Source organism: Linepithema humile, chromosome 3 (genome assembly GCF_040581485.1).
Source record: "Linepithema humile isolate Giens D197 chromosome 3, Lhum_UNIL_v1.0, whole genome shotgun sequence".
Taxonomy (NCBI): domain Eukaryota; kingdom Metazoa; phylum Arthropoda; class Insecta; order Hymenoptera; family Formicidae; genus Linepithema; species Linepithema humile.
The window spans coordinates 18,434,399-18,499,534 of NC_090130.1; the positions used below are offsets into that span (position 1 = coordinate 18,434,399).

Consider the following 65,136-nt stretch of genomic DNA (forward strand, 5'->3'; position numbering starts at 1 on the left):
TTTTTTAGTTAGGGGCATGCATCTATGTGACAAGTTTACGACATGTTCTTTTAAAGTCATTTCATAAATTTCATCAAATGTCTTCTTAAATCCTTTTTTGGAATAAAGGCTTCGCCACCCTGTTTTATGACTTTTATGTTGTCAAATAGTGTACTTTTTGGCACCGCATATCTTTCGGAAGCTTTCCGAATTGATAATTCACCCGATAATACCTTATTCATCGCGATTTTCATTTTTTGTTTATTCTGCACAGTATTCTTATTCTTCACTTTCATGTTTAGAAAAGAAGTCTGTAATAAATAATAAACGTACATGATCAATAAACAAGACATGGTAGTGTCCGGTAATAGGGGACTTTTCTAGTGTCCGGATACAGGGACCTTTAATACATTCGAAATCAGACGAAAAGTCGATAAATCCGTGACAGCTTTGAAAAGTAAGTCGAATTTATTATAAGTATACATACCAATGAACAATCTTACGTGCCCACAAAGTAGCGAAATCTACGTTATTTAAAGATATATCACTTACAAAATTATTCGTAACGCACAAAAAATGCTTGTTGGATACAACAACCGCTCTCACTAGCCGGTGGCAGCAGATTGACGAACGACGCACATTACTCGCGCATCTCCCGAACAAAAGAATCAAGCCACGCTCGCAACAAACGTCTTTTGTTTTTAGTTCTATAGATATATGTACTGTCCGGTTATAGGCGCCGTCCGGTATTAGGGGACTTCCCCCTACATATTCTTAAAGCTGGTGTCAAGACGTTTCCAAAACAATATAATAAAGTTATCTTTCATTAAGTACTTTTCGAGTTATGAGGCTTGAAAGTTACAGCATTTTGACATAAAATACAAAATATCTTGTAAAACATTTAATTTTCGGGAATCTTACCTTAATACTTTTATGCATAAAATAATGAGACAAATCAATTGATATAAAGAAAACACATAGTTGCTTTTAAAAAAAAATATGCAGCTGCATGTTGCAAATTACATATTTTTTTTTAAAAGCAACAATGTGTTTTCTTTATATCAATTGATTTGTCTCATTATTTTATGCATAAAAGTGTTACGTCCTGATAGATGTAGAATTTTTTTCGTTGGGCTCGGCGATCGACGTAAACGGGCCTGACCGCACGAGCCGAGCGGCACGTTTAGGACTTGCGACGGGTCAGCGACTGGAAGAGTCGTTTTTACTCCGTCAACAAGTCATCCGCTCGTGGTTCCCTTTTTGGGTCAAGGAATTGAATCCCTATTACCCGGGGCGGAACCTTTGTGCGCAATTTGAGAGGGAAGGTGTGAGGGGGTGACGAACGAGGAGGGTGTGGTTAAATGAAAAAGGACAAAAGTTTAATTTATTAAAGACAACATTTTAATTTGATTGAATTTATAATTAGGATACAAAAACTTAATTCTTGATCGCATGTGTTAATAATTTTATTTGTGTATTCTTTACAATAGTGTATGTGTGTGTGTGAGTGTTTCATTTTTCCGGAGGGAGGACAGAAGAAATAATAAAATAAAGAGGAATGAACTGACTTACTCGTTGCAGGATAGATTCGGATCGGGTTGAATATGTTCGGTGGTTCTGAACAGGCGCCCCGTTGAGGGATGGTGTGTAGGCGTCGGACCCTTTGTAAAAGCGTGGGCACCCTGCTGCGGGATGGTGTCATCAGAGTGATGGACCCTCTGGTTGAGATGCACTACTTGGTCGCGACAAAGTATCGACTTTTTTATTTCGCGGCCCGAACCACTTGGCAAACTCGCCTGATGAACTGAGTGACTAATTGTGTATAATTGCCGTTGGAGTCACCAAAACACGGGTTTTTATACCCTTTTAACTTGAAAAGTATTATACATTCATTAAATTTATTAACAAAACAAACATTTATATTTCCTACATATACATAATTCTTGTCATTTTTCAAAGAACTAGTTATTCTTAAAGATGCATGTATTATGTTACCTTGTTTATGCCATAAGTTAAGAATATTATGTTACCTTGTTTACGCAATAATTAATGATGACTTAAATATTAGTATCTATAGTCTTTTTTTTACTGTAAATAAGCAAACTCCTCCTGTAATATAATTTAAAACAATAATGTTGAATCCTATTTTCACTATACTATACATATACGTAGTATTACATACGTAAAACTAACTTATTTGTAGAAATTATATATATACAGGGTGTCTGGCAATAATCGCCCCACCGGTCATATACAGGTAGAGGAGGTCAAATCGAGTAGAAAAGTCCTTTACCATTTTTTGATTTTTGTAATATGTACTAAGTAATTAACGAAAAAAGATTGGTGAATCCGTGCAAGTAAAGCGCGCGCAGCGAGAAGGACATCCCACTGCTATGCGATCACTAGGCGCGCGATGAAGCGTTGGGAGAAGCGCTCTACAAATGACAATGGCAACATACGAGCGGCGCGTAACGCTAGATCCTTGTGTCCTAGTGATCGCGTAGCAGGGGACGTCCTTCTCACCGCGCGCGCTTTACTCGCGCGGATTCGCCGATCTTTTTTTGTTAATTACTCAGTACTTATTATGAAAATTAAAAAATGGTAAAGGACTTTTCTACTCGATTTGACCTCCTCTAGCTGTATATGACCGGTGGGGCGATTATTGCCAGACACCCTGTATATATATAATTGTGCTATAAATATATATATAGCACAAAAATTAATATAAAATATATAAATAAAAATTGTAGTAGTGGTGTTCTACTAGCCAACATCTCTCAAACATAACCTTATTTATGATATACAGGGTGATTCAAAATAACCTGATGTCCTTGCAATGCCATATTCTTGAGCGAATTCTGAGACGATTTTTTCTTTTACAAAATTTTGTCCGAAGCTTAGTTTTCGAGTTATAAGTGAAAATAATTTGCTACTTACGAGTCCGATACAACGGACAGGCAGGGACGGTGCAATGCGTCATGAGACGACAGTAAACACTTGACAGTCTCATTATATATTGCGCACCCCTGCCTGCTCGTTGTATCGAACTCGTAAATTGCTACCTATTTTCAATTATAACTCGAAAACTAAGCTTCGGACAAAATTTTGTAAAAGAAAAAATCGTCTCAGAATTCGCTCAAGAATATGGCATTGCAAGGACATCAGGTTATTTTGAATCACCCTGTATATAGAAAGATGACCTGCATATAATATAATAATTTTAGATTTTAATAATTATCTGTCAATAGTTTAATAGTTTCTGACGCCTTATATTATCGCTTATGCGCCTTTTTCCGTTTTTTAAAGGAGAATCACAGCACAAAATTCACACTTCACTGCCTGCATTAATCTCAATGTTCACCGATCTACGACACTAGAATTCGATTCGAGTTTTCGATCCGAGAAAGGTTAGGTAATCAAAAAGCGGTAATCTTATACAGTGATGGGAGAAAGTTCCGTAACGGTCAACTTATAAAAATCGCTCCAGGAACGTTCCAAACTTCAACCAGCTGAAAAAAGATATTATTTTTGAAAGAATATATTATATTTGTCAAGTTATAATCAATTATACTCGCGTCATTATCTTTTATCCGTATAATTACGTAAAAAAGTAATAACATCATTTATTAAAAAAATAAGAATTACTCTCTCAATTTCTTAGAGTAATAACGCACTCGAAAAATTGAATGACTGGTCGTGTCGCTCGAGTTAGAGTGACTTTTCATTCATACGAAGTTAATTCTTCCTCTTTTTGTTGCAAAGTGAATTTTTCACTATACAAAGTAGAGTGATTATGTGTACTTTATTTTATAGAGCGAATATTTTCACTCTATGCAGTGTCAAGTGAATATTTCATTCACATGAAGAGTGCAATCTCAACTGTTAAAACAAACGCCTTACCAAGAAAGAAGATTTCATTCTCTGATCGAGTGAATTCACGTCGCAACGAGTAATACATTACTCTACGTTAGAGTTAAACAACACTTTTATGAAAAGTGAAGTTTTACTGTTTACGAGTGGCAGTATTTTTACTATCGCTTCAAGTGAATATCCACTCGTTTGGAGTTAGATTTCACTCTAAAAAATTTAGAGAGTACTAACAAGGAAAGAGACTCAAGTGTCCCCCTCCGATTTTGACAAGCTTTAAATATGTTGTAAAGTAGCTCAAAATAAGAGACACGTATTTTTTTATGTGCTTTCTCGCATGTTTAGGGTTGAAACAACCCCTATAAGCTAAAACGGTTTTTTTGGTTTTGACTGAATATCGTCAAAACTGTAAGAGATATCAAAAAATGTTTCAAATAAAAGTTGCACGATCTTTTATGAGCTTTATAACCGCGTAGCACAATTTTTAAAAAATTTTATATTTTTTAATTTGTAACGGTGCGTATTTTTACGCCTCACGGGCGGTGCGTAATGATGCGGAATTTTCGACGGTATGCGGATTTTCGATGCGGAATTACGACGGTGTGTAGTTTAGCGAAGCGGATTCTTACGACGCGGAATAACTCGTCGGTTTGCCAGAATTCGTTCGTGTGGTTTATCGGGAGACTCCAAATTAACAGAAATGACTTAAAGAAAATAAATATTTATTTTATGAGAGCACTTGGATCAATAATATAAAAGAAAAATAGTAACAACGAGTACATGAGTATTTTGGTTTCGGTCTAATATCTCAACGGTTATAAATATCGGCAGTAAATAATATAATTCCTTATCGGTTAGATGAGTTAATGTTTCGACGGTACATGTGTATAATTCTAATTGTGAACGGAGAATAAACGGTGTAAATCTAAACAAACTAAATTATTTAATTGGTCGGTTTCGTACGGTACGGAGCAAAGTAATAAAAAATAAGTGATACCGCGTATATCCGAGCCTTGCTGAGTCGACGACGGTTGCCGGTACGCTGTGTCCTAAGACAGTGAGAGACTTCTCTCGTGCAAGGGGGTATCGGAAGTCGAACGCCGGGAACACCCGACCGAGGCAGAGAACACCCTGCCCCTAGAACGACGGAGAGTCGGAAGTCGAACGCCGAGACACCCGGCCGAGGCAGAGAACGCCCCGCCCCTAGAACGACGGAGAGTCGGAAGTCGAACGCCGAGAGACCCGGCCGAGGCAGAGAACGCCCCGCCCCTAGAACGACGGAGAGTCGGAAGTCGAACGCCGAGACACCCGGCCGAGGCAGAGAACGCCCCGCCCCTAGAACGACGGAGAGTCGGAAATCGAACGCCGAGAGACCCGGCCGAGGCAGAGAACGCCCCGCCCCTAGAACGACGGAGAGTCGGAAGTCGAACGCCGAGACACCCGGCCGAGGCAGAGAACGCCCTGCCCCTAGAACGACGGAGAGTCGGAAATCGAACGCCGAGACACCCGGCCGAGACAGAGAACGCCCTGCCCCTAGAACGACTATCGGGATGGGAGCGAGTACGACCGGAGCTTCAGAGTGCGCCCTGAGGCTTGTCCGAGTCGTACTCGGGGAATGGGCCTCGATCTGTTCCGCGAGCCGGCTTTTATACCGGTACCCCCACTTGGGGTGCTACCCTACCCGGCAGCTACCCCTTCTCGAGCTTTTACCCTCGAGTTGGGGGATCGGAATGCGGCCCTAAATGGGGGTGCTCACGTGGAGCCCGCGTGACGCTTTAGTAATAGCGCGTGGTGTTACAAATTTACTCCTACCCTTTCTTATTATTTTTACGAATTTCAAAATTTTTGTTATGACAAAAGTTGTAGCATTTTTTACATTGAATACAAACATATATAATTTTATTATGTTTCGAAATCGCATCTTTCAGAAATGAGCTGTCAATGTCGCACTATATGCATAACGCATCGTTTGTGCCGCGCTTGTGTAATCGATAAGACGAATAAAATTAGAAATAAAAATTGTAATGAAACATACGGAAAAATGTTCTGATCAAAGAACAAAGTTTACTAAAGTTGTTGCCAAGGCATCCTCTCTATTTTATAGTCGCATTTCGAGCGCATTTATAGCGCAGCGCGTTGTCACATCCCGTCAGTGCATATTACGCTTTAAAGTTGTGCGCTTGTTAGTGATTACGGAAAAACAATATATAAAACAGCATAAAAAAAAACAGCAAATTCACTATAAAGTAAGTATTATTTTTTTGTACACAAATAAGGAGAAGTATTTAATTGTTATATTTTTCAAAATGGTTTAATTAAATCCATTTAACGTAATAATGTTAGTATACGTAACTTTTTCAGCCCTTAATCTATCAACAAGTCCGATAACATCTGAAGAACGAGAAATGGCACGTAAAATAGAATCTATGCTGAAAGAAATGCGCGATGAGAGATACAAAATGGAAGTAAAAGAATCTTTAGATTATAAAAACGATAACGATATTCCAACAGCAGAGCAATTCGAACTAGGAGATGAAGAAGAAGAAGATGAGGTATTTGACGCAAATCCTAAAGTTATATGTATTACAGATGAATGTATTCCGTATGAATATAAAAAAAATACAGTCAAATTTTGGAAAAGAGCACAACAAGGCCAAGAACATTAGAAAGAGTAAAACGAAGATTTCGGAAAGTATATTCATTACATCAATTACGACGATGGGAAATTCAAGTGAATCAAGGTGGCAGTAGATTCAAAAAATTAAAACAAATTTTGGAATACATTAAATAATTTTCATACAGCTCTTGAAAAGAGAATTATTGTTCACGACGCTGATTTAGCTCGATGGGTTGTTCAGGCACAAAAAATTTAAATGTACCAGGATTCAAAGCTTTATTGCGATGGATACAAAAATTTAAAATAATACATAATACTGTATCTCGTAAAATAACAAAATTTATAAGAAAAACATTTATAATGTCTAACGTCGATTTTGAAGAAAAATGTAACACATTTATTGAAAACGTTAAATATCAAATAATAGAATATGGAGTTGAAAATATTTATAACAGTGATCAAAGCGGATTCCAATTAGAACTTCATGCCGATCGTACATTGGCATATAAAGGAACAAAAAAGATTGAATCTGCAATACAATCCGTATCGGCAACTACGCATAGCTATTGTCACGTCCCGGCGCGGTGGCGGTAACACGTAGTGTTCGCACCTTTACGCGAGACTCAATCGGTAAGATTCACGAACCAATGAAAAAGTAAAAGATCAGAAAAGAACGTGAAACACAAATGTTGTGTTTAATATAAAAATCGTAACCAAAATCCCTTTCTAATGGATAGCGAAATTGAATGAGAGATCGTAAGGGAAGCAGTATCGCATTGATATTTTGTTGCTCCTTACGCAAACAACGTGTATGACCAATAATTAGGACCGTATTCTAATGAATAATAAATTTAAATAATAAATCGTAAAGGAAAACAGTATCGCATTGATATTTTGTTGCTCCTTACGCGAACAGCGTGTATGAACGATAATTAGGACCGTATTCTAATGAATAATAAATTCAAATAATAAATCTTAAGGAAAGCAGTATCGCATCGATATTTTGTTGCGACTCTGCAAAACAACGTGTATAGTAATAATTAGGACCGTATTTTAATGAATAGTTAATTTAAATAGAGGCGAATAATGAATCCGAGTAAGACCACAAGAAAATGAATATGATAATAATGCAGCAACGTAGTAAGAAATAGTAATCAACCATTGTGACTGACGTGTAATTATTTAAGTTTTATTATCATGCATTTGAAATGAAAGAATCGCTTAATACCATTAAAATGCATCAAGTATATGTTGACCGAAAATTTAAGAGAGTAACATTGGGTTTCGCTGATCATAAAAACTTTCTCCGTTTTCAGCGAGATTTTGCATATAATTAAGGTACCTGTCTTCGCATTCGTGACACTCGGAAATCGGTTGAATCAACGCGAGGTAGCGATGGCAAATAATGCAATGTAATCTTGGGCGGCGACGCCCGACGGATGCGTAATGCCTATCATTTAAAACTACGAATAAACTTTTATATTCAATCGGTTCGCTAGCGATGCATTCTTTGCAAAGACGCTCTTTTGCCGTAGGATTCACGAAGCTGGTTTCACGAACGCAACTAGCTAAGGAGTACCTATAAAGATATTCCAATCGAGGCGACCGACAAGCGTAACGTTTCTCCACACACATATCAATTATTTAAAATTCGATTAATCAGACGGTTGATTTAATAAGCTGGTTATAACTAACGTACGTATTCCCGGGCCTCCGCCAAGTAGAACGCTGGTAGGATCGGGAAGATTAACAACACTTCGTCCTTCTCGAGTTAATTGATTTGTTAGGCTTATAAAATGATTGAGACACGCGAGACAGTGACGCACTGGAAAAGGTTGAGATACGTTCTGGCCACAAACACGACACTTTGCTAATGGAACTATAGAACCGATATTCAAATGATGTCCGAGGACGTGTTCGAAATCATTTCGCGTTGGTTCTGATAAATCGTGATAACAATTGAGGCACAATATCGTGCCAGTATTTCTATTCAAGCACGCGTTATCCAAGATACAGTACACGAAACGACAATTACAATTTGAGTCTGGGCGCGAAGATGTTACTTCGGTATCTGGCATTTTCTCTTGCTCAGATTTTAACTTTAAACCTTCCCATGCAAATAAATTTGGAACGGACTCACCGGTGTCAACTTGTATGGTACCTGAAGCCAGTGATAACTCAATCTAATTGTAAGGCGCCCGATCGGTTCCAGGATCGATCTTCCAATAGCAGGCTGATAGTCGTATGGAGATGAATCTTCAGATGCGTCATTGTTGCTGGTTATCTTGCGGTCGAGGAATCACTGCACTAGAGTTATTTCGCGACACGTCTTTACCTTTTATTATTCGTTGGAATTTAAGGATCGCACGCTAAATTGGAATAATGTTTAAGGATTTGAAATTAAAGATAAAATTCTCAAAGCAACCAAATAAATGAAAATAAGAGTACATTGGTTTATAAATGAAATTACACTCAAATGAACTTATAAGATAAGAATTCTTACAAACATATAAGCACTTATGTTCTAGAAATGGAACGCGCAGTTCGCGAATTAAGTAATTGAACATATAAAATTGATAAACCGAACTTAAATTAACCGTACTGAACTAGGACGAAACTAGAACTAGAATTAGAATTAGAATTAGAATTAGACCGAGACTGAGTCAGAATTGAAATTGCGAATGCGAAAACTAACAACTTGACCGAAACTGACTCTCTGACTGAATATTGACGGCTTACTGAAAAATTGAATACTGACTCGGCGGCATCGCAGGGCCCGTATTTATACTCCTCTGGATCTTCAGAGACAAAGGTTTGTCCTATGCAATAGGACCGCACATGGATGTAATCTCGCTTTAGAATATCGAATGTTCGAGGCATGGTTTATATAAAACTGCAGGCGATACTCGAACCTAAGTTTTGAGAGTGGTATGGTTAACATAAAACCGTAGGTGATATCCGGACCTAAGTTTTGAGAGCGACGACAGATAATTTACAGTCGTACGCTTTGAAACGCAACAAGGGGTTTACGTTACGCGAAAGGTTTCGTGTTGCGCCTTTCTGGCGACATGTGTCGAGCGCTATTGATACAGCGAGCGATAATTCCAAGAGGTGATAAACTAGAAAGTTTAAAACAAAAATTTACGAGTGGAAATCTACTTGCTAAAATATGGGGACGTTACACTATACTATACAACCTACTGTTTCAGTCGATGGTAGAATAATAAGTGCGCGTGCGCAGTGCGCGCTTGTATTGTTCTAGTATAACTATAAAAGTATAATATAAAGGAGATGCCTTGGCAACAACTTTAGTAAATTTTGTTCTTTGATCAGAACATTTTTCCGAATGCTTCATAACATGCTAATCTTTATTTTTAATTTTATTCGTCTTATCGATTACACAAGCGCGGCACAAACGATGCGTTATGCATGTATGTATATGCATATATCGCAGCGCGACGCATATAGTGCGACATTGATAGCTCATTTCTGAAAGATGCGACTCCAAAACATAATAAAATTATATATGTGGAATAAATAACGTTGAATACAGCGACACGATTGTAAGACACAGCTCCGAATATTCAAAGGTAGCGTTACAGCGATAATATTTGTGTATTTCGTACATGCGTTCGTCTCGTGCTGTTTGGCTTCGAATTCCGACGGTTTCGCGAGGACAGTCAGTCGTCCTCGAGCGATGAAACGATACATCACGACGCGAGAATGTTAGAGAGAACTCTGTAATTCCGATCCTATATCCGTCTGTATTCTTAATGGTCGAAATATATATTATTTTATACTACATATATGATTGTATTCAGTGTAAAAATGCTACAACTTTTGTTATAACAAAAATTTTGAAATTCGTAAAAATAATAAAAAGGGGTAGGAGTAAATTCAAAAATATAAAATTTTTTAAAAATTGAGCTACGCGGTTATAAAGCTCATAAAAGACCATGCAACTTTTATTCAAAACATTTTTTTATATCTCTTACAGTTTTGACGATATTCAGTCAAAACCAAAAGAACCGTTTTAGCTTGTATGGGTTGTTTCAACCCTAAACGTGCGAGAAAGCACATAAAAAAGAATACGTGTCTCTTATTTTGTTTTATTTTTAATTGATCTCGCGTATTAAGCCACAATTAATGCCAGCTAAATTGACCTATCTTTCCTATATGCTTTCCAACTGCCATGTATCTGAATGCAGCCTCCACTTCATCCTTTTCGAAAATCTTCCTGGCAATCGGTTGAATAGCTTTATTCACAAGATTTATGGCCACTACCATATTCAAACGTTCTTTTAGTTTCTCTGGAGCTGTGAATATATTATTCAACATAACGCTGTAAAATTGAATCCCTTTCGAAAGAAACGATAAATTCAACAAATTATCAGTCATAAAATCAAATTTGCCGATTTCCAGAAAACGCCCGCCTTTCGCGAGGCAACGGATAAACGTCTGGAGTTTCTCTTCGGCGAGCGAGTTCAATACAATGTCCACGCCACGGCCGTTGGTCTGAGTAAATATCATTTGCTCAAAACTGTTGTTGCTCGAATTTCCAATGTTATTTTCTGGGATGAACGAGAACATGTCTCTGATAAACTTTTACTTTTCCGGAATGCCAACGGTGGTGAATATTTCGCAACCTTTGTGATGCGCAAGATGAATCACAGCTTGGCCCACGGCACCGTTACCGAAGTGGATAAGTACCGTGTCGCTCTTTTTCATATTCGCCTTGACGATTAATTCGTAACAGCACGTGCCGTAAGCGCACGGAACCGTTGCAGCGTCCTCCATGCTCCACTCGTCCAGAATTTTCCAGCATAAGTAATTGGAGGATGTGCACATATTTGATATGGATCTGTAAATTAAAGAATTAAAATTTTTTTATATTTAAAGAAAAACAGGATTATCTAGGATAAGGATAACTTGTAGATTTTACAGTAAATACAGTAAATATATTAACACTGTTTATAAAAAACATATACACTCCAGTAAAATAATTCTACGTGCTTTGGCTTTACAAAATATTGCAAGTTGCACAAAGTCTGCAACATTTGAGATAGTAATTTTATTAAATAAATTATTTTTTAATTATTTTTTATCTTCTTATCACACATGCACATACAATATACAGGGTGTTTCATAATGTCCGTGCCAACGCTCGTGTGCGAATAGAGTGCGGTAAACTGAATAGAAAAGTCCTTTACCGTTTTGCAATTTTCGCAATAGTAATTGAGATATTAATTAAAAGGGATTGACGAATAATCGCGCGTTGCGCGTAGCTAGATCGTGGGCTGTACACTCTAAACGTGACAACAACGAGGATCGCATGGCAACGAAAAATAACACGTAACGAGAGCAGGAGTAATATGCGTTGTTATTTTTCGTTGCCATGCGATTCTTATTGCTGTCACGCCTAGAGCGTACAGCCTACGATCTAGCCGCGATCAACGCGCGATTATTCGTCAATCCCTTTTAATTAATATCTCAATTACTATTGCGAAAATTGCAAAACGGTAAAGGACTTTTCTATTCAGTTTACCGCACTCTATCCATATACGAGCGTTGGCACGAACATTATGAAACACCCTGTATACACACATAATATATCAATTTATCCAATAGAAAAGCTTGCTTTAAGCTTGCTAAAGTGCGTCAATTTTTTTTTATAAACTGTAAACTTTTAAATAATTGCGTGACAATAACGTACCTGTTTTCCCAAATTCCCATCACTCTCTGTCCAGTATTATCCACGCCGACATATTCTAGACCCACCATACAATCCTCGAGTCGTCCACGCGTTAAGTTGAAACCATCTCTTGTAAGTTTGCCGGATGCTATCATTACATCTTTGAAATTGATAGACGAGTAAGCTATGTGAACGAGATTATTTTCCTTATAACCCGGTGTAATCGGGTCCTCGATTCAGCGAAATAAACTCAAATCACCACTCACCTAATTGAAAAATATCTTTTATTATGACAGAACTGTAAGAATAATTTTTTATATTAATTTATAAAACATTTATATCAATTGATTGACAAATGCGTGGTACACGAGCTTCGGTGTCAGCGGCGCTAACGGAAGATGTCGGTATGAACCCCATGTTTTATCCGGACGCAAGACATTTATGATAAGATCGATCCGGAGTTGCTCCGCGTATAATGACTCGTGCAAAGAAAACTCCGGTGCAATTTCGTCTTGAATAAACATTCCTCTGATTGATTTGCCACCTGGTTCTCTCCTCAAGCAATTGACGAGGCCCAACAAGCCGCATTCCGAATCTTTCTCGCTGACAATTAATATTAGGTGAAAAGGGCAAAAAGAGTCGTTGCTAGTTATTCATGCAATATATTATACCATATATTATAAAGACAAACGTTTCGACCTATATTAGGCCTTCATCAGACCTTCTTACAGATGTTTTTAAGACACTTGTGCTCCCTGGGTACACATATACATATGTATGAATTATTTTATTTATTATTTTATTAATTTCGTAAAAAAAGTACATTTTTTTGCAGATAAAAAAAAACTCTTTTTTGATCGTTCCTTAAACGTTTTTTTGTCGGAAAAATAATGTTTTTCTTAACGTATTTCAGGTGGACATTTTTACCAATGAGAAACGTTTTTTAGAACCGTTATGAAACGTTTCAAAGAAACATTTGTGAAACGTTTCTGAAACGAACATACTTGGGATGTTAATTATTTCCTCACTACTTATGCAAGAACATTATAAATTTACAATTAAAAAAACAATTGATTGATCTGAATAATAATTAATGGTTTGTAATCGTGAAATATCAATGCCACGTATTTTAAATACAATTATTTGCAATCATTTGCTTTTAAAAGTAAAGACTCTTATTTATTTTACTATTTGTTGCATTGAGAGACGCAAAAATATGATATGGAAATAAGAATTTTGGGACAAATTGTATATATCTAATAGAAAATTATTATAATTTTTAGTTATATGAGCTAGTTACATAATAAATTATATAATTCTAAATAATGAACTACACTGGTTTTAGAATAAGTAAATTTTTTTACCGTAAGAAACAATATATCTCATTAAATAAACATTTAAATAATATAGACGTAGTTTATTGCATTAACCTTTTGAATACAATAAGTGCGTATATATTCCGTGAATACAATCGATGTAGCCGACAAACTGATATTAACATTTGGCGAAAACAATCGATGTAGCTGATAGATATATAGGATGTCCCATTTAACTTGAGACAACTAAATATTTCGAAAAATAAGCATTGTACAAAAAAATGTCCTAAATAAACTTTTAATATTATCAAGGGGGACGTCTGCCTGTGTAAAAATTAACCCGCCCTCACCGCTCCTTGGGGGTGGGGCGGGTGGCAACTTTGAAATTTTAAATGAGAACCCCCATTTTTTATTGCAGATTTGGATTTCTTGGAAAAAAATACGTAAGTTTTGTCCGAGACATTTTTTCGAATCGTGATAGATGGCGCTGTAATCAGGGAAAATTAGTTTTTGCCATTTTCTCTCACTATCGAGGTGCTTTATTTTGGTGAGTCCCCTCGCCTTTCACTATTCAATTACAATAAATGCTCGAAATGATGACCTTCCATTTCGATACATTTATTAACTCGAGCTTGGAATGCTTGTACACATGTAGAAGAGAGTGATGGTGAACGGTGTTCAAGTATCTTTACAACCGACAAAAGTAGCAATCTTGACGTTGATGATTTAAATAATCTAAAATGCACAAGGAAAGTGACATATCCCTGACATATAATTATTTGTTTTATGTTTATAAAATTATAAATATGTTTATAAATCTGCTTTATAAAAAATACAAAGTTACGTTTCTAAAATTTATTATTTACGCTTATAAATTTTGTTTATGTATTATGTTTTAATTTTTAAACATAGTTTATAATTAAATTTATCATTAGATGAAGAATCATTCAAAGAAGTTTTAGAGAAAAAAATGTGAGCAATGAGTCGAGATACTTGAAATAAATAAATGGCCATTCTTTCCTTGCGCTTCTTCATATTAAATTACGTTCGCATGAGTTTCTTTTACATGTCAATTAAAGTTTTTAACGTAACAGTCGTAATTCAAATTTGCAAAAGTTGCATTTTGTTTAAAAGGCATTTTTGCTTGGATTATTTGGCATGGACATTGTGTCTATTTATATCCTTACAATAGTGTCGGATACTCTCAGCAATATGGAACGAACAAGGTAGATACTGAGAATCGCTATTACACCTACTCACTGCCAGATACGTGCATTTATTTATTTTTACAATTATACATATATTTTATATTGCCGTTTATCTCGGGTGGCCTAATGTCTCACGTATATAACATAGTTTAATAACATACATATGGAGGACAGAATCGGATATTGTGCTCTAATATAATTCCATTTGTGACTTTATTTATCCAACAAAATATGAACTATTTTAAAGATATACTTATCCTTTTATTTTTAACAAAAGATAGATGTTTAATTAAAATATTATACTAATGAATACATATATATATTTTATACATTTATTCGTAAGTTAAATAAGAGATGCAAGAGATATTTCTATTTCACATTAAAAAAATAATTAACTTGCAGAACATACAATGTCAACGCACGTTGATATTTACATTAAAACAAGTGTTTAATCATGCATGCTCTGTCCAAAGAGTATAATATTGTATGGAATATTGTTATGCTCTATATAAGGCATACCTTATGATTCACGTTTTCGAATAATCTTTACAGAAATGTTCAAAAAAAGTCGTATGCGAGCATGCGCGATCGGATATTGTAATAAGCGGAAGTGAGAAGGAAAGAGTGATAGAGAAAAGATGTATGAGTGTGTTTTTTGAGTGCGTGTTATAAAATGTTTTCTAAAAAACAATTTTTATAATCGACGTATGCCAAAACTCGGATGATGAATATTGACTGTCAACAAAAGGGTATTTAATTTGTACATTTTTATTCTTAGAAATTTATTGATAAAATGCAAGGTTACAAAAATAAAAGGGGTACATACGCTTGTAGTACATGAAAGACTCGTTAATGAGCTACACAACTCAATATACAGTATAATAAGAGAAACTAAAAGTACTTATAATGCACATGAAATAATATCTGAACGAAAAAACTGTATGAGTAACACGTGCGTGAAGAAAACCATAAAGCTCACATCTAACCTAGCGAGTGTAGAAAGTACAGAAAGATGATCACGGTCGTCTAAGCTCACGCACAGATTAACGCGCCAAATTCAAAAGGATGTTGTTGCATTCCAACACTCCTCCTCAACAACATTTTTATTTATTAGTCAATCCACTTCGCTGTCTTAAACTCATTAACTTAATTCGCGCAAGTGGCTTGGTTAAGATATCTGCTACCATTACTTCAGTCGGACAATACAAATAGTTAGTAATACCTGTATCTTTTAAGTTTTTTCACAAAATGATACTTAGTATTAACATGTTTTGTACGCTTGCTATATTTATCCTTATTGACTAATTTTATACAGCTCTGATTATTTTCGAATATTACAGTTGGTTGTGTTTGTTCTTCATTAAAATCCTTTAACAAATTTCGCAGCCATACTGCTTCCTGGCATGTTTCCGCTAGAGCAATGTATTCTGCCTCTGTAGAAGATAATGCTACACATGATTGCTTCATGCATGCCCAGCTTACCGTTCCTCCGTTAAATTTGAACAAATATCCACTATTAGTCTTTCGATCCTCAATATCTTGTGCCCAATCTGCATCCGAATATCCCAGCAAGATACCTTTTTCCTCTTTTTCTTTTGTACCTAGTACTAATTTTAAATGCTTAGTATCCTTCAAGTAACGTATCACCCTTTTTGCCTCAATCCAATCTGTGTGTGTAGGACAATTCATTTTTCTACTTAATATTGATACACTAGCTGCTATGTCTATTCTAGTATTAGTTGCTAAATATATTAATGCTCCAATCAATTTTTGGTATTGTTTTACATCCACTTTGTCTGACTTATCTTCACTTTTTCCATATCCAATATCAAGTGGAATTTCAGAATCCTTTGCGTTATCCATTTCATAAATCTTTAATAACTTATCAATATAACATGTTTGATTAATACTATAAAAACCATCTTTATTTTTTATAACTTTAATACCTAGATAATAATTAATATTGCCAAGATCTACCAGTTCAAAGAAATTATTTAACTTTTTATACATTTCATCTATATATTTTTCGTTGTTACTTGCAATAATTATATCATCCACATAGATAATTATATAAGCTGTATCCCTATCTATTTTTTTCGAATATAGACACAAATCTACCTGACTTTGCTTATACTGTTCCTTAATCAAAATACTATTTAACTTGTCATTCCATACTTTAGCCGCTTGCTTTAGACCATAAATATTTTTATTTAATCTGCATACCTTACTTTCGCTACCTTTTACCTCGAAACCTCTCGGTTGTGCCATATAAATAGTTTCCTCTAGGACCCCGTTCAGGAATGCATTCTTTACATCCAGATGTCGAACCGTTAGTTTTTGTTTTCCTGCTACCGCTAACAATGTCCTGAATGTGGTTTGCCTTGCCACAGGTGCGAATACTTCTTCATAGTCCACGCCGTATTCTTGTGTATAGCCCTGCGCAACTAATCTTGCTTTATACCTTATTATGCGTCCTTGAGCATCCGTCTTAGCTTTGTAAGTCCATCTGCAGCCCACTACATTCTTATCTATCGGCTTATCCACCAATGTCCACGTACCAGCCTTCATGAGTGAATCATATTCTTCATTCATACCCTTAATCCATTTTGTACTATTGGATGATGCTATTGCCTCCTCATATGTGTCTGGTTCAAATGCATTCTCCTCCTGTTTTGTATGATACGCTAAGTTGCAATATCTATTTGGTGGAATTCCTTTATTAAACTTTTGTGATCTTCTTAGTCGTTGATCTTCTTCATTGTTTTTTTCTTCTTGAACTAATGTTTTTGTTTTTTCTTGATTTTTACTGTTTGGACTATCTTTAACTTCTTCTTCTTGATCTCTTGTGCTTTCTCCATCATGTTGTTTTTCTTGTTTCTTTATTTCAATGATTACCTCATTCGATTCTTCTTCTTCAAGAAAATTTACATCCCGACTTATTATAATTTTGTCTGTGTTTATATCTAATAGTCGATATCCTTTTGCATTTTCTGCATAACCGACAAATACGTATTCTTTTGCTTTTTCATCAAGCTTTCTTCTTAACTCCTTCGGGATGTGAGCATATGCTCTAGAGCCAAATGTATGTATATGTTGTAACGATGGTTTCTTCTTGTACCATTTTTCAAATAGAGTTACGCCAGTAGCTTTTGTAATAAGTCTGTTCTGTAGATAGTTTGCAGCGCACACTGCTTCTCCCCAATACTTGTTTGGCAATCCTGCGTCGATTAGCATACACCTTGTCATCTCCATGAGATATCTGTTTCTTTTTTCGGCTACACCATTTTGCTCAGGTGCATACCCTACGGTGTATTGCACTTCAATTCCCTCCTTCCTAAGATAGTTTCTTAAGTTTGCATTTACGTATTCTCTACCTTTGTCGGACCTGATAACTTTTGGTATCTTATTGAATTTAGTTTTCATATTTCTCACGTAGTCCTGAATTTTTTCAGTTACTTCCGATTTTTGTTCCAAAAGATATACAACTGCATACCTGCTGTAGTCATCAATCAGAGTCAATACGTAACGCTTATTTCCTGGAGTTTTTGTTTGCATAGGACCGCAAACATCCGTATGTATTAGATCCAGTGCATCTTCCGTCTTGCTCCATGATTTCTTAGGGAATGATTGCCTAGTCATTTTACCTTTTATACATACTTCACAAATACCTCTAATGCCACAGTCCGTTATTTTTAAGTCTGTCGCTAGATTCTTCTTCTCCATCTCCTCTATTGCTTCTTGATTTCTATGATCAAGTTTCCTGTGCCACGTATGTTGACAATCTTTCCTGTGCCTGTCTCCAGCTATTAAGGCCTTCTGATCAAACTGTAATCTATACAAATTTTCGCTTATATCTGCAGTAGCCACAGTTACCTTGTCCTTTATGATATTACATATTTTTCCAGTAAATTTAACTTGAGTCTTTTTCAGTTAACTTCCTTACTGACAGCAAACTTTCTTCCAATGTAGGAACATATAACACTTCTTTTACCAAGATTTTATTCTGTTTACCCTTATCATCTTTACAGATCAGATAACCGTCTCCTACACCGTGCACGTCTGCACTGTCACCGTTTGCCAGCATTACATTTTTCATTCTTCCCGCATTGAGTACTTCAAAAAAATTTTTATCATTGGTCATATGACTTGTGGCTCCTGAATCGATATACCATGTTTGAGTATAATTGCTACCACTGCGAACACCGAAGCATATCTGCGTACCTTCATTTTCATTGACAGCTTGATTTGCCTTTTCTTTTTCTTTTTCTGCTTTCCATTTGATGTACTTTCTGCAGTCTTTCTTCACATGGCCTGTTTTTTGACAGAAAAAACATGTAATATCTTTTACATTTTTTCTTGACATACTAGTTTTTTCAAACTTCTTAGATTGCGCTTTGAGTGCCTTATCCTCTCGTTCATCCATGTCTTTTGTATTTCTACGCCTACTATCTTCGTCTAATAGTTTGCCTTTCACAAGCTCTACAGTTAATTCATCTTCGTTTCGTGTTTCCAACGCTGTTATTAATGTGTTGTATGACTCTGGTAGGCTACACAGTATTAATGCTATAATCATCTTATCCTTTAATGTCTCTCCCAATGCAGCTAACTGATCCACTGAATTTAGCATTGCATTTAAGTGTTTTTCCATATCACCGTTCTCAGAAAGTTTCATACTAAAAATTTTCTTAAACAAGAATACCTGATTCGTGAGTGACGCTTTTTGATGATAAGCTTGCAGCACTGTCCATGCTTCCTTTGCATTAGTCGTATTTCTAATGTGCCTTAACTGATCGTCTTCAATTAATAACCCTATAGTAGCACGTGCCTGTCTATCTGCCTTGAGCCATTGTGCATCTGGTGCCGCTGGTCTGTCTGTATCAATCGTATGCCACAAGTCCTCTCGTGTCAGCAGCAACTCCACCTTACACTTCCACACTTGGAAGTTTGTGTTATTTAGCTTCGCAATATTAAACCGTGTGTCTGCCATTGTTCCTGTCCCCTTTTTCTTTATTATTATTACGCCACGTACTCTGGGCCCATAACCTCTTAGAAATTTATTGATAAAATGCAAGGTTACAAAAATAAAAGGGGTACATACGCTTGTAGTACATGAAAGACTCATTAATGAGCTACACAACTCAATATACAGTATAATAAGAGAAACTAAAAGTACTTATAATGCACATGAAATAATATCTGAACGAAAAAACTGTATGAGTAACACGTGCGTGAAGAAAACCATAAAGCTCACATCTAACCTAGCGAGTGTAGAAAGTACAGAAAGATGATCGCGGTCGTCTAAGCTCACGCACAGATTAACGCGCCAAATTCAAAAGGATGTTGTTGCATTCCAACATTTATAATAATCGCATATTTATCTTTTATCTGTAAAAAATTTTTGAGGTCCCTCTTTCAAAATAAAATCATAATTTATTGCAACAATTGTAATATATATATATATTACAGGGTGTCTGGCAATAATTGCCCCACCGGTCATATACAGGTAGAGGAGGTCAAATCGAGTAGAAAAATCCTTTACCATTTTTTAATTTTCATAATAAGTACTGAGTAATTAACGAAAAAAGATCGGCGAATCCGCGCGAGTAAAGCGCGCGCGGTGAGAAGGACGTCCCACTGCTACGCGATCACTAGGACACAAGGCTCTAGCGTTACGCGCCGCTCGTATGTTGCCATTGTCATTTGTAGAGCGCTCCTCCCAACGCTTCATCGCGCGCCTAGTGATCGCATAGCAGTGAGATGTCCTTCTCGCTGCGCGCGCTTTACTTGCACGGATTCACCAACCTTTTTTCGTTAATTACTTAGTACTTATTACAAAAATCAAAAAATGGTAAAGGACTTTTCTACTCGATTTGACCTCCTCTACCTGTATATGACCGGTGGGGCGATTATTGCCAGACACCCTGTATATATATATATATATTGATTAAAGTACGTTTTAAGGCGCTGATATGCAACGGAAACATAAAAATCAATTATTATAGTTATCGGTGGCTTCCTTTCCTACATCACGCGCACATTGTATCTACAGATATTTAATATTATTATGATTATATATACTGTGCTAACAAAAAGGAAATATATCGCGGCATATTTTTTAAATGCTTGCTATTTTTTCTGCTGTACAATTTTTTAGTATTCCTTGACGCACTGACTGAGATTTGGTAACCACAAACATTCAGCGATGTTAAACAAAGAATTATCGGCGTTCATGTATAAATTATATGTTATTTGTGTATAGGGAGTAGAATATGCATCCTAACAGGCGCTAAAATACTGTCACTCGATACAAAGTCCAACAATATCCAACGATGAACTTGGCGACATTAATGCCCATTTAAAACCGAAGCAGCAAATACATTAGCAACAAGCGATTAAAGAGTGGAAACTTAGAATTACAGTAATTCAAGGCAGACTGTATTATACTTTTTATAATTTTGTATTAATGAAAAAAAAGAAAAATACGTGAAGAGTAAGTTCCATTTTTTGGAATGAGGTAAAAAAAAAAGGAACGTGATATTAATAATGTCGTTTGGTGATTTTCAGCTCCCATGTCCATTGATTGAATGAACGAAAATCGGAGAGTATGCGTGAGAGTGCTTGAATTAAATAAGGACTTCTAGAACTGACAAATCTCCGAATCGAAGTTTGTATCGATCATAATTCCGATCGTCTCGAAAGTTTGCCACGGAAGCTTAGACCTAAGTTAATTAATGTCAAGTAAACTTCAGCGAAAAATTATACATTTAAGACCTTTATATATTCAGTCAAATATAATATACAATTCATGTTTTTTGTATACTACGGCTGCTCACTCTTTTTTGTTTTATAAAAATGTATCTAATAGCTGTAACACGATCAACATTTAACTATCTGTTTATTTTACGTGCACATTTTCTAGGAAGCTTTAAATGTTGCAGTAATAATTTGCATCTGACAGTTTTCCCGTTAAATATCAACATATAATAGATGAGTTATCTTTTTATCATTTCATCAATGTACTAACGGACAAAAGATGATGTTCGCAACGTGTAATCACCAGTTCATATGTTTCGTTTGCATTATGAAATCACGCAAGGAATTATTGATCAAATGCTTTTGCATTACATTAGTTTTGTCATGTGATAACGTATCGACACGCCATCGAGACGCCCAGCAGCCTGAATGGAAAAATAGTATGGTTGCATTCTGCAAATCGTGATAACGACTAGAATTGATTTGCTACAAATAATCGACGCAGAAAACAGTGTGTTGGAAGATGATCTTCGATTCGATCTACGTTAAAGCCATTAAAAATCGGATATGCTGGAATGCATCTCTACGGCAGTCCATAACAGGTATTTGCTTTCCATTAATAGGAAGGTTTTACGAATCAAAATTGTAAATAATTAATGGACATTATTAATTGATATAATATTGGTGCTACACATTAGCATATATCAATTTTCTCAGCTAAATTAATACTTTAAGGAATAAGTCGGTATGTGCATAAGATTTTATATAGAGATTGCAAATGCTTTATCCTCTTATTTGTGTTAGCTCGAACAATACGCAATCAAAGATTCATGATAATTATTTCTCTACAAAAAACTACAAAAAAATGGTATAAAAGTTATGAAAACGTGTAGAGACGTCTTTTTGAGATGATTGTTACTCCTGGCTACATTGTCATAGTCCAAGATGAATGGCGTGATTTGGAAGAAAATGCAAGGAACTTTTGTGCCAATTTCGAGTATACTGATATATGCCATGATGCAACAAGAACGTTTTAGACAAAGTCGAGAACAGGAAACTCATAATTTTCAACTGCAAAACTTAACCTTAACATCTTTTGAGATATGCTTTCATAAATCATACATATCCGATGTTTAGTCTCGAACATTCTTCGAGTTTACGCAATGTTCATATTTTTCGTTAAAATTAATTTGTTTAATTAATAACATGATAGCTGCTCTTCAGAAATCGATGAGAGAAGATTTGAATATTAAAAGTAGTAGTATCGTATGCGAATATAATAATCCTAAATTAGCAATCTATTACGTACTTTAAATTTTAAAAAATTAATTGGCAAATAATTAAATAATAATTTCGTTATGATTGCATATTTTTAGGAAAAGAATTTCCTCGAATTCTATGACAATGATACAAAAGTAACAGGACACTGCGATGATTTATGGATCTTGCTTTCGCAGTCGCTGAATTTTACGTAAAGTTGTATTGATCAAAATGCTATTGTATTAGAAAATTAACTGTTGACAAAGATAAGAACATACAGTAATCAAAAAACACTTTTCTTATTTTTAAATTAAACAGCCAATCAGATCAAATGCAAGCAGCCTGGGTTTACTGGAAAATCAGACTTATCAGCATAGGTTATTAAGCATAATTTTTTGTAATGAGACTACTGTAATATCAAAAGTTGAAACATATGTATAGTGCGCGACTTGTAGCTGTTGATTTTTCAATGTCTCTGTGGATGAACAGGTATATTTAAGAACTTAGTTTTACACATTTCTATCTTTTGACACAATAAATAGAGAAAAAAGTATGTAAAATTCTCAAAAAAGAAACATTTTATAAAATTTATTCTTGGCGACTCAATAACAATTTAACTATGCTAAAAATTGCCATAATGATTTTGAATTTTGCAGCCAGCGATTGTATACTTATTCGTCAAGAAGGGATACACGATAGCACATGGATGGCAAAAGTCTTCTCTTGGCAAATATGGTGCAATATATTAGCTATACATGTGTTGCTGAGCGTGTGCAGCTTTTGCTCGCAAATTGTCATTGCACGACTCGAAGATAAATGTAAAAGCACAACCTTCGGCTTCACTTCTTCTATAACTTTGGAATGCTCTGCAAACAAAGCATGAATCATAAGTTTGGACATTTTATTCCCATTCATCAAGCTTATGTTGAATTTTCTTACGTGTATCTTTTTCTGAAGATTTATTAAGTTTCGAATCGCGTACTTTTTAGAAGTCAGATTTTAATTATTACCAATACATATAATAATGATATCATTTTGAAAATACATAAAAACAACACATTGCTTGCCATCATCGAAACTTGTTTCCGTAGAAAATAGTATTTTACCATAATGAAAGATTCTAGTTTGAGTAATAATTATAATAGGTTACATTCTCGGCATTCTTAAGAAAAGATCAAGGATATTAGAAACCTCGCTGGGCTTTTTTTGTTCTGTATTGCACATGGCGTTTGATGGTGTGCTGTTTATTTATATGGCAAAACGTATTTTTATACCACCATTCGATTCTCTCGATTCTATGGTAACTCATTCTAAATACAGTGTTGTGAATCTAAAGGGTTCAATTGCAGATATTGCGCTTTAGGTAAATAATAATTATAATTATTAATATATAATTATAATAATCACAATATTTATAATTCATTAATATGTAATTTATTAACTTAGATTTAAAATTTCCTTCGAATATATTCGTTCTAATTTATAGGTAAGTACTCACGAAACTTTATAACGAGTTAGAGGGGCAAAACGCGATATTGCTGTATCAACAGTCGAAAAAATGTTTAAAATGGCGTGTTCCACGAAAGGAAAACGTTACATTCTACTCCAAGGTGAAGATGAGTCTAAAGTAAGAGAAGATATTATATGCCGCCTGACTCTGATTGAAAGGCCCTACTTGCAAATGTGGATAGCTGCCGGCATCGCAAAGAATTTCAAATATAAAAGAACTATTGATCTTGGATAACAAAAATGTCGACAGGAATTATAATATAATCATGATATATGATTACATATGAATAAATAATTTTCATGAATAGGATACTCAAATTGATGAAAGTTGGACTTTTGGATGCAGATAATAGAACGTCGGCTGCCACAGACAATGCAAAACGAAATTAATGTCAATAAAACGGAAGCGATCAGAATGGATCAAGTTTCTGTAGTAATTGAATTGATGTGATGTAAAATAATAATAGCTTTCATTATTCTCGTAATCGAAAAAATCGTGTATGCTTATAAACTCAAGCAATCTTGACTACATTTTTACGCGTTGTATGAGATCGAGGATCGATTTATGGCATTGAACAGCTACTCGCTTCAATCTATGGGCAATTACATTCAGACCTGGATAACGTATATGACGTATAAAGTTTCCATTATCTATATAATTATATTTATTTTCACAAAACTTGCACTGTGCTTCAAAATCCGTCAGCATTATATAATATTTCCATATATTTTGTTTAGTTGCAACATTTAGTGGCATAAAAATTATATTCGTTTTAAGTGATGAAGCACGTTCTGATGAATCAACTGGGTCATAAGTTTCTTGCGTATTTTTTAATTTGTCTGAATGTGTCTTTCTTATATGAGAATCCAGATGATGGTGAATATAAAAATTTATCTTGGCGTGACAAATATTACCTTTCACCACAAAATTATTTTGTTGTGTCCAATATTTCCATGTCCAACTAAAAAGTATATGATTCTTCCGTTCTTTTTTAGAATGCGTTTTTAAGTGATCTTCTAAATCTTCAGATTTAGTTGTGGACAGAATATTTGCATCACAGATAACACAATATAAAAGTAATTGATTTGAATACTTGAAATTCATCCATGGCCATTTACTTAGTTTTCTCTCTTTTTCGTATTCTTAAATTTTGTCATGGTGCTTTTTTACATGTTTTTTGAAATCGTTTATCATCTATATAATTATATTTAATTTCACAATACTTGCACTGTGCTTTAAAATCCGTCAGCTTTATATAGTATTTCCATATATTTTTTTTAGTTTCAATATTTAGTGGCATAAATGTTATGTTTGTTTTAAATGATGAAACACGTTCTGACGAATCAACTGGATCATGTGTTTCTTGCATAATTTTTAATTTGTCCGAATGTGTTTTTTTTTATATGAAAATCTAGATAGTTTCGAATACAAAAACTTATCATGGCATGACAAATATTACATTTCACCACAAAATTATTTTGCTGTGTCCAATATTTCCGTTTCCAATTTTGAAGAATATGATTCTTTCGTTGTTGTTCAGAATGCGAATTTAAGTGATCTTCTAAATCTTCAGATTTAGATGTAGACAGAAATTTTGTATGACAGATAATACATTGTGAAAATAATTGGTTTGAATACTTGAAATACATTCATGGCCCTTTTATTAATTTTTTCTCTTCTTCGTATTCTAAAATGTTTTTATGGTCTCTTTCAATGTGACGTTAAAGTTTTTATTTTCTATATAATTATATTTAATTTCACAATATTTGCACTGTGCTTTAAAATCTGTCAGATTTATATAATATTTCCATATATGTTCTTTAGTTATGAGTGACATTGTGTCCGTTTGAAGTGACTGGACGCGTATAACTGAATACGATACAAGAACCTTTTTGTCGAAAAGTAGAAAACAGGACAAAAAGAAGACGCATGTTTTTTAATTTCAATGTAAATATTGATACGTTAGTTAAATCTAGCTAACAATTATTAAAACACGCGGTAACATCTCATGCCTAGTATGTATAGTAATACGTCTCAGCGAAAGAGACGTTACAGCATATACAGAAATATACGGTTTTGTGAGAATAAATGCTCAAATAATATATTATTTATGTATATAAAATAAAACTATTTTCAAATTATGGCTATATCAAGAAAAACGCGTATTTTTTTAAATTATTTAACTGCGTTAAATGCAATTAATATGTTGATTGCAGAAATAAATAAATGTAATTTACTTAATTGATATGAGTGCATAAACAAATTATTATATGTATGCATTTATTCTGATTTATTTTCAGATATGGCATTATCATCGATTTTTTTTACAAAGTGCCCCGAATCACTAGATTCTGACGTCGATAATGGGGGCGGTGAGGTTTCGACCTGCTTTAATGCATTTTTTACCAAGATTCTTGAAACGGATCTAGTAAATTGATTTTTTTTAACTTGGAAGGGGGGTTTTAACCCCTCCCTCTCCGGCTAGGATCCGCCAGTGTATACATATGTAACGAGATGTGAGAGACCTAAGATCATACTCTATTCTGCTTGGGAACAGAAAAGATCTATCGATACTTGGTAAGGTATCTTTGCTCTTAATCAATTTTCGTCGTTATCAAATTTACTTTTATTGTTTAAGCTTAATTAAACTTTATTATTTTTCTTTCGTCTGTAAGGTAATTAATTGTTCTGCGCTTTTATGTATCTGTGTTATATTTATGTCGCTTTATGTCGATCTATACGTACATAGCATTAGGTGTTTATGACTGCCTGGATAGTTTTGAAATTATTTTGTCGATTGCGCTGTTCTATAGCGCTGAAGTTATAACGTAAAATAAAACAAAATAATTCAAAAAGACACCACAAGATTTTCGCGTAATCGTATTTTACTTAATGATATATTCATCTTTCGCTAAACTATATTTTGTGAAGAGAAGTGACTGCTACGTTACAGTAGACAAAATGTAAAATTATAATACATTTTTATAAATAAAGTATTTTTTATGTTGTTACGTTATAATGAAAGAATTGTACTTTATGATTTGTGTAGACTTTTATTGTCAGCGCAAGTTTCTAATATAATTTCTTTCGTAAAGATAGTAAAGATTCCGCATATAAATTATTTATCTTAAAAATGTATATATGTATATTTAATTTCAGATCACAGTGAATAATAATCATCGACAAGCAAATTTTAAAGAATATTACATTGATGAAACTGAACTATTAGAAATTGAGACATCACACGCGTGAAGATGAATCTCCGAAAAACGTGTCTGCTATCATTTGTATTTATTATCTCGTTAGCATGCTAGTGTATAGGACAACAGCTAAACCAGGACGTAAGTTTTCTTCTCTCATATTTTTAATATACAACTTTAATTACAATATAATTTGGAGAAATCGAAATATTAAAAAATGTATATGTATTTAATAATCACTCAAATAGAACGCAAAAAACTGAAATTGTCAATTTAATATCATTTTATTGGGAAAATTAATAGATACTTTATTGTACATAATTTTATGTAACTCTTTATTTGTATTACAGTTTGCTTTCTACCTATAAACGATCCTATCGAAACATGCTTATCTGTTCGTGTAAGATATAGATATGACTCAACTTTGGACCAATGCAAAGATTATACGTATTTTTTTTATTGTGGGGAAAATGAGAATAGTTTCGACGATCTAGAAAATTGCGAACATACATGCGTAATTATTTAATTATAATGTGAACACGTACTGACATAAAATTATATTATAACTAATAAAAATATTTAATACAATATTAACATAATTATAAAGGAAATATTTAAATACATTGGAAAACTCTGTGAAACTTTTGTAAGATACTTGTGCAAGTGTTTTATTTTTTCAATTAATTTATTATATTAATAAAATATAAGAATATAAGAATGTGAATAAAATATGTATATTTAAATATTACTACTTTTTATCTTTCTTTATATATTATATGGCGAGTGTCGTAAAATTCTCGATAAGTACTCTTACGAAATTCTACAACACAGTATGCCACGGCGATAATACTCGATGACGTATCAGCTACGTTATTGGCAGACAGTGCGCAGGCTTTTCACCATTGTGGGGAAGGAATTTCAAGATCGAAGAACCGATCGTGGTTCTCTATACTGTTGTCTTTTGGCCGATCACAGTAACGGACGTTTCTCGACAATTTGTTTGGACTTATACGACGAAGCAAGAAATTTAACTCGATTCTGCTCAGTGAGGACGAATTTATTGGCACTTGGTAAGTCATTTTCAATTAATTTTGTCTTTAATAAATTATCTTTTATTACGTACTAAGTACTAAATATTAAATAAATTTCGTTGTGTTTTCTTTATCTGCACATTAATGATTTTGTATTGTTGCATTTGAATTATATTAGTTATTACTTTCGTGATATGTCGATCCGTCGATTTTATACGACACGATCTCAAAGCTCTATACATTGGAAAATAATCTTGTCGAGAAATTCGATTGTGTCCTCAAGATTAGTTGACAAAATCTCACGACGATAACAATGCTCTGGCCTTGGTCCCGATATGAAATTCCTAATGCGCGATCGGTGTTTTTTTTCTTACGTGTAGCGAACATGCTAAAATAATAATCGTGATAAAATCTTAAAATTGTATTCATATTACAAAAAAAGCTATTACTCTACCTATTGTTATAGGTATACACATGATTAATAATAAATGATGCTAATTTCACGATTCAGAGATGTGTAGATTCCACAGATAAACTATATTATTTATTGAAACAATTTTAAACTTGCATACATAAAATTAAATTGAACTTCATAATTTATTTGTCAGAATATTAATCTTTATATAAAATAAAATGAGCTAAAATGTATGTATAAAATTTCAAATTGTTGCATGATGATTATCGATAACACAATTTTCCTAGATAATACATCAGAGAAAGTTAACAAATTAAAACGTCACACACATCAAGATGAGTTACAAAACATATCTCTTATTTCTCGTTATCATCTCTCTCTCATTATCATGCGTACTCTGTAGGAAGAATACGAATCGTATGCCTCATATGAAAAATACACATCTACAATTTTTAAGTCATCGACAACCTTCAAGTCATCGACAACAAAGTAAATTTCTCTTCTCGCATCGAACACAGTAATCTTTTATTAAATTTGTTATTACAATATTTTTAACAAAAATTGTAAAATTTAAATTCTTCAAAATGTACATATTTCTATGTATTTAATAGTGATTTTTATGCATAATTTTTAAGCATTATTTTTATTGTATGTAACTTGATATGTATCGTACCGTTTTCACAGACCAAGATTGCAAGCAGAAATTAGACCAAGGTTCATGCGTTACATTTGAAGACAGATTTTGGTACGACAAAGAAGTAAATAAATGTAAAAAATTTTTGTGGGGAGGTTGTGGAGGAAATAAGAACAATTTTAAGACTAGACAGGAATGTCGGAATGTTTGTAAGTTTTAATCATTTAGATTTTCAAATAAAAATACTAAATTGAAAATTTTATGAAATTCTGATAAGATATTTATATAATTATTTTGTTTGTACAAGAATTGATATGAACTGATTGATGACCTGTAATAAAATTAAACGTATAAATACATAAGAATAAGAAAATATATATATTATATCTATAATTTGCTTACTTTTTGTCTCCTTTTCTATACTATGAGTATAATACTATGTATAATAACTTAATTACATTGCAATTTATAATTATTTGAATCGAGACTAATTAATATTTATTGATATATTAATCAGCTAGCTTTGGGGACACAATCGAATTTCTCGAAAAGATTATTTTTAAATGTACGAAACTTTGAGACCGTTTGGTATAAAAACGACGGATTGGCATACCACGACAATAATAATTAATAATTATACAAGCATAGAATTACGTCGAGGTCATTATAAAACGCTTTTCACACGCGCAAATCTTTTTTGTAAAAGCACCGCGACAAAGAACGACGATATCTAATATAACCGCCCAGACACATTACATTGACTGTAAAACGCTTGATATTTCCTTAAAGCACTTTCGTGTGCGTAAGCACTTTGCTCTTATGCGGGCAATGTGTAAGTACGTCCCGTCGTCAATCGGCATGCGCGATCCGCGATACCGCAGCAAGACTTCCGTTTAATGCACCTTACGTTACAATGTTATCTGCTACGATAATATCGCGGCACGATAATCGAAACAGCGCATTCTATCGTAAAAGTAATTTTCAGCGCTGCAAAGTTGCTCGTACGAGTAGTACAATAATTTTCAATATCTCCGTCGGGATTATTCCTCGGATCTCGGAATAAGATTATAACTCTGCAAAGTGTCCACAACCGTTTATATTTTCCGTTGAACTATTATCTCATTGCGGTGCTCGTTAATAATTTTTATTAGTTTGCGCATAACTATATCGGGATGTTCCACGGTGCCGAAAATGTAAGTACTTCGAGCCTAGATCGCAGCAACGTGTGTCGCCCGGGTGCTATTTCTATCGTCCCTTGCGACACAGGCAAAGAAAAGCTGATATTATGAAGATGAAATTGTATGTATGTGCATAAATTTGTCGTAAGCTTCCCGAGAGCGCGTCCTAAGATCTCTTGTCGAGATACAAACTCACGTGCAGCGCGGTGCCCGCCGATTATGGATGACCAAGAGAACGATGAACTTGTTCGGTCACTGTGTCATTAGACAGCAGTCGACAATTCCGCGCTAGAAATCGCTTCCATCTGTCCTGTCATGTTGTTTTCACGCTCGGTGCGACTTTTTCTGCGAACATTTTCTACGCGACGCGACGAGAACGTAACGAGAGCACGACAGCATGATTGGCAAATGGAAACGTTGTCACTTTGTCGGCAATGTGACGCAACGCGATCAAAGTGAATGGACGGAATCAATCGGAGTTTGACAGAGTGACAAACGCGATCACGGCGATCGATATTTTGGCCGATCGTTTACTGACCTCTCGCGATGCTCGAAATAGAAATCGTTACTACCAGCACGGCAATCCATTTCGGCTCTCGTAAAGTAATATGAGACCACTCCAAGCAACGCAATGTTTCTTATTCTATCGCGCATTTTACAGCATTCACCGTCCATTCACAACTTGAAATTAGCAATTACGATAACACATCTTTACGAGCGCATATAGGCAATTCTTTAGGCGCATTCTTTGAGTGATTCCAGTTGACAAGTTGCTTTCCCGAAATCGCTAGCATTTACGATGCGATAACACTTGAGTGCTTAAATTACAAAATAATATGCAGAAATTTTTTTATACAGCATAAACTTGCAGAATTATGCATGCATTAATTATGCGCCATTTTCTCGAACCGTTGCTTGCAGATATGATTTTAATACATAAACACTAGCGGAACCTGATGTCGATAATGGGGTGGGGGGGAGGAGAAGGGGGGGGGGGGTTTGATCTGCTTTAACGTTTAATGCATTTTTTACCAAGATTCTTGAAACAGTAAAATTGATTTTTTTAACTAGAAAGGGGGAGGGGGTTTACCCCAAAAGCCCCACTTCCCAGGATCCGCCAGTGCCCCGAATCATTGGTTTAAATTTCGTATCGTCACTCTATGTTTATTTGCTCAATAATAATAGTTTTTAATGCTTTAAGCTTAATTTTAAATACTCGTATTTCAATCAAGAATATTTAATTTTCAATATTTTCAATATTTAAATGTTTTAAATAATTGTTAATCTTTTAAATATGTTTAAATATTTTTGTTAAAACGCATTTTGACACAGTTATTCGTCTGCGTACAAAAATAATTTCGGCGATTCTGAATAATGTAAGATATGTTGAATAAAAATAAGGGTATTGATAAATTTCGATAGGTTTTGATAGAAAAATGGACTTCTTTTCTCCTAAGTAATTTTTTTAAACTAGAGACACAAGCGCGCATTATGCGCGCTATTTAGTTTTTTGCAAAAAATTATATATTATAATTATATGTTTAAGAAAAAGAATATAATATCACCATTATTTATATATTATATACCATCATTATTAGTATTGTACAATTTCTTAATTTCTAATCAAGAAATCTTAATTTCTAATCAAGAAATCATATTTTCTAACTAAGAAATTACTACTAACTTTAAATTTAGTAGCTTCGATATACATATCGATGACGTCTCAATATCTCAACTGCATCACAATATTAAAATAAAATAATTATCCTAAAATAATGGCATACAATAAAATTACGTATTCTATAAATTAGAGAAAATAATATTATATATATCTAACTAGTAGATTGTATGAAAAGTATATAAGATGCATTTTTAAGCAATCTGTGACATCTTATTACATTATAGCTTATTATTTTAGAATAAATATGGGAATAATACTGCTGGCCAAAATCAGCGCGTACATTTTATAGATATCGCGGAGAAAATGCATAGCAAAATCTGCGACAGCGTGAATAATAACGCGTTGTTTGAGATGGAGAATCGATTTATGGCATTGAACAGGTAAGGCTGCTCGCTTCAATCTATGGGCAATTACAATCAAACCTGGATAACGTTCGCACTTAAGAAGGACTTCCGCTTCAGGAAAACCATTGACTTAGCGTAAGTGTCGCGCAAATAAATTAGTCATTAATTATATGTCCAATATTAAAAAAATTATTATATGAGTTAAATTTTGTTTTCACTGTCATTCTTTATTTTCCAGACTTATCAAGTTCAACAAAGTCGGTATAATGGACGCTCTTAACGATCGTTGGCTAAATATTGGGCTAGAGAATAAAGAGCAGAACAAGTTCAAAATGATCGATTTGCATCAAGTGATGCTTGATTTTCCTAATACTCTGTTGCGGAATACTCATCTCATTTACAATACTCATTCTAGAAAAAATAAAATATTATTATTATACGAAAAATGTTCGACGTAGACGTACACGTTAAGAAATAAGCTTTGGATATATTTAGAGAAAACTGTACATGAATCTATATATGTAAAAAAACGGAATAATAATAATTTTAGCAAATATCCCTCTCTGTTTCTTCACAATTTATTTCTATTACCTTTTTAATATATACTAATTATTTTTTTATTATATACACAATTTATATTGCAGTTGTATCGAAAAATTATAGCATATGACCTTATAGAGTTAACCTTTGCCATTTGAACGCACGCATTAGTTTTGCCATGACAATGTATCAATATTCTATTAAATCATGACATTTCGCAGATTGTGATAACAAATAAAATTGATTAGTTTATAAATTTAAAACATAAGTACGTAATAAAATTTATAATAAAAGTTAATATATTTAAAAAAGTAATTTTGCTTATTATAAAACATAGATTTATGATCATATTCATAATTTTATAACATGAAACGAATAATTATACGTCACATTTATATACGCTATTTTTTTTTGGATATATCTTTTAGTAAATTAAAATCGTCAAAATCAAGACTGTCATTATTGCTGATTAATACTTGGATGCCGCTATTATATCATACTCATTTCTACCATGTCACCTTCTGGGGGAGGATAAATCTAAAAAATATAAACAATTATAATATGAAAATTTATGAAAAAAGAAATTATCTGGTTTTGCTGTGATCGTTATATTGTTTATTTTTAATAAATTAAATGCAATTTGAAAAATGTGAAAAATAAATTATATATACTAAAATTAACAATAATGCCAATATAATTTACATTTTTTTTTGTTTAATTGACTTGTCAAATAATGTTCATTTTTAACATGATCATTGAAATGCGTTCTAATAGCAACAGATGTGCTTCTGTGACTAGCATTACATTTAACTTCAATCATGACTTTTGGTATGTACCTTCGTATATAGTCAACTCTGAAATGTATGTTGTTTAATTGTTCTTTAGAATGCAAGCGTAATTAACCTTCCAAATTTTTAGATACGAATAAAACGTTCTTATTACAAATAATACATTTCACGCAAATGAGTTGAAATATTAATATTGTTCTCCGAGATTAAAATTTTTTATGTATTCTTCACATGTAAAGATTATAAGGTGGACATCTCTTTAACAATACGTAACAATCTTTTAGTGTCATAAACGTTGTGTCCGTTTCATGTGATGTAATGCAATCTGATAAACCAACTGGGTCATGTGTTTCTTGCATATTTTTCGATTTATCCAAATGTGTTTTTCTTATATGAAAATCCGGATACGGGCAAATATAAAGATTTAACTTGGTGTAACAAATATTACATTCCACCACAAAATCATCTCTTTGTGTCCAATATTTCCGTGTCCAACTATAATGTATATGATTCTTCCGTTGTTCTTCAGAATGCGTTTTTAAGTGATCTTCTAAGTCTTCAGATTTAGTTGTGGACTGAATATCTGCATCACAAATAATACAATGTAAAAGTAATTGGTTTGAATACTTGAAATACATCCATGGCCATTTACTTAGATTTTTTTCTTCTTCGTATTCCCAAATTTTATTATGGTACATTTTTACATGTTTTTTAAATTGTGCATCATCCACATAATTAATTTTACTTTTACAATACTTGCACTGTGCTTTAAAATCCGGCAGCTTTATATAATATTCCCATATATTTTTTTTAGTTACAATATCTAGTGGCATAAGAGTTATGTTTGTTTCAAGTGATGAAGCACGTTCTAACGAATCAACAGGGTCATGTGTTTCTTGCATATTTATTAATTTGTCCAAATGTGTCTTTTTTATATGAAAATCCAAATGTTTTTGAATAGTAAAAGATATGTTGTTGTTGCAAATATTACACTCCACCACAAAATCATTTCGTTGTGTCCAATATTTCCGTTTCCAATTTTGGAGAATATGATTCTTCCGTTGTTCTTCAGAATGCGAAATCAAGTGATTTTCTAAATCTTCCGATTTAGATGTAGACAGAAATTTTGCATGACAGATAATACATTGTGAAAATAAATGGTTTGAATACTTGAAATACATCCACAGCCCTTTTATTAGATTTTTCTCTTCTTCGTACTCCAAAATTTTTTTATGGAATTTTCTTATGTGACATTTAAAGCGTGTATCATCCACATAATTATATTTCATTTCACAAAACTTGCACTGTGCTCTAAAATCCGTCAACTTTATATAATAATCCCATATATGTTTTTTAGTTGCAATATCTAGTGGCATAAAAGTTATGTTTGTTTCAAGTGATGAAACACGTTCTGACGAATCAACAGGATCATGTGTTTCTTGCATATTTTTAAATTTGTCCAAATGTGTCTTTCTTATATGAGAATCGAGATATTTTCGAATAGCAAGGGGTAAGTTGTCGTGACAAAAATTACACTCCACCACAAATCATCATGTTGTGTCCAATATTTTCATGTCCAACTATAAAATATATGATTCTTTTGTTCTTCTTCAGAATGCGTTTTTAAGTGATCTTCTAAATCTTCAGATTTAGTTGTGGATAGAATATCTGCATCACAGATAATATAATGTAAAAGTAATTGATCTGAATGCTTGAAATACATCCATGGCCATTTACTTAGTTTTCTCTCTTTTTCGTATTCCCGAATTTTTTTATGGTGTTTTTTTACATGTTTTCTAAATTGTCTATCATGTATATAATTATATTTAATTTCACAATACTTGCATTGTGCTTTAAAATCCGTCAGCTTTATATAATATTCCCATATGTGTTTTTTAACTGCAATATCTAGTGGCATAAATGTTATGTTTGTTTTAAATGATAAAACACGTTCTGACGAATCAACTGGGTCATGTGTTTCTTGCATATTTTTTAATTTGTCCAAATGTTCTTTTCTTATATGAAAATCGAGATCCTTTAGAATATTAAGAAATATGTTGTTGTTGCAAATATTACACTCCACCACAAAATCATTTCGTTGTTTCCAATATTTCCTTTTCCAATTTTGAATGATATGATTCTTCCGTTGTTCTTTAAAATGCGAATTCAAGTGATCTTCCGAATCTTCAGTTTTAGATGTAGACAGAAATTTTGCATGACAGATAATACATTGTGAAAATAATTGATTTGAATACTTGAAATACATCCATGGCCCTTTCATTAATTTTTTCTCTTTTTCGTATTCCAAAATTTTTTTATGGTCTTTTTCAATGTGACGTTTAAAGTTTCTGTCTTTTATATAATTATATTTAATTTCACAATACTTGCACTGTGCTTTAAAATTTGTCAGCTTTATATAGTATTTCCATATATCTTTTTAGTTGCAATATCTAGTGGCATAAAAGTTACGTTTGTTTCAAATGATGAAACACTTTCTGACGAATCAATTGATTATGTGTTTCTTGCATATTTTTCAATTTGTCCGAATGTGTCTTTCTTATATGCGAATCCAGACAATGGTGAATATAAAGATTTAACTTAACGTGACAAACATTACATTCCACCACAAAATCATTTCGTTGTGTCCAATATTTCCGTTTCCAGTTTTCAAGGATATGATTCTTCCGTTGTTCTTCGGAATGCGAATTCAAATGATCTTCTAAATCTTCAGATTTAGATGTAGACAGATATTTTGCATGACAAATAATACATTGTGAAAATAATTGGTTTGAATACTTGAAATACATTCATGGCCATTTACTTAGTTTTTCCTCTTTTTTGTATTCCAAAATTTTTTTATAGTCTTTTTCAATGTGACGTTTAAAGTTTCTGTTTTTTATATAATTATATTTAATTTCACAATACTTGCACTGTGCTTTAAAATTTGTCAGATTTATATAATATTCCCATATATGTTCTTTAGTTATGAGTGACATTGTGTTCGATTGAAGTGATTGGACGCGTATAACTGAATACGATACAAGAACCTTTCTGTCGAAAATTCGAAAATAGGACGAAAAGAAGACGTATAATTTTTCATTTAAATGTAAATATTGATACGTCAGTCAAATCTAGCTAATAATTATCAAAACACGCGGTAACATCTCATGGCGAGTATGTATAGTAATAACATCTCTGCGAAAAAGACGTTATAGCATATACACGAATATACGGATTTGTGAGAAATAATGCACAAATAATATACGTAATATGTATGTATATAAGATAAAACCATCTTTAAATTATGGCTATATAAAAAAAACGCGTATTTTTTCGAATAATTTAACTGCGTTAAATGCAATTAATATGTTCATTGTAGAAATAAATAGATGTAATTGACTTAATTGATATAAGTGCATAAACAAATTATTATGTGTTTGCATTTATTGTGATTTATTTTCAGATATGGCATTATAATCGATTTTTTTTTACAAAGTGCCCCGAATTATTGGTTTAAAGTTTGTATCGTCATTCTATTCTTTTTTGCTCAATAATAATAGTTTTTAATGCGTTAAGCTTAATTTTAAATACTCGTATTTAAATGGAGAATATTTAATTTTCAATATTTTTAATATTTAAATATTACAAATAATTGTTAATCTTTTAAATATGTTTAAATATTTTTGTTAAAACGCATTTTGACACAGTTATTTGTCTGCGTACAAAAATAATTTCGGCGTTTCTGAATAATGTAAGATATGTTGAGTAAAGATAAGGGTATTGATAAATTTCGATAAGTCTTGATAGAGAAATGGATTTCTTTTCTCTTAAGTAATTTTTTTATACTAGAGACACAAGCGCGCATTATGCGCGCTATTTAGCTTTTTGCAAAGAATTATATATTATAATTATATGTTTAAGAAAAATAATATAATATCACCTTTATTTTCATATTATATACCATCATTGTTCGCATAATTAATTTCTTGATTTCTAATCAAGAAATCTTAATTTCTAATCAAGAAATCATATTTTCTAACTAAGAAATCACTATTAACTCTAAATTTAGTAGCTTCGATATATCGATGACGTCTTAATATCTCAACTGTATCACAATATTAAAATAAAATAATTGTCCTAAAATAATGACATACAATAAAATTACGTATTCTATAAATTAGAGAAAATAATAGTATATATATATATCTAACTAGTAGATTGTATGAAAAGTATATAAGATGCATTTTTAAGCAATCTGTGACAGCTTATTACATTATAGCTTATTATTTTAGAATAAATATGGGAATAATACTGCTGGCCAAAATCAGTGCGTACATTTTATAGATATCGCAGAGAAAATGCATAGGAAAATCTGCGACAGCGTGAAAAATTACGCGTTGTTTGAGATCGAGGATCGATTTATGGCATTGAACAGGTATGGCTGCTCGCTTCAATCTATGGACAATTACAATTAGATCTGGATAATGTTTGCACTTAAAAAGGCTTTCTGCTACAGGAAAACCATTGATTCAGCGTAAGTGTCGCGCAAATAAATTAGTCATTATTTATACGTCCAATATTTAAAAAATTATTATATGAGTTAAATTTTGTTTTTACTGCCATTCTCTATTTTTCAGACTTATCAAGTTCAACGAAGTCGATATAATGGACGCTCTTAAGGATTGTTGACTAAATATCAGGCTAGAGAATAAAGAGCAGAACAAGTTCAAAACAATCAATTTGCATCAAGTGCATTTGATTTTTCTAATACTCTATTGCGGGATATTGATCTCATTTACAATACTCATTCTAAAGAATATAAAATATTATTATGATACGAAGAACGTTTAACATAGACGTAGACGTTAAGAAATAAGCTTTGAATATATTTAGAGAAAACTGTACTTGATACTATATATAGAAAACCGAACAATAATTATTTTAGCGAATATCCCTCTCTGTTTCTTCACAATTTATTTCTATTGCCTTTCTAATATATACTAATTGTTTTTTTATTATATACATAATTTATATTGTAGTTGTGTCAAAAAATTATAGCATATGACCTTATAGAGTTGACCTTCGCCATTTTAACGCACGCATTAGTTTTGCCATGACAATGTATAAATGTGCCATTAAAGCATGACATTTTGCAGATCGTGATAACAAATAAAACTGATTACCTGTAAATATAGGCGTGATATATATATATAAAATCCGATACGAAATATTTATTGTTCGAATAAGATAACGCTTAAAACGTAAAAATGTCGAATAAATCTATTATCTATTTTTGCAATAGTTTTCTATAATATTTACAGTATGCCATAATTTGCAATTGTTTTTTCATGTATTTCCATACACATTCTCAACAATAAAAAGAAAATATATAGTATAAAATTAAAAAAATGGAAATTAACAATCTAAAGATTAACGTGACACGCGCTAACGAGATTTCAAAAAAAAGATCTCATCTAAAGTGACACGATGACAGGCGTTTTTTTTACATCTATTACAGAAATGAATCCGATTGTGATAAGTTTTGCTTTTATTGAATATCGAGCTTGAATAATATATCAGCAAGTATGCGTGTAATAAGAAATTTGAACTGCGCTATCTAAAGAGACAATTCTACAAATTTTCGTACGGCATCAACAGTACATCCGAGACGATTGTTATTTCTTCTTATATTATATAAATCGTTACCATTGTCCGACACAATAAACGGTGTGATTTGGAGCAAAACGCGGCAGACTTTTGTGCCAATTTTCAGTATACCGATTTATGCCATAATGCAACAAGAACGATTTAGACATAGTCGAGAGCTGGAAACTTACAATTTCCAACTGCAGAACTTGACTTTAACTTCTTACCAGGTACATTTTTTAAAATTGCAGTTATTTTTTTATATACTTTGCACCTGCAAACAAATTTCTCACTACAAATTGATTAGATATTATTCGTTAATTAATAAAGCACGATTTGTACACAGAAACTTGTATATTAAAAAATTTGATCATAGAATATTTATTATATATTGAAACTGTGTGAAATTTTTGTCTCTGAAGAGACTACACCCATACAGCACACAAAGATTGCATACACATTGCATCAATCTTTCATCGCAATGTTGCAATATTGCAAATTCACTGCAAAATGTTGTTGCATCATTGCTGTGGGATTGCAGCAACGTTAAAATGTCCGCTTTTAGGAAGATTGTAACGAAATATTACAGTAATATTGCAATGTAATGAATTTGCAATAATGCATTGTTATTGCAATTTTAGAATAATGTTGCATATATTTTTATTTATTCGGACATTTATCTGTCCAATTTTTGAACAATTAGTTCAATATCTGAATTCCCTGTGTTGAGGTCGTATCAGAAAAATTAAACTGATAAAAATAATTACTATGTCTTTAATCTTACTAGCCACTCTTTGCAAGTTTCATATAATCATCATGACTAAAACTTAAATACAAGATAGATTTTGCAACGCGCGTCGCATAGCGGTAAACGAACGAACTAGCGATTACCGAATATTGCTATTGCAATGTTGTTGGAATGTTGCTGTCACATTCTCATGAAATATCACAATTACAGATTGCAATAATGTCTCAACAATATTACATTGCAACTTGCAAGATTGTAACATTGCTGCAATGTAATTGCAATGTTCTGTGCTGTATGGGCAGCTTTTATTTCTTATAACACTTGTATAACCTACGTCTTCAAAAACAAAATTGAAAACATCTCTGAGAAAAGATAATTCGATGACTAAGTATGAGCTAATGCATCATGTTTTTAACTTAAACTGAAAATCCCCAATGATTACAAAAGCAATTGCCACAATAACGTAAAGAATATCTATCTATGCTTAAAGAAAAATTAATGGACATAACTTACAAAATAATAATGTATTAAAGTGTTGTGTGAACGTGTTCCCAGCGCCATCTATGCGCAAGATATGAGTCAGTAGGGACCGCCGGGGTTAGGCGGGAAGGGCCCGGGATTGCGTGTTGGAACACGGTCGCAGGACACTGCAAGAGATACACAGAAATATTGTCTACGTGATTATTACGAGTACCAAGGATCTACACGGCACAAGGACGTACACGACGATAACAATACATGGTGTCAGAAGTGGGATCACCGAAAGAGAGTGAAAAAAAAAAATCCCAAGAGTGATACAAGTGTGTGATAAGTATCGGCAGGACAAGAAAGAAAAATGCCGCACGACACACAAGAAGTAAAGGCAATTCTGCCTAGTGTACAAACGCCTTCGGAGTTTAATTTCGAGAAACCCGAATCGTGGGCGTTGTGGTTGAAACGTTTCGAACGATATGTTTCCGTCGCAAATCTCAAGGACAGAGCTGAAAGTGAGAAAATCGACTTATTGCTGTACACGATGGGAGAAAAGGCTGAAGAAATTCTCGCACAAATATCCACAGGAAGCAATTTGGCAACGTTGAGGGCCGTCACAGACAAATTCACGGAATATTTTTCGCCCAAGAAAAATACAATCTTCGAAAGGCACAAGTTTAATTCGCGAAAGCAGCAACTGGGGGAGAGTGTGGACTCATTTGTCACAGCATTATACTCTCTCGCTGAAACGTGTGAATATGGCGTGTTAAAAGAAGAATTAATACGTGACCGAATAGTCATTGGTGTGAAAGACGCACGTATCTCAGAGCGTCTTCAATTATCAGCGGACTTAATCTTAGAAAAAGCATTGAACATGGCTCGACAAGCGGAGACACAAGCCAAAGAGGGAAAAATGCTAAGAAAAGAAGCCGAATCGGAACAAAGTGAGTTAAACAGAGTACTTCGCTCGCGAAAATATAAAGGTGAGACAAAGAACTATCCAGAACAGCGCGACAGCAAGAATAAGATGTAGAGAGGAAACGAAATCTGTGGAAGACGCGGCAAGGCGAAACACGCGGATTTCAAGAAGTGCCCAGCACACGAGACAATGGGCTTGTTCGTTTTAGCTACACTGGGGCTGCTCTGGGTCTGCTCTACACAGGATAATACAGGACAGATAAATAGTTTGTCCTGTATTATCTTGTTTAGAGCAGACCCAGAGCTGCCCCAGTGCAGCTAAAACGAACAAGCCCAATATGTCACAATTGCCAGAAAATGGGTCATTGGGACAAAATGTGCAAGTCAAAGAAAGTACGCAGAGTCAAGGAACAAGAGGACGACGAAGGCAACGATTCTGATACGTCAACGATATTTTTAGGAACAATACGCGAAAATTTACTGTCTAAAGGAGAATTTTTATTTCGTGCGTATGTGAGAGAGTTTTCACAACAGGTAGATTTTATTATAGATACAGGCGCGGATGTTACTTGTATTTCTACTGATACAGTTCCGAGAAAATTAAAAGATAAAATAAGTAAGACAGATAGAGTAATACTTGGACCGGATGGGAAAAGACTATCAGTTGCAGGATATTTACCGTTAAATATAAAAAAAGGAAATATCTCAACAAATTCGAAAATATATATATTAAATGGATTAAAACAGAATTTATTAGGAAAACCGGAAATAAGTAAATTTAAATTAGTAAATCAGATCAATTATTTGCAAAGTAAAAGTCTGTCAAGAGTATTGCCGTTTGAGGAATATCCCAAAGTTTTTAACGGATTGGGAGCATTTAAAAGAAAGCTAAAAATTCATCTGAAAGAGGAGTTCAAGCCATTTTTTCAGTCAGTGCCACGTACAATACCAATTCCGCTATTAAACAAACTTAAATTAGAATTAGATAAATTGGTCAAAGAAACAATTATACTTCCGGTTGATTTTCCTATAGAGTGGTGCAGTCCTATTGTAGTAATTCCAAAGAAAGGTACAGATCAGATAAGAATTTGTGGGGACTTTACACAATTAAATAAAAATGTAAAAAGAGCACATTTTCCTATACCAAAAGTAAATGTAACATTATCGAATTTAAAAGATTCTAAAATATTTTCAAAGTTAGATGTTAAAACGGAATTTTATCAAATAAAATTGGAAAAAGAAAGCCAACCGTTAACGACAATAATCACACCTTATGGTAGATATATGTTTACTCGACTACCATTTGGTATTAATTGTTCGCCAGACTATTTCACGCAATGGTACGCTGAGATTTTAAGAGATGTAGCAGGCGTAGAAATACATACAGATGATGTAATAGTACATGGTGCGACAGTGGAGGAGCATGACAAAACACTTCGTACAGTATTAAGTAGGTTACAAAAAGCAGGTATAACGCTAAATAATGATAAATGTGTTTTCGGAACTAATAAAATTGAGTTTCTAGGTCATCAAATAACAGAAGAGGGTATAAGTATTTTGCCAAAGAGACTAGAAGCAATTACAAACTTTGATTCTCCAAAAGACAAAAAGACTCTTATGCAGTTTCTAGGAGCAGTAAATTACGTTAGTAAGTTTGTACCGAATAAATCACACATATTAGAGCCATTAAATTCATTGTTAAAAGATAATGCACAATTTGTTTGGCTAGAATCACAAGAGAAAGCGTTCAACAAACTTAAAACATTATTAAAAAACAGCTCCCACATTGTCGCATTATGACTACAGTAAGCAAGTTGTAACAAGCGGATGCATCCAGTTATGGATTAGGTGCAGCGTTGATGCAGATAGGCAAGAATAATAATCGTGAAATAGTAGCGTATGCGTCTACCACACTTACAGAAACGGAAAAAAGATATAGTCAAATAGAAAAAGAAGCGTTAGCTCTGGCGTATGCAACAGAACATTTCAAAGATTATATAACAGGAATAGATATAATACTGGAAACAGATCATAAGCCACTGATTCAAATTTTACAGAGCAAATTGCTTGATGATTTAACGCCGCGTTTGCAAAGAATCAGATTAAGATTAATGCGATACAATTACAAAATAGTTTACGTGCCAGGTAAGCAACTGGTGTTGGCGGACTGTCTGTCAAGAAGTCCGATTAGTAGAGAATCATATTACAGTGATGAGTTACCGCAAGAAATTGAGGGATATATAAATTTTGTAGTTGATAACTTTCCAACTACACAAAATATGTTAGAGAAAATAAAAGACGAACAAAGAAAAGATTTTATTTGCTCTAAACTAAAGAATTATTGTCTGAAAAAGTGGCCAGATAAAAATAGGTTGGAAGATGGTTTGTTACCGTATTATAGCCTCAAAGAAAATATTTCGTTCTGTAATGATTTATTATTGTATAATGCACGGTTAATAATACCTTCGAGTCTGCAGGTAGAGATATTGTCTAAGATACATTCAGGTCATTTGGGCATAAATAGATGTCGCGAAATGGCGAAACAATCAGTGTGGTGGCCAGGTATTAGTAGCCAATTGAAAACATTGGTAGAAAACTGCCCAAACTGTATAGAGCAAAGAAGAAATATTAAAGAACCGTTCGTAAAAGAAAACTTTCCCGAGAGACCGTGGCAGAAAATTGCGATGGATTTATTTAAGATTCAAAACAAATGGTATTTGATTGTAACGGATTATTATTCACGATATTTTGAAATTTTATCTTTAAAATCATTAACCGAAAAAATGGTCATCAGGAAATGTAAGAAAGTTTTCGCAAGATTTGGAATTCCAGAAATAGTAAGAACTGATCCAGGTACGCAATTTTCGGCCGAGTTCAAACAATTTGCTAGAGACTTCGACTTCAAACATATAACAAGTTCACCTAAATATTCACAAAGCAACGGCGAAGTCGAATCAGCAGTAAAAGTTGCTAAAATGATTCTAAAAAAATGTACAGACGTTAGCAAAGGGTTATTATCATATAGATCGACGCCTCTACATTGTGGTTATTCCCCTGCTGAGTTAATGTTTTCAAGGAAAATTCGATCACTTGTGCCTATGTTACCAGCTAAATTAGGGACATTTATTTTTATAAATAAATAAAGAGCTAAGAGCTAAGAGCTAAGAGCATAAAGAGCTCACAAAATTTGAAAAAGCAAATAAAGACAAGCAGGAGAATAATTACAACAAAAGACATCGCGTAAAGAAATTGTCACAATTAGCAATAGGAGCTAAAGTATGGATTACAGATAAGCAAGTTTATGGAAAAGTAGATGAGATAGATGAAAATCCGAATTCATATATAATTAAAACAGAAAATGGTAGAATACTACGTAGAAATCGATGGCATCTAATATACGCTCCATATAAAGATACAGAAGACTTTGACGCGACAATAGTAGTAGATGACGAGGGACCAGTTTACGTAGAAGAAGAGAGAGAAGTGGCGAATGATGAGAATGATGAGCAGACAGAAGTAGAACAGGTAGAAAACACGGAACAAAATGTAATCGAAGCGGAACATAATGTAAACGATCAAGGCGAAGCGAATGGTGTAGTTCCAGAGCAGGAACCACCCAGAAACCAGGGATCAAAGCGAGAAATTAAACCGAATACGAAATATAAAGATTTTGTATGGCGCCAAAGTTCTGTAAGAAAAAAAAATAAGTAACTCAATAAAAGGGAAAGGGTGTTGTGTGAACTAAAGTACCTCAAGTAAGAGTACGGACAACAGAACATAAATGAGGCAAAACCGGAAACGTGTCTAAAGAGCGCGCGCATTTTCAAATATGCTCTGAAGGGTAAAACTGAAATTGTACATATAACAATGATTTTATACTGTATAAATGGAAGGAGATATAAATAGAATAAAAGAGAATTGTTTAATTAAAAATAGGATATTAACTATTTTTTAATAAATTTTATTTTTTAATAGATACCTAAATATTTTATTATACAATTTGCATTCAATATATTATCATTGACGACAAAATTGCATAATACAGATAATAAATTAGAATATACAATTACATCTTCTCTCTATATCTTCATTTTCGTCTTTTTTTCTCTTTGTTCTCATAATCCAGTTTCGAAGAAATAAGTCTGTATAAAATGAAAAGATATTATGTACATTAGCAAATACATATATACACAATCAATAAAATTATATATTAATAAATATAAAGTTTCAACTAACCTATAGAATATCTTCCTGTAAAATATACAACATAAAAAGGGAAATTAATAAAATGAATTATCTTGAATGTATGAGTTATATATACCAAATATTTTATTTTGCAGTAATATTAAAGCTGATAAGCACAAACACAGCTGTAACACGTATATGCACATGCAATCTTTCACTACTCACTTATTTTCTTATTATTTTCTTATTTTCTTATTTATATTTTATTCTCATATAAAGCACAGAATTATTTTAATTAGAAACAATTTCTCTTCAAACAGTGGTATACACAGTTGGTGCGCACGGACATGCTACTTCCGCTTTTGCTTCAATTTGACGGACCAATCACCGATCGTTACCCTGTTGTCCGTACTCTCACTTGAGGTACTCTAGTGTGAACGTGTTCCCAGCGCCATCTATGCGCAAGATATGAGTCAGTAGGGACCGCCGGGGTTAGGCGGGAAGGGCCCGGGATTGCGTGTTGGAACACGGTCGCAGGACACTGCAAGAGATACACAGAAATATTGTCTACGTAATTATTACGAGTATCAAGGACCTACACGGCACAAGGACGTACACGACGATAACAATACATAAAGAATATAAATTAATACTAAAGAGATTGCATGATAATTTTATCGATTACGTATTACAGGAACTGCATTTTTTTACTTTCCACGCCAACAATACAAAGCTTTCAGGACTTTGCGGTGAAATATGGAATTTACTTTCCAAAACGCTGAACTTTACGTAAGATTGCATAGATCACATCATGGAAACAGACCCATACAGCAAAGAAACTTGCAGTTTCATTCCAGGAACGTTGCAATATTGCAGATTGCACGGTAATATTTCTGCAACATTACAATGTAATGTATATATACATATATTTCGGCGTAAGATAGCAGCAAGATTGTAAAAATCTTGCAGAGACACACATTATAAAATAAAATTGCGCGCATAATTATTTTTATTATATTCGCTATTTCAAGTGACGTAACAATCATTATATTTTGAGAAATAAACTTATTTGTCAGATTTGGAAAAATATACATCCACGTATATAATTGTTAACTTATTATTTTTCAGTAATTGCGGTACCGCAGTATTCCTAAATACATCAGACATTGGCTGGCGCTGTTGTACATGCGCGCCGCGCCGCGTAGAAAAGGATTTCACAATTCCGCCTGCATGATCAGATTATCAGATAATCACGTTGTTGCCGGTTACTGCAAATGTGCTGCGAGTATGTGTTTTGTTGATCTCATTTAGTTATAATAGGCCTTATTAGAAAGCATTAAGTGCAAGGCATAAGTATAATTGCAAATAAGAAGAACAAATAATAGAGATAAGCAAATTATTCTTTATATAATTAAACTGAATTACTTTGAGGTTATACTACTTGCATCTTATATTCTGCGAGTTGATTATGGATCTTTTTCTTCTTAATTTTGTTAAAAATAATAACAAATTATAAAAACACATAATAAAAAATAATAACAAACAAAAAGATATTCATCAATGATATTTTACATATTCTCCATATTTACAATTAAAGTATGTTAATCATTCATTGATCAAACATCACAAAAATAATAAATTTTTATATTCGACATATTTTTATTATTGTGGAATTTAATAAACTATTTTAATTGTTCAATTATTAAGCACATATAGTTATAATAAATATTTTATACTCTAAATTAAATAAAAAGAGCTTCATCAATAAGTTCTCGTTAGTTTTTAATAACGTGTATGTAAAATACACTCACCCGAAAAAAAAGCGGTACACTGAAAATGTGGGAAAAATTCATCAAATTTCAACTGACGATAACTTCGTAAATAATAAAGATAGAAAGTTCTATAAAATATGGAAATGAAGCTAAAAATCTCTACTTTAAGAATCAATTTATTTCAATGTTGCAAAATAAATTTATTGAAAATGGCGGATGACAAAGCGCGAGCATGCAAAATTGAAAAATAATGGTTCGAGTTTGCGACGGTGCACGGTATAAACAAAAAATTGTAGCTTATTGGGATCAAAAGCGTACGAAAGTACAGAGTCTCCTCTTTAAAATGCTTTTTTATGCATCTCGATACGATGATTTTTCGCTGAGAGATTCGCATTTGAAGTAAGAATCTGCCTTTTTCTTCAAATGCGAATCTCTCGGCGAAAAATCATCGTATCGAGATGCATAAAAAAGCATTTTAAAGAGGAGACTCTGTACTTTCGTACGCTTTTGATCCCAATAAGCTACAATTTTTTGTTTATACCGTGCACCGTCGCAAACTCGAACCATTATTTTTCAATTTTGCATGCTTTTGCTTTGTCATCCGCCATTTTGGAGAAAGTTATCACACATTATTGCGTTATGAATTTTCGAACACTAGACATCCAAACTTTTAAAATGGTTTTTAAAAAATCCTGCTAGCTGTATTACGTGCCGAGATATTCAATTTTGAACCAGACCGAATTGCAAGAATAAGAATTCTGTGGTTATCAGCTCCGCGGTATTTTAAAACTCCAAACTCTCCTTACGGTTATAAGTGTCAATTCTGCTCTTGGCGTTACCCAGGATCAACGGCGTGGACGTGGCAGAAATCTGATCCCGTGTGCACATGTTGGCACGTGTGTATGTGTGTGTGTGTGTGTGTGTGCGTGCGTGTGTCCGTGCGTCCGTGTGTGTGTATGTGTGTGTGCGTGCGCATGCGTGCGCGTGCATGCGTGTGTGTGCGCGTGCACCACTGGGATAAGGACCTCATGGCTCGTTAGATCCACGATATTTTACGACTCCAAACCCTCCCGGTGGTGCGTGTACAATTGTGTGTGCGCGCGCGTATATTAATAATGGGTATGACCTCCTCGTGCGCGTATTACCTCATTCATGCGACGAGGCATACTTCTTATTAGTGTTCTAATTTCAGTCTGCGTAATGTCATTCCACTCTATTTCAAGAACTCTTCGAAGTTCTGGCAATGACTGAGGAGCAGGTATATGATTTCGTACTTTTCTGTTAATATTGTCCCATAGGTGTTCAATGGGATTTAAATCTGGACTCATTGCTGGCCATTCGAGTCGATTTATGCCAACTTCATCGCAGAAATCAAGCACTTTTCTCGCAACGTGCGGTCGAGCATTGTCTTGCATAAACAAAAAGTCAGGGCGGAGAAATCACAAAAGATCTGCAGACATCTCCTTCGGATGCAAAACAATTGATTGAAAAATAATGGTTCGAGTTTGCGACGGTGCACGGTATAAACAAAAAATTGTAGCTTATTGGGATCAAAAGCGTACAAAAGTACAGAGTCTCCTCTTTAAAATGCTTTTTTATGCATCTCGATACGATGATTTTTCGCTGAGAGATTCGCATTTGAAGTAAGAATCTGCCTTTTTCTTCAAATGCGAATCTCTCGGCGAAAAATCATCGTATCGAGATGCATAAAAAAGCATTTTAAAGAGGAGACTCTGTACTTTCGTACGCTTTTGATCCCAATAAGCTACAATTTTTTGTTTATACCGTGCACCGTCGCAAACTCGAACCATTATTTTTCAATTTTGCATGCTCGCGCTTTGTCATCCGCCATTTTCAATAAATTTATTTTGCAACATTGAAATAAATTGATTCTTAAAGTAGAGATTTTTAGCTTCATTTTCATATTTTATAGAACTTTCTATCTTTATTATTTACGAAGTTATCGTCAGTTGAAATTTGATGAATTTTTCCCACATTTTCAGTGTACCGCTTTTTTTTCGGGTGAGTGTATATATATAATACAGCTACAGACGTTCCGGCTTAATACATTCAATATTACATACACTATTTTAATATTACTTTTTATTATAATTATGAAAATGTTTAGTATAAAAGACGACAGGCTACAATAACTACACCTTTAAGCTAAAAAAAATTACACAATATAGGATATTAACCAATTTCTAGATGATTAAACTGTAATCATGTGAACTACTTTTACATATGCATGTAAAAGTGGTTCGCATGAAATACATATAATATAATGAAATACATATTATGTATTTCATTTGGATTCTAATTTTTTGTTGCCTTTTGTGTTCAAATTTGATGTGGAATATGGATTAATTTTTAGAAGTCGGTTGATCATATTCATATCAAACCTTATTGAGCACTTAAATATGAATATAATCGATAGACTTCTAAAAATTAATCCATATTCCACATCAAATTTGAACACAAAAAGGCAACAAAAAATTAGAATCCAAATGAAATACATGTATGCAAAAGTAGTTCGCAGACTTACCAAATAATGTATACGTGTCACAATAAATTACCAAAAATGTTACGCAGTAATATAAAACTGTTGTAAGTCACAGACACAGTCTGTAAAAGAAAATAAACTAGAATTAAAATACAAGATAACATACAAAACCATTCGCAATTTCACTGATAAAAATAAATTGCAGATTACATAAAATTTGTATAAAATATTCAGTAAAACTGTTGAATACTGAACATTTGATTTTTTTAAATAAAGTATAAAATCTAAGAAACTTAAATTGGGCTAAATAAATTATAAATAAATTAAATAAAAAATCCTTAATAAGTCCTCGTTAGTTTTTAATAACGTGTATTTAAAATATGTATTTAGAAACAGCTACAGGCGTTCCGGCTTAATACATTCAGCCATCCTCAGTAACCTTTTCAAAAACAATAATATAATTTTTACAAGGACTAATTGAAATGATACGTTTTAAAACACTGTGTACTTTCTAATATTTTAACACGTCCTTGTAAAAATTATTTTATTGTTTTTAAAAAGGTTACACTGAAATATTATAATATTATTTTGGGCGTGAAAAACCTCAAGATTCTAATATTTTTTTGCAACGTTTAGTGAATGATTTAATTCGTTTAACAAACCAAGGTTTTCGAAAAGATGATAAAATAATAAAAATATCTCTGTTGTTTAATATGTGATGCACCGGCAAAATCATTTGTTTTGTGCATAAAAGGCCACAATGGATTTTATAGCTGTACAAAATGTACAATTAAAGGAAAATATATACATAATAGAATTTATTTCCCAAACACCACACTTCCGTGCAGCTTAAGAACAAATAAATTATTCGCAGTTAATGCTTATAAAAATTTTCAAAGAGGATTCTCAATTTTAAATAACATTCCGAAATTTTTACCTATATCACATACTCCCTTGGATTATATGCACCTTCTATGTTTGGGAGTTGTCAAAAAGATGATACTTCTTTAGATAAAAGGACCATTTTCTGTACGTATAAATACAAGGTCAATCAACAAGATATCACATTTATTAATTTTACTTAGAAATTCTGTGCCAAAAGACTTTGTAAGAAAACCGAGATCTTTGAAAGATGTAAAACTGTGGAAAGCTGTGGAATTTAGGAACTTTCTTTTATACACAGGACCAGTGGTATTGAGATACATATTAAAAAAAGACATATATGATTACTTCATTACTTTGCATGTAGCTGTAACAATACTTGCAAGTCCAAATCTGTGCCAAGATGAATTTATAAATTATGCAGAAGCATTGCTCAATCATTTTGTGATTTCCTTTGAAATATTATATGGTAGGAAGTACATTTCGCATAATGTTCATAATCTGTTGCATTTATGTTCAGATGTAAGAATCTTTGGACCGCTAGATAATTTTAGCGCATTTCGATTTGAAAATTTTATGACGTCTATTAAAAGATTATTAAAGAAAAACGAAAAGCCATTACAACAACTAATGAGAAGATATAGTGAAATGGAAAATGTTTCTTTGATATCAAATAGTAATTTTAGTAACGATAATTTATATTCATGCAAAAAGATGCACAATAATGGACCAATATCTGATGATATTGACGGTATTCAATCACAATATTTGCAATTGTCAAATAAACAATTTGAAATAGATTGCAAGAGAAATAGTGATAATTGTTTTTTGTTAAAAAATAATGTATGTATTGTGATTCTTAATATAGTCAGAAACAACAATGGTGATATTTATTTAATAGGCAAAAAACTTAAGCATGTAGAATCTTTATACGAATCACCTTGCAAATCTGAGGAGCTCAGTATTAAAATAATGAAAATAAATAATGACAATATCTATTCTTATCCACTTACGGAGTTAAAGTGGAAAACATGGAAAATTCCTTATGGAAATAATTCCAATATATTTGCAATATTTCCTTTAATTCACACAAAATAATTTTGTTTTTCGTAGCTATACTTCTTACAATATTACATTCAGTGGTATAATAAAGAATTTAATAGCTTATAAACATGGAGAAGGATAGAAAATTTGTTATTTGTGAATTTTCTGATGGGCTACAAATAATACCTGCAAGATGGCTGAATACTGTTAAACAAACAAGCATTTGGCCCAGCCATTTTAAAACACAACGTCGGATCAATACTGCTATTATAACCGGAGAAATACCCAAAGAACAAGGTGATTGGGAAGAGTTGCCAGTAAGAAGAATTTTTGGAAGTGCAGGTAATTATAAAGCATGATATGTATACACAGTATACATGCATATACATATGTATGTGTGTGTATTTTATTTATTTTAGTTTTATATATAGTTTATATATTATACATATACATAGTTATATATATATTATTTTTAAATTATAGATACTTATGAAAAAAGTATGGAAATATTATCATTAGCGCAAAATACATCCAATGTGGACGATACCGGAATGCCTTCTGGAGAAGTAAGAGAACGGAACAAAAAAAGAAGACGCACAAAAGCAAAACAGAAACTTACCTCCTCTTCCTCCTCAGAGGAAGAAGATTTAATCGGAAATAAAGAAAATTATCCGGTACAAAATAAAAAAATCCTTCCTTTTCCGCAAATAGAAAAATTTGTCTGTGGCAGCACATCATTGACAGAGAAACATGCACAGCATATTGAAAATATAATAAACGATCATATATGTACTAGTGCAGTGAGTAATAATACTAATATCTATAAATATTATTTTGTTAACCATGAGAATATATGATATTGTTTTTATAGCTCTTAGCAAAAGATGTAGCGGGTCCATCCCTTCAAAACACGAAAGAATGTGTTATATCGACAAGTGTATGTGATGACAAAGGAAATTCTTCTAGTCCTGGTAAGTTCTTTATAAAAATATATTTAATGTAATTTTGATATAACAATTAATGCTATAAATAAGAAAAAAAAGGTATTTTTTATTGATATATTATTAGTACGAAGTGTAACATTAAGTGTAAAATTAAAATATATTTCAGAGTATATAAAACAAGTGTTATTAAAATTGAATAAACTTCTGTATAAAGTGGATAGAGTTGAAAATATGCTACATGTATTGGACGGAAAAATACAATTGAAGGATAACGAAATCGATGAAGAATGCAATATCCAATTCCCATTAGTTTTAATGCAAGATTTAAATAATTTTGAGGAGCAACTAAAAAAAAAAAAGGAATCACAATTTCAAAACAAAGTGGTATAAGATTATATATTTTTGTTAAATTATTTTATATGTTAATAATAAATTTAATATTAATCAATATGAATAAATTTTGTTTAATAAACGTAGAAATTTATATGAACCATTAGTAGAGCTACAGCATTAGTATTATCTGTGAATCAATATATTTTTTTCAGAAAAATACTTTAAGACTAGTAAGCGGAAGTACTATGCATATTATGATTACTAACATGTTAAAGAAAATGATGGCGAACACTCTAGCTACCAAATTTAGTTGGGCTGGAATGAAAGAAAAATTAATTTTTAAAGATTTGATTATTGTGAAAATAATTATGCGTAAGTTTATTTTTATTTACTTTATTAAATATTTTTATAAAAGATGTATTGTCTTCGCAAATTTCCTTTTATTTCGAAAATCTTTTACCAAAAGTTTGATAAAATTTATTCTTTACAATTATCAATGTAGCTTTTTGGATCATAAAAGATTTAAAGTTTATAGATTTTTAATAGTTAAGGGAGAAGGAGCAAATAGAGATTTTATTAATAGATTTTTATAATAGATAATTTAATTTAATTCTTTATTTCTTATGTTATTTTAAGCAGGTTTTAGTAAAATGTAACGTAAAAAGTTATTGTATCCAAAAAATTGTAGTTAAGAAAAAATCGACTCTCAAATCATTCAAATTCGCAAAAAAAAGGACATATAATACATAAAATCTTAGAATGCTTTGTATATGAAATACTTTTAGAAATTGAAATAATTTTCTTATTTTACAGAAGCAGTTCGATTACAATATAAGCAGACTACAGATGCTGAATTTGCGGAATTTATTTCCAAATGGCTTGCGCAAGCACCTTTAAGAACACAAAGAGAAATGTAAATATGTATAGATATATGCATAATATTAGATTTAACATATATTATAACACCATAATTTATATTCTTCTTTTTTTCAAAATTTAGGAAACGTACCTCAATGGAGTAAAATGCATTAGGATTATTATATGCTACAACAAAGTGTATACTCCCAAAAAAACCTGAATATATCATATAACGCAATTTGCGGTTTGATTCGTTGTTTTTTTTTTATTTTGGAATTGCATGTTTTCAATACTTTTCAGTAATTTAAAGAACTATATTAGAAAATCTTTGCATATTCAGAGTTTATTTTTATTTTATGTATTTAATATAAATATTTATATGTTACAAATGTGAGACATATTTTTTTTTTAAGTTTAAATATTTTAAAATATACATTTTTTATTTTTTGTTACAAGAGAATTTTATTTAAGTATGCACTATGTAAAAACAACTAGATTTGCATAGGAAACATCGTAATATAAGCAATACCAAATATAGTAGTAGTAGTAGTAGTAGTAGTTTGTTTATTGATCCCCTTAGGGTTATAATTTTTTCTCTCATTTCCGTTTCTCGCCATACATTTCTTTCTTATATAATAACCTTATTCTATACTTAATCTCTACTTATTCTATCCTTATCCTAACTTAACCTATCCGCTTATGGAGCAGGAGCGTGAGCCTTATGTGCTCACCCTCCTCCACCCCTCATCCTATATACGCACACACCTCGCTCGCTAAAGGGACTTCCGTTTCCATTCCTTTCCTTCCATCTTATATGTGTTAATACTTTTTACTTCGCCCCTTCTTTCATTCTCTCTCTCTCTCTCTCTCTCTCTCTCTCTCTCTCTCTCTCTCTCTCTCTCTCTCTCTCTCTCTCTCTCTCTCTCTCTCTCTCTCTCTCTCTCTCTCTCTCTCTCTCTCTCTCTCTCTCTCTCTCTCTCTCTCTCTCTCTCTCTCTCTCTCTCTCTCTCTCTCTCTCTCTCTCTCTCTCTCTCTCTCTCTCTCTCTCTCTCTCTCTCTCTCTCTCTCTCTCTCTCTCTCTCTCTCTCTCTCTCTCTCTCTCTCTCTCTCCCCCTCTCTCTCTCTCCCTCCCTCCCTCCCTCCCTCCCTCTCTCACTCACCCACTCTCTCTTCCTCCTCCTCATCTCTTTTCTTTTCCTCCTCCCCCTTCTCTCTTTCTCTATCTCTCTCATCCATCGCTCCTCTTCTCCCTCCTCACCTAGAACCCAGCCTATTGCCTCTTGCCAACTCCCTCCTCCCTCCTTCCACTCTCTACATACCTCCCATACGTGTTCCCATGTTTCCTTTTCTCCTCCACATAGTTTGCACTTCTTTTTCTTCTTTTCCTGCCAATACCTTCCCTCTCTTATTTTATTTCCCAACCTAAATCTCGCCACCCTTTTTCATCTGCTTTCCCCCCATTCTCTTTTTAAGTATCCCGGTATTCCCTCCCCTTTTACTTTTCTATACCATCTGTTAAATCTAGATTCTTTTATCCTTTCCCATCTTTCCTTCCTCTGTTCCTCCCTGTCCTTCCTCTCTAACTCTCCATACCACTCCTCTCCTTCCTCTCTCTTCCTTTCCACCTCTTCGATTGTTATCTCCCTCTCTTCGAAGAATTTCTTTCTCTCCTTCTCCCAATCTGATCTTACTTTCCCTTCCTTAAATCTTTCCTTCATCTCCTTCCTACATTCCCTCGCTATTTCACTCCCTCCCCCCTCTTCTAGCCTTTTCTCAAACCCCCATGCCCTCTTGTCCGCTCTTCCCCTTATCTTCTCCCTTTGCAACTCTTCTCTTACTAAATATCCTGGTGTCCCCGCTTCTACCCCCAATACCCATCTCAAATATCTCTCTTCTATCCGTTCCATTTTCTCCCTTTCCTTCCATCCCCATATCTCTACCCCATATCCCATTACCGTCCAAACCAATTTGTCAAACATCCATATCCTTCTCCCCCAGTCCCTCCCAAATCTTTTTTTCCTTATCCCCCATACCTGCCCCATCACCGCTGTCGCTTTCTTCGCCCTCTCCCTGATTTGCGCCTCCAGTCCTCCGTTCCTTTGTATTTTATACCCCAAGTAACTAAATTCTTTCACCTCCTCAATTGCCTTCCCTTTCCATTTCCATATCTTTTTTTTCCATCTTCCTCCTCCCTTCCTAAATCTCATTATCTTTGTTTTTTCTGTGTTTAATTCTAATTTTTTCCTCTCTAGGTATCTCTAGGTATCTCTTTAGTCTCTCCATCATGCCCCTCATCTCCTCCTCCTCCTCCGCCACCAACACCATGTCGTCTGCATACGCTAATGAGTATATCTTATTCTCTCTTATTTTAACTCTCCCCCGTTTCATCTTTCCTATTTCCTCCTCTATATCCGCTAACATTATATTAAATAATAATGGGCTTAATGGGCATCCCTGTCTCACTCCTCTCGCCGTCCAAAAATTCTCCCCCACCTCCCTTCCTACCCTTACTTTGCTTTTCGTTTCCTTTAACACCTCTTCTACCCTCTCCACCAGTCCCTCCCTTACTCCTCTCTCTCTCATTGCCCCCACCAATACTCCCCTATCTACAGAATCAAACGCTGCCTTAAGGTCTATAAATAATGCCGTCATTTTCCCTTTCTCTTTCCCTAACTGCCTGTTTACCATGTAATTCATTATATAAATATTATCTAATGTCCCCATCCCTTTCCTGAAACCTGTCTGATTCTCCGGCACTATCTCCTTTTCCTCCACTTCCCTCCTCAACCTTTCTGCCAATGTTATCGCGTATATTTTATAACACGATGACATTAGTGTCACCCCTCTGTATTCTTCCACTCTCTCTCCATTCCCCTTCTTCACTATTGGCACCACTACTCCCTCCTTCCAGTTCTCCGGCCATCCTTCCCCTTTCCACACCCTGTTACACCATTTCCAAACCCACTCCTCCACTTCCTCCCCACCATATTTCCAAGCTTCTCCTGGTATCCCATCTGCCCCCATCGTCTTCCCATTTCTTAGCCTTTTTATCGCTTTCTTTATTTCCTTCTTGCTAATCTCTTTTTCCTCATCCCCCTCCTCTTTTTTCCTTCTTCCATTTCTTTTTACTTCTTTCCTTTCTGCCCCCCCTAATAACCTCATAAAGTACTCCTTCCATTCCTCCATCCCTATCCCATCATTTATCCTTACCCTTCTTTTCCTCTCTCTATTTATTATTTCTCATACTTCACTTTTCCTTTTTACCTCCCTTGCTATTTTTTCCCACTTTTCATTTTCTTCCTTCCTCTTCCTTTCACATAATTCCTTATATTCTTTTTTTTTTCTTTGTTCTCCTTTCCTTCTCCCCCTTTACTTCTCCATCCTCCTAGTTCCCTTCTTACCTCCTTCTTCTTCTCTTCACAATCTCTGTCCCACCATCCTCCCTTCTTCCCCTTTTCTTTCCCTAAGTCCTTCTCTACTTCCCTTATCGCCTCTTTTATTTCCCTCTCCATCCCTTCCCAATCTACTCCTATTTCTTTCTCCCCCAATTTTATCCCCTCCATCCTTTGTTTGAATGCTTTGCACCCCTCTTCATTCCACACTCCTCTCCATATTCTTCCTTCTCCCCTGCTCCCGTTCCTCCTCCCTTTTTTTCCTTGTCTCTCCCCTTTCACCCATACCTCCAATGGTTGATGGTCTGAGTCTATTCTGTCCCCTATTCTTAAACTTTTTATTTTTTCTCTCGTGTCTTCATCTGCTATTACATAATCTATCACCGTGTTCCCTTTTCCTCCTGTAAACGTGAACTCCCCTTCCTCCTCTCCCTCTGTGCATCCATTCAGTATTCCACACCCTCTTTCCTCCAGGAACTCCACCATTACTCTTCCTTCTCTATTAATTTTCTTATCCTTTGATTTTCTTCTCCTTCCTTCCCCCCTCCCTATTCCATCCTCCCCCTCTTCTCCTATTTCTATACCTCTTTCCTCTACCCCCGTTCTTGCATTAAAATCCCCCCCAATTATTGTGTTTACCTCCATCTCCTTCTCCCCCACCCACTGTTCGATGCTCTGTAGCATCTCCTCCATATTCCCATTAACGTATACCCCCACTACCCTCCATTTCTGTTTCCCCTTTCTTATTCTTCCTATTATCAGCCCTTCTCTTTCCATTTCTATTTTTTTTCCTTTTTCCATCATCTCCTTTTTTATTCCCATTATTATTCCCCCCATCGCCCTTCCTTTTTTATTCTTCTTTTCGGCTACTTGTACTCCCCATTCGTAGCCTCTTGGTAACTTTTCTTTCACCACCCTCCACCCTTTCTTGTCCATCCATGTTTCTACTAGTATTATTACCTGCCAATTCTTTAATCCTTCCCAGAATTCTTTATCTTTATTTCTCACTTCTGCCACATTCCAGAACCCTATTCTCCACTCCTTCTCCTCCGCTTCCTCCCGCTTTCCCTTTTTATCCCTTTCCCTTCTTTCCTCTATCCTGTGCTCCCCTCCTCCTCCCTCCACCCTTCCCCCTGTCCTCCTACTTTTATGTTACCCTTTCCATCTCTTAATACCTCCTCTTCTTCATCCCACTTCCACCACTGTCCATCTATTCTTATTCTCCCATACCTTACCCATACATTTTTCCCCTTCCTTTCCTCTTCTCGGGCCCTCTCCTCTAATTTCCATCTCATTCTCCTTTCCTTCCATGTCCAGTCCTCTACTATCCTTTCTTTTCTACCCCTTAATGTCTTCTTCTTCTCCCATATCTCCCTTCTTTTCTCCTCACTCTCTATCCTTATCCCCACTATCTCTCTTCCTTTATCCCTGTCCTCCGCTATCTTCCATGTCTCCTCTATCTTTACTTCTGCTCCTATATCCTTCATTAACCCCTCTACCGCTTCCTTCCTTTTCCCTTCCTTCACCTCTATCCCTTTTATTACTAACTTTTTTCTCCTCTCTTCCCTCTCTTTCCTTTCCATTTTCTTTTCTATCTCTTTCAGTCTTAGTTTCATTTCTTCTTCTCCCTTCCCTTCTTTTCTTTTCCCCTCCCTCTTCTTTTCTCCCCCTCCCTCCATCTCCTTTATTCTCCTCTCCAATCCCCTTATCTGCTTTTTCATCTCTTTTCTCTCCTCCTTCCATCCCTTCTCCCTCTCTCTAAACTCTTTCATCTCTCTTTTTATATCTTTTATACCCTCCTTCATTTCCTCTTTCATCTGTCTCATTTCCTCCTTCCAATCCTCCAGCCCTATTCTCATCACCTCCTTCATCACCCCCTCCATTTCCCCTTTCCATTTCCTTATCTCCTCCTCTCCCTTCTCTATCTCCCTCTGTTCTCCTTCTTTCTTTTCCTCTTTTTTCCCGGTGATCTAATTGTTTTTTTACTTTTAATAAAAATCTTTTTCTCTTCCCCTTCCTCCTTTTCCCATGCCTCCTCCCTCTTCCTTTTCCACATCTCCTCTATACATCCATGACTCCCGCATCTCACTCTCCCCTTTCTCGCTTCTCTTATTCCTTCAGCCATTTCCCATTTCTTCTCCATCTCGCTGTGTCGCTACCAGTCCCCTACTTCTATTACTTTCTATTTTCTATACACTCTTTGCTCTCTTTTCTTATCCCGTTTGTGCCCGTCTCAATATCCTATATTCTATGCCTGTCCTATGCCTGTCAACCCGTCGCCTTTTTCCTTGCCCTTTCCTTTTCTCCCTGCTCCGCCCCGTACTCCCCTCACTCACACACTCTCTCTCTCACCTCCACTCTCTCTTTCACTCACTCTCACCCCTCCTTCTGCTCTCCTCTCGCTTCTCACGTCACCCCAAAAACTTTGCTCTACTCCACGTGCTCACTCTATTGCACCGGAAACGGAAGTCTCCCAATACCAAATATAAATATATATAATTATTATGATATATAAATAAAAGCATAAACATGTAATAATATTAATTAAAATAAAATATATATTAAAATATTTATTAAAATTGTTTGTATTTAAATCACAAAAGTGTTTTCTAACTTTAAATTTTATTTAACAATAACAAAAAGACTATTTTTATCTATTGTTGCATATACATTGCGATGCAATATAGCTGTGATATTGTAGCGCAATCTTACTAAAAGCGGACATTCTTACGTTGCTGTGATATTGCATACATATTACATTTATATTGTACAATCAATTTGCAATATTGCAATATTTCCGAGCAAGGTTTATGCAATGTATCTGCAATTTATCGGTGCTGTATGGGTAACTAGAAAATATTTTTAATTTTTAGATTGAAGCCAGTGAGAGTAATCGTAAACGGCTTGGGTGTAAAAGATAAAAATTCCACTTATGACGGATTATTAGCTATTATCGTTCTCAATGAAACCATTGCAATACCAAAAGTTGAAACGTTTTATTCGCGACTAACGGCTACTCGTTTTACCATACTTTATGGACTAAACGGGTATTTACTACAATTTCTTAATTTCTAATCAAGAAATCTTGATTTTTTGCTATAAGATTAAAGTGTATCCTTCTGTTCCGTTTTTATGTATTTATCTGTAAGTTGCATGTTACTTTTCTTTTTCCACTTGCTGCTTGCTCATTGGTTGCGCCATTGTAAATGCGCATGCTTACAGAGACTTACGCTTTAGCCTTTTTTCTGTTTTCACATTTATATCAACGCTGTTCTGTCTAACCAAGATTTGACTTATAATAAACCTACTAAGTATTTCAATTGACTTGGGATGGTGTATTTCATTCTGTGAACCATCCACAACAACAGATTTGGAGGTCCATGGAAGTCCTCTGTCGCCCGTTAATACAGCTCCGCGTGTTAGCTCTGCTGCGTTATAATAAATACTAAGAAAAACTCGTCAAATTGGCGTGATTCGCGAGTAGCATAGTTTTTTTTTTTTAGCATTATTAGGTTGGTGCATAAGGTTTATCGTTTTTGTCAAATGCTGAGAATTAGAAACAAATTATAAATTGCTCAATTTTTATAATTAATTTTTATGAATTAAAATAGTCACTATTAACTTTAATATTCTTTCTACCTCGATAGAAGAAGTAAGATTTTTGATATTTATTATAAAAGTATATTAAAAAAAAAAAAAAAAAAAGGAAGTAGTGGAAATACAACAATTTCCTTGCATCAATTTAATAACAACGTGATTTTTCGCTAGTCGTGATATAAATTCGCTTGAGATCTGACGAAAGAAGAGCTGGTTGAAGTTTGGAACGTTTCTGGAGCGATTTTTTAAAAATGATTTGTCGCTCTTCTCTTTCTGCACAGAGAAAGTTCCGAGGCCCTCACACGACATACATAAGAGACCGATCCGATACATGCGTTGGAAGACACGAAGAGAATTTTTTAAGTGATTTTGGGGAAAGGTTTTTTTGAGTATGAAGGTGTCTTTCGACGCATGTATCGGATCGGTCTTTTTTGTACTTTGTTTGTGGGTCTCGAAACTTCCTCCCTGCAAAAGGAGAAGAATGACAAATCATTTTTAAAAAATCGCTCCAGGAACGTTCCAAACTTCAACCAGCTGAAAAAAGATATTATTTTTGAAAGAATATATATTGAATGGAGAGATAAAGCTGAAAGTAATCTAATTACCTCTATTCGGCTGACGTGTAGATGCCATATAAAATGTTATACGCTATATTTTTATGGTGGATGAGAATCTCTATAAATTTTATAAACTATGTTAGAAAATTGCAAATTGAATAGAGATGTTAGAGAATTAATTATGTGTTGTAATTATCAGAATTGATTTTTCTAAATTTTATTCTAATGTGATATACCTGTTATTGTTAAATTTACATTGTCTTTTTAATATTAGTTATTTTACTATTTTACTATTATCAGCAACATTTTTGAATTATACAATTTTGTTAAGTTTGTTATTTCTATAACATTGCGTAAAATTATAAAATATGCGATGTACAAGGAAAATTTACATTAGGAACGACATAATTTCATAAATGACCATTGGATAATAAAATATTTTATACAAACTGATGGCACGAGAAAGTTCAAATGCACTATTGGTTGCCAAATCATAACTATTACTATTTTTCCTTGTGTGTCTAATCATATAATTGGAAGTCATCCGGAAGAATTGCAATGGAATATTCAAAGAAAGGCATGGAAAAACTGCAACAAAATTATACATTACAGGATTTTCAAGCAACGTGCCAATCTTGCAAATTTCAATTTTGTTACGTCAATATAACAAACTTTAGTAAACACGTAAAAGAAAAGCATGTAGGTACATACAATCACAAAGAAGCACGAAAACACACACTACATGGAAGTATTTTTCGTATTATGTTCCATATTTCTTACAATGCCGTTTCTGTAAAAAACCTGTTGAGTGTAATGAAGAATTTTAAACAAATACTTGAACGAGCATCCTCCGGAGTTCTTTTTCAACACATTATTTGACAAGAGTGGCTGGGAATGGAAATACTGCACACAAAGAAGTGATTTTGAAGTGCAATGTATTCATTGTCCGAAAAGTAGAATATCTTTTAACATTCCGTTATGGTATTTTGATCGTCACATTGCAACTATACATCCGAACAGGCTGACAAGTACACAGAGAACGCATAGAAGCCAACGAAACTGAAGAAAACAGGTGACAATACGTTTTATTGATATTACTGTTAATATTTTTATGTATAATTAATTTATTACTTTTTTTGAATTGCATTTAATTTAATAAATATTTAATGAGAAGAGCAATAACCAGACAATTTAGTTTTAATAAATATTAAAATTTACATAAGTTTATCCAGAGTTTGACAATGAAACGATGATAACGACGTTCAAGAAGCATCACAACCAACTATAATGGCATTATTAATTTTGACGATTCAAATAATTTGAAGTACACAAGAAAAGTGGCATGTTCTTTTACGTATAATTATTCCTGACGTATAATTTGTTTAACGATTATAAATTATAAATATGTTTATAAAACTGTGTTAAAAAAAAACTCCCGAAGATGTTCATTCAAGTGTTCTGTTGAAAATTCTTCAATACATTCAACAGTTTTTTTACAGAGACGACATTGTGAAAAATATGGAGCATAATACGTGAAATAGATACATAGAGATGTGTGTTCTCGTGCTTCTTCGCGATTATATATATATCTACATGTTTTTTTTTTTACATGATCCCTAAAGTTCGTTATATTGACGTAACAAGAAAAATAAAATTTGTGATATTTCCGCTTAGCTTGAAAATTCTGTAATGTATAATCACATAGATAAGAAAGTTACACTTTTAAAATTTATTAAATACGTTAATAAATTTTGTTTAAGTGTATTTTTTTTTAATTTTAAATTATGTTTATAAGTTTATAAAATAAAACAATTTTATAAATTAATTATCGACTTTTCTGTAATCATTAAACTATCGACGATTTATTTAAGTGCATTTACAAATATTTTATTTCTATTTCATTTTCTTATAAAATTTGTTGATCGTGCTTTTTTTATATTTTATACTTAAATTTATTATAATAACTTCTGTAGAGATCACCAAAAGTAATACATTAATTGTCAGTAAAACATGTCAATTCTTAAATCTTCCAGTTGTATTTGTTCGAGAACTGTGTTATATAATATAACCAGACAACACTCATGTCTTCAAGATTAATCATGATAAAAATCCTTATAAATAAAAAATTCCTTATAAATAAAATAGCATTTGAAAACAAATATGATATGGTTTCTTCATATAATTTATAAAAAAATTTACAAGTACTATTTATTGTAATATCAATTGATGAATTTATTCTGCATTTTTATAAACTATTTGATCTAATCGTAATAACAGAAAATAATATTAAATATATTCGATAATCAAACGCTATCCTTAATTTTTGCTAACCAGAAAATGTGCAAAATACAGAAATAATAACACTATGTTCTTGTTGTCATTCTTTCTTAATTGAGCTAATGAACTGAGGAAAGGGTCTCAACTGCCTACATTTCCATTTGCCAATATTATGTGTGCAATGTGTATGTGCGCAATAATGTCATGTGTGCAATGTGTATGTGTGCAATAATGTCTTGTGTGCAAACGTACGTTTGTATTTTTAATTTTTAAATGTGCGCAATAATGCTTGTAAGTAATCGCTCTGTAGGCAATCAGGAATGTCGGCAATTGAAGCTGTCGGCAAAATGTTGTGGGCAAACGAAGCTGTTGGCAAATGGGAATGTAGGCAGTTAAACCCCTCTCGATTTTCTTCTATCTTTTTTTTTTTATAAAATTTTATTTTTTTTATAAAGTTTTATTTTCAAAAATTATTCGATGACCTATGGACATTTTTAATTCTTTAAGATGATCATCCGTAATACCTATTACATTTTCCATGTTTACATTATTTTCTATAATAAATTATGAAAAGTTAAATTAAAGAAAAATATTAATAATTATGAATTTCAGCGTAATAAAAAAAGTCGGCCATAACTTTTTAGGAAGTTAAATAACTTTTTAGGAAAAAAGTATTTTTACTTATACAACATGTCAAGGTTAAGGTATGATTGATAATTAAGATTAAATTTTTAGCTGTAGAGTGCAAAATAACAAACAAAAATTTATATATTGTATCAGATGTGTAACACTTACCTTTGAAAATAGCAATTAGATTTTCTAATCCCCATTCTTGCATAAATTCTCCATTGCACAAAATTTCACAATCTCACAATTCACGATCGTTCACGGCCACGTAGTGATGCATAGTATTGTAAACGACGGTTCTCGAGTCCGAAACAAGTGAAAACATGCATATGCAGCACTGTGCAGGACACAATCTATAATTTAAAAATG

At 33.5% G+C, this 65,136-nt stretch overlaps 3 protein-coding genes across 9 annotated transcripts; 1 reads left to right on the plus strand and 2 right to left on the minus strand.

Annotated features, from left to right (window-relative positions):
- Positions 1–26,514: 26,514 nt before the first annotated feature.
- On the plus strand, positions 26,515–33,241 carry LOC136998791 (uncharacterized). Of its 7 annotated transcripts, none has more exons than XM_067351993.1 (6): positions 26,515–26,779; positions 27,362–27,543; positions 27,753–27,916; positions 28,283–28,472; positions 32,579–32,820; positions 32,924–33,241. In XM_067351993.1, the coding sequence occupies exons 2-5, from the start codon at positions 27,510–27,512 to the stop codon at positions 32,581–32,583; spliced, it is 393 nt and encodes a 130-aa protein (XP_067208094.1). In that variant the 5' UTR covers positions 26,515–26,779; positions 27,362–27,509; the 3' UTR covers positions 32,584–32,820; positions 32,924–33,241. The 7 variants fall into 7 exon arrangements, 1 of the variants encoding a protein (XP_067208094.1); XR_010889324.1 differs by lacking the exons at positions 32,579–32,820; positions 32,924–33,241 and adding exons at positions 29,136–29,337; positions 29,533–29,875 and having other exon boundaries at positions 26,645–26,779; positions 27,753–28,048; positions 28,234–28,472; XR_010889325.1 differs by lacking the exons at positions 32,579–32,820; positions 32,924–33,241 and adding exons at positions 29,136–29,337; positions 29,533–29,875 and having other exon boundaries at positions 26,646–26,779; positions 27,753–28,048.
- A 22,518-nt stretch (positions 33,242–55,759) lies between these two features.
- LOC136999024 (golgin subfamily A member 6-like protein 26) lies at positions 55,760–56,269 on the minus strand. The gene has a single exon (XM_067352420.1). The coding sequence runs from the start codon at positions 56,267–56,269 to the stop codon at positions 55,760–55,762; it is 510 nt and encodes a 169-aa protein (XP_067208521.1).
- A 1,320-nt stretch (positions 56,270–57,589) lies between these two features.
- LOC136999025 (golgin subfamily A member 6-like protein 22) lies at positions 57,590–59,852 on the minus strand. The gene is made up of 3 exons (XM_067352421.1): positions 59,799–59,852; positions 58,940–59,679; positions 57,590–58,850 (listed from the first exon to the last, which is right to left on the minus strand). Exons 1-3 carry the CDS (start codon positions 59,850–59,852, stop codon positions 57,590–57,592), a joined length of 2,055 nt encoding a protein of 684 aa, XP_067208522.1.
- Between the last annotated feature and the right edge of the window lie 5,284 nt (positions 59,853–65,136).

Coding starts and splice junctions, on each gene's coding strand:
- LOC136999024 (XM_067352420.1), bottom strand. CDS start 56,269: ATGGGATATGGGGTAGAGATATGGGGATGGAAGGAAAGGGAGAAAATG.
- LOC136998791 (XM_067351993.1), top strand. CDS start 27,510: ATGCTAGTGTATAGGACAACAGCTAAACCAGGAC. Junction 27,544..27,752: donor GACAACAGCTAAACCAGGAC/GTAAGTTTTCTT, acceptor TTTGTATTACAG/TTTGCTTTCTACCTATAAAC. Junction 27,917..28,282: donor AAAATTGCGAACATACATGC/GTAATTATTTAA, acceptor CGTTATTGGCAG/ACAGTGCGCAGGCTTTTCAC.
- LOC136999025 (XM_067352421.1), bottom strand. CDS start 59,852: ATGGAGAAGAAATGGGAAATGGCTGAAGGAATAAGAGAAGCGAGAAAG. Junction 59,680..59,798: donor GAGAAGCGAGAAAGGGGAGA/GTGAGATGCGGG, acceptor AAAAACAATTAG/ATCACCGGGAAAAAAGAGGA. Junction 58,851..58,939: donor GGGAAAAATGTATGGGTAAG/GTATGGGAGAAT, acceptor ACATAAAAGTAG/GAGGACAGGGGGAAGGGTGG.